At 36.6% G+C, this 72089-nt stretch overlaps 1 protein-coding gene and 1 long non-coding RNA gene across 5 annotated transcripts; one reads left to right on the top strand and one right to left on the bottom strand.

Annotated features, from left to right (window-relative positions):
- Positions 1–37251: 37251 nt before the first annotated feature.
- On the bottom strand, positions 37252–40486 carry LOC113297264 (protein mago nashi homolog). The gene is made up of 3 exons (XM_026545693.1): positions 40215–40486; positions 39885–40061; positions 37252–37666 (listed from the first exon to the last, which is right to left on the bottom strand). Exons 1-3 carry the CDS (start codon positions 40428–40430, stop codon positions 37607–37609), a joined length of 453 nt encoding a protein of 150 aa, XP_026401478.1. The 5' UTR covers positions 40431–40486; the 3' UTR covers positions 37252–37606.
- Positions 40487–42948: 2462 nt separating this feature from the next.
- LOC113297263 lies at positions 42949–47918 on the top strand. Of its 4 annotated transcripts, none has more exons than XR_003333414.1 (9): positions 42949–43141; positions 43798–44409; positions 45457–45526; positions 45627–45667; positions 46068–46195; positions 46297–46457; positions 46545–46673; positions 46863–46960; positions 47162–47918. It is a non-coding gene; the product is annotated as an uncharacterized LOC113297263 (long non-coding RNA). The 4 variants fall into 4 exon arrangements; XR_003333415.1 differs by having other exon boundaries at positions 45623–45667; XR_003333413.1 differs by having other exon boundaries at positions 45457–45667; positions 46545–46638.
- The last annotated feature ends 24171 nt before the right edge of the window (positions 47919–72089 follow it).

Genomic DNA, 72089 nt, shown 5'->3' with positions numbered 1-72089 from the left:
AAAGAGAAAGGGGCGAACCTTTATGGCGTACACCCTAGTTCGCGAATACAATTTCGCAAGAGGCAAATGTAAGACCTAAAGTACGTCATATAAGGGGGTACCTGTTGCATGGCTCAGGGAAATGCTACACCGCCCCCGGAACCAGAGTCATGGAGATTTGGGGTCAATAAAGCCCATCAGGGAGAGGCACCTTGGATTCTCAACTTAAGCTTATGACTTAGGTTGGGTGACTAAGGTAATAAGGACTCTCCCAAGGAGTGAATAATATGATCAAGGCGCCGAGGTACACGGTTGAGTCAAGAGTTCCAGGGGCGTCTGGAGCGTACCTTGCCATTCTTGACAAGTCTTGGCTTATACTGCACTCGGCCCGAAGAAAACCCCACTTAGGGTGCAGTCTCGTAACCATAAGCCCTATAGGTAAAAGGGATAAGAGGCTGCGAAAACAACTGGTTGTTGTTAAGACCGGATGGGAGGAGCCAACCTTGTATGGTAGAGGTACGCCTCCTTGAAGGGGCTACCAGGGGGAGATAAGGGCGACACCCTCCATTAGGGAGCTGATAAGTGTCTTAAGACGCAAATGTCATGAGGCTTTTTACTCGCAAGGGTATTAAGGCTTGTCATATTTGTGCGACAATCCTGAAGAGGCAATAATACAAAAGAGAAAGATAAGACGAGATCAATGGGTTTTCGCATGAAAGTGCGAAGACGTCATGCGATTTCGTAGCAAGACGACAATATCATGGGACTTTATTTTCGCAAGAATATTTAGGCCTGTCATATTGTCGTAACAATCCTGAAAAGGCAATAATACAAAAGAAAAAAGCTAAGACAAGATCAATGAGTTCTTGCATGAAAATGCAAGGACGTCCTGCGATTTTTTCGCAATGACAAGAGATGGCATAATAAGACCTTTAACTAGGAAGGAAAAATAAGACCATACAGGAATGATATTTTGAAAAGAATCAAAATTCACTTCGCATATGATTGCAAAATTATACATAAACAACTGCGAAGTTGAGGCATAAAATAAGAGAAATATGCAAAATCTCTCATTTGGATACAAATAACAGAGGCAAGTATGGGAATGAATGAAATTAGAAAATGTTATTTGTCTCCACATGATAGATTTGCGCAAAAATTCAAAAATTAATGATTATGTTGATTAACCGTATTGCAAGGAAGAATTGTTTTAATGAATGCAGGTCGAAATGAAATAAACTCATATATTAAGGAATATGGGGAACCAAAAGAATTTGCAAATATACAAAAAGAAGGAATAAATGTACAAGTATTACAGAAGATCAAAGAAAGAAACAAAGACTACTTCTTAGTTGATCCTTCATCATCTTCATCAGACTTGTTCTCTTCTTCGTCTGCATCAGAACCTTTATCTCCATCGGCACCTTCATCACCATCAGATTCTTCATCATCAGCTTCGCTATCAAAGATGGTCAGACTAGGAATGTTCTTTGGGATCTCCTCCAAGAGACAAGGATAATCAGAATGAGGAATACTATGGTCATCACAAACCATTTGAATAGTTTGATTGCGAAAATGCAGAGCGTCGTTCTTAAAGTTCGCAATAGTGATCTTGGTTTGATTCTTTAATCTAGAATATTTGTCGTTGCGAGAAGAAAGATTCTTTGTGAGTTCTTCTTTTTCAGCTTCAAGTTCCTCAACCCTTTGGTGATATCTACTTTCAGATCCTGCGAAGCATATAGCAATTAGTCGGTAACTTGATAAAAACTCGTGAAAAACCAAAGATTAATGAAGGAAAATAGTTAATGACCTTCTCTCTCAAAAATCACATCTCTAATCAAGTCTGTATGCTCAACTTGGAGACTAACATTTACACATAAATCTTTTCTGGCGTTATCCAAGATTGTCGTGGCCCAAGCGAACTCATCATCACTATTTATGAGAAGACGAGAACGAACTTGGTTTTCTCTCTTGCTAAGCACATCATTTTGACGATTAGCTTCATCTCGTTCAAGTTGAACCTCAAGAAGAGTCTCTTGGAATTTCGCCAAAGCCTTAACACCTTGATCAGAGATACGATCTTTATCATCTATAAGTTTGCTAATCTTGGTTCTTAATTCATTGATATTCTCTTTAGAATTGAGATAAAAACGTTTAAATTGGTTGGCTAAACCTAAACTATATCTATGATCAATCTCTAAGAGGCGAAATTTGGATTTAAGTTTATTCAAAGGCAGAGATGAAATTTTATCATTAGAGAAACTATTCAAAGATTTATTAAGATGTTCAAGAAGAGTGTCATTATCTAGGGCATCGGGAAATGAACGAAGAAGAATGGCTTCATCATAAAGACCATAAATGTCTGCAAAAAGGATTAATCAAATAAGATAAGACAATAGGATGAATGAATGGAAGGAAAGGAAAAAAATTGCATACCATAGAGCTGATCATTAGCTTTTTGAAGAGTAGAAATTTTGTTCCTTTGCGAAGAAGTGTCGATTTCCAGTTGTTTGTTCTTCTCGCGAAGACCTTTAATTTCAGCTTCTAATTGTCCGTTCTTCTCACGAAGACCTTTAGCTTCAGTTTCCAGTTCTTCATTCTTCGTATGAAATTGAAGATTCTTCTTTTCAAGAATTTCGCGTCTCCTCTCCAAATCTGAGGCAAAAACGAAAGAAGCTTTTCCAGCCTGCGAAGAAAATACAGAAAATAATTAAAATAAAAAGAAATTTTGAGTCACAATAATGAAGAAGTAAAAAGACGAAAGCATACCAAACTATTGAGGGAATTTAAGAAGCTAGGAGTCACTGATCTGGAGACTCCACGAAGAGAACTATCACCATCCAACAAAGGAGTATCGAAAATAGTTGCGAGAGCTTTGCATATACTGGCGAGGCAATTATCTCCCATCCCTTGCCAAGAATCAGAGAAGATACCAGATAATTGTGCCATAGAGGATTCAGGTGGAAAATCTTTATTCGCAGCAGAGTCGTCATCATCATCTTTATTGTCTTCATCATCTTCAGAACCATCAGGGAAATGAACATCTGAAGGAGGAGGAGAATTCCCTCTCTTTCTTTTCTTTGAAGAGGATGCAGATGATTTTCCTTTGCGAAGAATATCTTTACCCTTATCACCAGTCGTCACAGCCTTAGTGGATTCTTCTACTTCAACGATAACCTTCACACACAAATGAAGATAAGAAACAGAGGCAACAATATATTGTTTAAAATCATAAAAGAATATTTCTTACCTCATCTGTGTATGAGCGAAGAGATAAAAAGGTATTGGCTTTACCAGTCCTGCGGTAGCTATCTTTCAGTTTCTGGATCTGTAGAATGTCGCAAGAATCAGCGAATAAAGAAACATAAAGTGGGCGAAATTAGAAGAAATATACCTATTTCACTTTATCAGGACAAGAGAATACCCAGGGTCGATAAGCGGTGAGATTCGCAGGAATGACATTAGAACCAGCAATATAGGGTCCTTTCAGCATCAAGGGGAAGACGCACCATTTATCATCTTTGGATTGGCGAGGGGTTTTATTTATTCCAGAATGCCAATCAATGTCATGGATGAGCATTTTATCTTCAGCAATAACATCCTTCCTTTTCAAGCGAACACCCCAGCGAGTATTCTCCTTCTTCATAGATATTAATTCGTAATTTTCGAAGAAATTCGCTACTGTGTACTTCTCAGCGACTATCTCCAAGTCTGCGAATTTAGGATCCCTAAGCTCTTTAGGATAAAGAGATCCTTTACCAGCACCGCGATTAGCAAACTCCAATATCATACGGATGCAATCCCCACTCAATTGGAAGATAACTCGCGAAAATCCCGAGTGAACGAGAATTTCATAGTACAAAGGAATATTTGGGTCATAAAGAGGAATGGGGAGACCTGCGAGAATTTGACCCAGCGAAACTATGATTGATTGATCATCACAATGTTGATCAGAGAAAAGTTTGATTGAAATAATTGACTTGGCACTTTCACCAGGAATGGTAGAAAGTGTGAAACCTCTCTCGGCAAAATCTTTTTGAACATCCTTTAAGGTTTTCTCATGTTTTTGACCACTTGGAGGCATATCTAAATATAGAGTATGGGAATGGACGAAGAATTAAGAAGATTGAAGAAGGGAGATAGAAGAAAAATTACAGCAAAGGAATTTACGGAGAAAATGATGAAGTTGCAGAGAAGATGAAAAAAGAAGAAAAGGGAGATTAAGAAGAGTATATATAGAAGAGATTTTCGAGAAGATAAACACAATTAATGCGAAAAGACGTGAGCGGTTGAAAAGCAGCGGTTACAGAAGACGTGTCAAGAAACAGATGGGAAAAAAGATACGTGTGATAAATGCAGAATATGAAGTGATGGATAGCTGCGGCATTTCTCACATCGTTCTCTACTTCACAGAGAAGATATGAGAAGAGGCAAGATGTGGGATCAGAATCTCGCAGCAATAATGCCTCAGCGAAATTATTAACAACACAACACGACAGTGTCGCAGAACAACTTCAGAAACGACATAATATACGACATCAGCCAAATCATGAGAAAAGTGTGACGATCCTGCGAAGATAAGGAAGTTTGCGAGATTGATATTTATAAGGTTGTGAAAATGTCGCAAGTCATATCCGAAAATAAAGGACAGATTAGCTGTCATCCACTATGTATTTCCCTATAAATAGTCATTCAGTTGTAAAGAAAATGAGAGAGATCTTTTTTGAGTAAGAAGCAAGTAAATAGGAGAGAGAAAATCTAGAGCATTGGTTATTTTTGATTCCTTTATCTTTTCTTTTAAGATTGTTCAAAGATTCATCAATAAAATTAAGACTGTTAATTCAAAAATGAGTTGAATGTTAATGAAATCTTGTGAGGGGTGTAGCGTAGGAAATTCTGCAACTACATAAACAAAGACTGTCTAGAAGATAGGAACCACAAGGTATACACTTGGTATATAGTTACAAGTTCGAAACCGAACCTAAAACTATAGGGATCAACCCAAGTGTTTGGGATTAATGTACAAGTGTGATTACTTTAATTATAACTTAAATAAATTATGATGCGGAAAGTAAAGTAAAAGCACACAACAAGATTCTGTTAACGAGGAAACCACAAATGCATAAAAAATCCGGGACCTAGTCCATTTTTGAATACTCTCGGAATTACTAAGTCGCTACACAAAGACACTTTCAACTTCGTATAGTTGAGATCAAATAAACTACCCCTAGTTACCTAGTTTCCTCAGTATCCCTGCGCCTACAACCAATCTGGCCAACGCACGTAAATTCTAAGATAGATTCCACTATCTTAAGTTGTTTCAGCCTCTTTGAAAACTTTAAGCACTCAACCCTTTCGATCGTCTTCCGAACAGTAAATGACTCATCTGTTTAGTAACAACTCTCCTATCTCAGGAAATTAATCAGAGATAATTTTTTTGAGCGTGACAAAGGCTTTTATGTAGAAAATCAATTAAAATCTTTGTCGGGTTTAGATCTTCTAAGATCTGGATTAACAAGTTAACCACATCGAGTCAAACAGAACTACCAGATTCAGATACTAAAGAGTACCACCAAATTACAGCTTGTCGATCTGAATACGACTAGCAATAACAAATCTATCAAAAGATAAACTAAATCTTGTCGGATCCCAGCCGATCAATTTTGTGCACAAAGCAAATCACAAAGATGTGAAACCAATAAGACAAATCTTTTTGGATTCATATCTTCGATAGTATTTTGTACCTGCACAATAACAAACTTGATTCTGACTTATGATCGATTAAGCACAATATAGAGTCTGTTAACAATGGATGATCACAAGTCAACGTCAGATTTAAAGACATATTTGAACAACCGCTAATCAAACTAGTTTGGGGTGACCTTATGTTAGAAGAGAAGGCTCTCAAGAATAATCAAACTAGACCCAATCAAGAGTTAATAACTGTTACTAAATCAAATCAATAATCGAAAACTAAAGTAACGATGCAATTCTATTTTCCCACCAACGGTACTAGTAGACATTTTTGATTCCAAAGAAGTCTTTAAACTAGCAAATGTAAGAGATTTTGCCTAATTAGGTTACTCTCCTCTCCAAGATGGTATTACAAGCATACTATTAGTCGGCTGCGGCAATGACTACGAAATGAAGTGCTTACCTCAGGATAACTTTTTAAGAAGAAAAAACTTCACTATTTATAGACCAAGGTAGTTTGGACACCAAGAAATTTCCATAACCTAAAATATTCTTGAGATATGCAATAAAGCACCTAAATTCGGTTTTGTCTGATTCCAACCAATATCCAACTATATAACCAAAATTTTCATGCATAACTCAATATTAGATAGCACTTAACTAATATATATTTCCATAGATATGTTTTGATTGCTGGTATAATAAAACATATTAATTCGAAAATCTCAAAAAGATTTTCTACTATTTCGGTTTGGGATCTCACCTTGAGTATCAAGGAATATCTTTGGACAATTAAGAAATAAGATTTCAGTAAATGTTCAATTTACTCATTATGTCGATATCTCGAACTTTCCTATTTTACAAAACCAATTCCCAAATTACACAAACCCTTAAGTGTATGTGACTTAGAGAAATCGGTTTTGCCTATTACAACCAGTTCTACCATGACTCCTAAAACAAGTTAGGATCGGTTCCACCTTGACTCCCAATATAGGTAGGAGTCGGTTCTACCTTGACTCCCAACATAATCTATGATCGGTTCTACACTTCTACCTTTATACACTACATAGGTTAGGATCAGTCTAACCTTACGATCTTCAATGAAAACCGTACCTTCAATCCTATTGATTACGAAGCAAGTTCGTACGTCTACTTCCTTAAACTCATGTAATTAAACATAGTTTTCTTGGCATGAAATCAAACCTATGTTCACTACACAATCCAATAACGAGTTACAAAGATTATGTTGATGTCACAATTACGAAGTTCAAAAGATAAGCATTATACTTCGTAATCCAATATACCGATATAAACCACTTATCATTATTGATATATATTTTTCCGTGACACTTTGATCACAATATGATGATCAGGCCTGTTATACTAGAGTTTCATGTATATAACTTTGCTTGTTATGTTTTCAATCAGAAACGACTTGAAAGCTTTCCATATGTGGATGGAAATAAGTCAAGTCATGTATTACTAAACTCAAGTGTCAGGATGGTGTCATCGTTGATGTCGATACGTCTTCAGAATCTTCATGTCTTCAGTGTAATACTTGTATGTCTCAACATTTCTAGACTTCATATTCTAACTTAATGAAGTTGACTCTAGTAATCTAATGAAGCGACTTATGAGTTTTGGTACTAAAACATGACAACCAACCTTGACATACCAACGCTTGGTGGGTTCAACCGAGCAATGCTCTAACACTAGAAAAATTATAAAAATTTCTAATGACATCAAAGTACTAAGTCGTCTTAACTTCAGAGGCCCGTGGTAGATTGGATTATCAAATATTTTAGGAATGGGTGCAAGATTCTGTCACAGTGTGACAGTTAGAATAATTACTGCCTGGTAGTTAGATTAGTTACTACAGAGACTGCCGTTAGTAAACTCAGTTAGAGTGCCCAATCGAGTGTTGATTGGAGGTATAGGATTGCGACACGTGCATTGCATCCATTGAGTCTTAGTTAGGGTTAATGATTGGTATTTAATCCTGTAAGAGAGGCTCGTCTTCTACATCTGAAATTAATGAAACCTTACTTCTTTGGCTGCGCTATTAAGCACATATTTAGGCTTGAGTCTTTATTCAGGAGGTGATGCATCACCATTTATCCCATTTTCATCCATCTGTTTGTCTAATTGTTGTAACTTCACAACAATTGGCATCAGAACCGTTTCATTCCGCTCAAATCGATCCAATTTTTTTTTCCATCATGACTTTAAAAGATGTTGAAGCAGATGTGGAGAAACTCAGGGTATCTTACGATAAACTTACTACAGAGGTGACAGATGTACGTGGAGCAATTGATACATTAAACAAGAAGTTTGACACCCTGCTGAAGTTTCTAGAGAAATACCAACACACTCTTGGGAAACCAAGTGGATCTCAATCAGAAACTAATGATGATCATACTTTCAGTAATAACCCACCACCGTTCTATCATTCTCAACAATACAAAGTTCCAAAGTTGGATTTCCCGAGATTTGATGGTGATAATCCCAGGGGCCGGATCCAAAAGAGTGAAAGTTATTTTCAAATCAATAGTATTGAAGAACATCTGAAGGTAAACATTGCTGCTATTTACTTGGAAGGTAAGGCCGAAAAATGGTTTTTAAATTTTCAAGTCAATAGAAATCGCATTACATGGTCAGATCTAGCTACACATTTAATTGCAAGATTTGAAAATCCAGTTGAGGAAAATTTTGTGTGTAGCTTCAATAAACTGATTCAATCCTGAACATTTGATGATTATTATGAAGAGTTTGAATCTTTAAAAGCCTTGATGTTAAACATGAATCCCTCTCTTACTGAGGCTTATTTTTTTATGAGTTTTCTTAGTGGTCTCAAGGAAGAAATTGGTAAATATGTGTCCATGTTTCAATTTGAGACTCTTACTGAAGATTTTTCACTAGCTAGACTACAAGAACAAAAGGTCAATATGGCAGCTACCGCTACAAAACCATTCACTAGATCATTCAATACTTCATTTACTTCTAATAGACAATATTCTTCACCATCTTTCCCCCCTAAGCCCATTCTCACTTCACCTAAGTCCACCCCTCAAACCCCAAAGTCTTTTTCACCCCTCAATATAAACCTACCACTGCAAACCCCACCATTAAAAGACTCACTCCAGAGGTAATGCAGAAAAGAAGGGATCAAGGACTTTGCTAAAATTGTGATGTTATTTATAAGCCAGGCCATATTTGCAAAGGCAAACAGAAAATATTCATGTTACAAATGGAACCTTCTGACTCACAAGACACAGAAGAAGAAGAAGAAGAAGAAGAAGAAGAAGAAGTTTTTGAGGAGGCTGTGGAATCACCAATTCAATCTGACATGGAAATTTCCTTACATGATCTCAAAGGCACTGCTACAGGGGACACAATAAGAATTCCTGGCATTCTCAATAAGCAAAAGTATCTGTATTAATTGATTCAGGTAGCACAACTAGCTTTATTGATAAAACCTTATCTTCTTCAATTAAATGCAATATTAGTCAAACTGCTCCAATGATGGTCAATGTTGCCAATGGAGAAAAAAATGTAAGTACTGGTGTATGTCCTCAGCTGCAATGGAGGATGCAGGGACATAAGTTTGCATAAGACTTGACAATTTTACCACTGGGTGGGTGTGATATTGTACTTGGAGCAGACTGGCACAGGAAATTAGATGATGCACTCTTTAATTTCTCAAAGTTGAGCATTACTTTCAAGCACCATAATAAGAAAATCACATTACAAGCTCCTCCACAAACTACTTTTCTCATGATGAGTGGTGCAACAGTCAAGAAATTCTTTTCCAAAAATACTCATGAAATTGTTGATCACCTATTTTCTATTTCTGCCACTCCTACACATACTACCACTCCTGCAGATCTACCTCCACTATTAGAGCAATAATCTTTACTAAGATTGACCTTAGAGCTTCCTATCACCAAATTAGAGTTCATGACCTGGACATCTTCAAAAAAGTATTTAGAACTCATCAAGGGCATTACGAATTCAAGGTTATGGCATTTGGCCTCACCAATGCTCCAGCTACATTCCAGGCATTAATGAATCAAAATTTTCAACCTTATTTGAGAAAGTTTGTTCTGTTTTTCTTTGATGACATACTTATTTACAGCTCCAGCATGGCTGAGCATTTGGAGCATTTGAAGATTGTTTTTCTCTCCTCAGACAACATCAATTGTTTACTAAAGTTGTCTAAGTGTTTCGTTGGACAACCTTCCTTGGAGTATCTTGGTCATATCATTACATCTTATGGGGTCTGTGTTGACCCCAATAAGATTGCCTGCATGCAAAATTGGCCAGTGCCTAAAACCATCAAGGAGCCGAGGGTATTTCTTGGACTCACTGGTTATTATAGAAAATTTTTCCAAGGCTATTAGTAAATCACTCACAAGTCTTCTCAAGAAAAATTCTTTTCTGTGGAATCCAGCTGCTAACACTGCCTTTGAACAACTCAAAAATTGTTAGAGCACTGCTCGGTCGAACTCGCAAGCGTTACTATCTCAAGCTTGTTTGTCAAGTTTAGTTTCCAAAACTATAAGTTTTGATTTCTAATCCACTTATAGCTATGTCAAGGATTAGGATAGTAAGTGTAGTTGAGCTTTAGACTCCACGGCGTTCATCGAATGAAGACGAAAAACTACTCAAGGGAACTTGTGGAACTTCATCAACAAAAGGTATGTGGAGACTTGAACTTATCTATCACTCAAAAGTCTATCTATTCTATCTCCTATTTGAGACAAAAGTCGTATTTCTATATAGACTTCAATTATACACATTTGCTATTTCGAGCTGAGTCTAACTCACTTATCTATTTCTCTAAATATGTGTTGGTAAGCTTTCGCTTTAACCAAGTTTATCTTTACTCTTGACGAAAGTCATATTGATTATTTCAATAACTTGAAAATCGCTTTGATGCTAATAGTTTGTGGATAACAACTTTGTCATCCTCTAAGAAAGTTTCAATGATTGAAATGAGAGTTTAGAACAAGTAACCATGTTTGGATATAAACATAGTGTGTATTCACATTTATGTAAAATCCAAAACCGAGAACCTAATTATGCATACCCGTACGCGTACTGGTTGGTTGTTGGAAGTATGGAACTAAGGTATGCGTACCCGTACGCGTACTGGTGTAACCAAACTCGGTCCGGCTACTTAGGTATGCGTACCCGTTTGCATACTTAAGTAGGTCACTTTCTAAAATCGGTTTGTTCATGAACTAAAACATTTATATAATAAGGAATGCAATCTTTTGCAAACCGTGGCTATGATGTTCATAAATTGATTCGAGTGAATCAAAATCGATTTTGCTTCAACAGTGTCTTGTATAATTCTATGAGATCTAAGCAACTGAACAACCCTCTAACTAGCTTCATTTGAGTCATTTGAACTAGTTATGGTAAAGATGAATAAGGTTGATATGAAAGTGCTCATATGGCTAACCATTGGTTAACTATTGTTGAACCGACTAAGTGTACACGTTTAGGTACGGTTACTCAAACCTAAATGAAGATACATTTCATTTGTGTATAACAAGCTAAATTCGATCTAACAGTTGAAAGATATTAGCTTGAATATAATCAGGTTTTTATCTAACGGTGAATAATGAATGCTTTGTTAACAAGGTAACTTAGATTGCAAACCCTAATTTGAAATTTATATAAAGGAGAACTCTAGCAACTGGGAAACCTAATCCCCACACCTCCTGTGTGATACTAGTTGTATAAGCTAGAGTTGATTCTCCTTTAACCTTAGGTTTTTCACGAAACCCTGTAGGTTAATGATTTAAAGACTTCATTGGGATTGTGAAGCCAGACCCAACTATTTTCTCTCTAGTTGCGTGTTCTGATCTTGCTGATTTCTATCGTGATTGAGTACTATCTTCTTTAAGATTTGCTTGAGATTTTATCTCTGATAGGCAAGATTGAAAAATAGTCACAAACACCTTCGTCTTATCGTTTGTGATTCCATAATATCTTGTTTCGTTAATCGATTAAGATTATTGTGAGGTGATCGATAATACTAGGATGTTCTTCGGGAATATAAGTCCGGTTTATCAATTGGTTCATGTTCACCTTGATTTATCAAAAGACAGAACAAAATTCGTAGGTATTTATGTGGGAGACAGATTTATCTATTCGATAGACTTTTCTTTGTGATACAGATTTGTTTGTTTATCAATTCTTCGACTTTGGGTCGTAGAAACTCTTAGTTGTGGGTGAGATCAGCTAAGGGAAGCAAGTGCACAGAATACGGCGTGGTTCTTGAGGCGTAAGGAACGAAATTGTACCTTGATCAGTGTGAGATTTATTAGGGCTCAACTACATTTCAGTATGAAGTTCATTGGTAGTAGGCTAGTGTCTGTAGCGGCTTAATACAATGTGGTGTTCAAATCTAGACTAGGTCCCGAGGTTTTTCTGCATTTGCAGTTTCCTCGTTAACAAAACTTCTGGTGTCTGTGTTATTTCTTTTTCGCATTATATTTTGTTATATAATTGAAATATCACAGGTTGTGCGTTGAATCGATCAATTGGTAAATTCAACTTTTGGTTGTTGATTGAAATTGATTGATCCTTTAACATTGGTCTTTTGTACCGTTCAAGTTATTTCTCTTGTATTCAATCAGGCTCGCAAATTCCTATTTGTTTGATTGCGGATTGAATTGAGAAATTGAGATATAACTCTTTGATTCTCTTTAAAGTATATTGGAGTTAGTCCATACAGATTGCTAAGTGAAATATTGGGTGAGGTTGTTAGACCCACGCTTTTTCAATTGGTATCAGCGCAGGCAAACACGTTTAAGACCTCATAAGTCCGTGTCTGTAGCGATCTGACTCTATGGATAGTAAAATCTCATTCAACGCTTCACCATGATATAACTCAGATTTTAGAGAATGTTCTGAAGAACTGGTTATTCTCTAAAAGAAGTTGGATGAACAAATCCAGATCGATTCTGATCTTATTGCAGAAATTGCAATGTTTAAGGATTTGAAGTCCGTCAAAGTTCCTTCAATAGATTTGAATAACTCCTTTAATTCTTCTCTGAAGAATTGTCGCAAGTCAGGGGATATGCGAGGTTTAGGCTTTGAGAAACCCGATGCGACTCAGAACTACTCAGATGAGTTTAAAGATGTTGGTTCATGTATGTTCTGTGATTCTCATAATCATTTTCAACATACATGTACATCCTTCAAGAAAATTTTAAAGGTTGCAAGTAATCTTCATAAGAAAGCTGAACAACTGTTTACCTCTCTAAAAGGATGTACATATCTAACAAGAAACCCCAAACGGGATAGTAGTGTTAGTATGGGAGCTTTTGCTATAAAATCAGCATCACCCTTTCAATGGTTCCTTGATAGTGGATGTAGCCGACATATGAAGGGAGACCTTTCATGGTTTGTGAATTCAAATGACTTTGAAGGAGGTCCCGTTACATTTGGAGATGGGAGTTGTTACTACATAAGCAAAAAGGGGACGATCAAAATTCCCATCAAACTTCCTGAAATCCATGATGTTGTATACGTTAAAGGTTTGATTGCAAACCTTCTTTCTGTTAGACAAATTTGTGATAAAGGCCATAAAGTTGTCTTCAATGCGAATGGATGTGACATTGTAGACAAAACTGGAAAAGTAATTTTTCAGGGTACTCGTGGTAAAAATAACTATTATCTCCTTGATACTCAGTTTAGTAATTATTGCAATTTGACTAAGGTGGAATCTACACATCTTTGGCATGAGCGTTTTGGTCACATCAATTATCGCCTTCTAACTAAGATCATTAACAAATAACTTGTTAGAGGCGTTCCCAAAGTCAATGCAAAGATTGATGGTGTCTGTGGTGCCTGTCAAAAGGGTAAACAAACGAAAGTTCACCATAAATCATCTCGATATATTCTCACTAAAGCTCCACTTCTAATTCATATGGATCTCTTCGGTCCTATTCAATAACCTACGGTTGCTGGAAAGAAGTATGCTTTAGTTATGGTAGATGATTACACCAGATTCACTTGGGTGGCATTTTTAGCTCGTAAGAATGAAACTCTTGATGAATTCAAGATTATTGTTACTAGAATCCAGAATGAACAGGGTCGCAAACTAAAGAAATTAGAAGCGACCGTGGAACTGAATTCAAAGACACCAAAGTGTTTGAATTTTGTGACAAACTGGGAATTATTCAACAATACTTACCACCCATTACTCCTCAAGCCAATGGAGTTGCAGAAAGAAGTAACAGGAATGTTCAGGAAATGGCCAGGGTAATGCTCAATAACAAAAACTTACCTTTAAGGTTTTGTGGAGAAGCTGTCTTCATAGCATGTTATTTGATCAACCGTGTCTATCTACGGTCAAAAACCCTAATTAACACTCCATATGAGTTGTGGTACGGTAGAAAACCCAACTTATATTATCTCAGAGTGTTCGGAAGTAAGTGCTACATCCTAAAAAATCGATAACAAAGAGGGAAATTTGATACTAAAAGCGATAAAGGTATTTTTCTTAGCTATGCATCTGATAGTCGTGGTTTTCGAGTATTTAATCTCAGGACCCAAGTTATGATGGAATCAACAAATGTTATTATTGATGATTTGAGCAATTTACAGTATGATAAGTCACATGCTGAATTGAATCCTACGGAGACAATTAAGAAAGTCAAAGAAATACCTGAATCAGTAGAAGTTGTTCGAACTATTACTGATCATGAAGCTTCTAGTGACGAGGAGAAAAGTCCTAGTCAGGCGATTCCTGTTGAACAAGAACGTGCTCCTCCTCGGCATCTCTGCGTTCAAAGGAATCATAATACAACAGTATTATTGGGGTAAGGACCCTCAAGCTCGTCAACGCTATTTGACTGGTCTAGCGATGATCATACGACGTTTTAGTCGATAATGACTCGATTAGTTTGACACGAACGTTAATTGATATGAATTAATCTAACAACGACTTAGATACGAAACTAGTATCGTTAAATAGTATCGAAAAGTTACGTGGAATGGAATACTCGAATGTGTCATTCGGATACCAGACAAAGAAGATATTTTCAGATATGTACAAAGGGTAAAATTGTCATTTCTCATCTTAACCGCCTGGCTGCCCTTATCCGTTTCTCGGGTGCTTTTATCATTTTGATCGTCCTTATCTCCAAAACCGATTGAGAAGAAGTTCATTATTCTTTTCTCTTCTTCTTTCATCTTCTTCCTTCTTCCTTTCCATTGTTCTTCTCAGCTCGTGTTTTTGTGAGAAGATTATATGAATTTGAGATATGAAACTGAGGAGAATCAATAAGAATTGGTTTTTGGTGGTGTTTTTGATGTTATTTGAGCTCGGGAGAAGAAGGAGTTATGCTATTAAAATCGAATTAGGGTACTGTTCTTGAGTTAGAGAAGAGATTAAGTGGAGTTTTGAGTTTCTGTTGGATGAAGATCGATTGGGTTGGTGTTTAATTAGAGTTTTGAAGTTGATTTAGTGGAGAATCATTGAGGAGATTTGAATTAGGGTTTTCAGTAGAGTTGAAGAAGAGAATTCGAAGATGAAATTGATATTCTAGAAGATCAATTGAACATGGGTTTGCGTGTTGAGCGTAAAGGAGAAAATTTAATATCTAATTTTCGATTCACAGAGAAGAATTGAAGAATTAGGGTTTCATGTTCTTCCCTGATTTAAGAACTAGGGTTTTGAGAATTAAACAGAGGGTCTATGGAGGAATGATGTTGTATTGATTTGTTGAGTCGGATGAAAGAAGCGATTAGTTTCAATTTGGTTGAGACAAGTTGTTCTGAGGTAATTGACCTTCTCTGTGATTTTAGTTAAGTTATTCAATTCAAATTATTGAATTTATGAATGTTTATGAAGCTAAGAATTGGGTTGATATGGAATGGAATTAATTTGGTTGTGTAGATTGAGCTGAAATGAATGTATGTGAATATACAAAGAGTTGTATTGATTGTGATTAATTGAACAAGAGAATGGTGTCGGTGAACTGTGGAAGTTGTTGGTATGGTTGCAGACTATTCTAATGTTGAGTTAAGTTGAACTGTTAGTGGTGTTGGTGTTGTCTGTAATGTTGAAACTGCAAGGGACATCAGTGAATGGTGGAGGTGCAGAGTTATTGAGGTTGTAGTGGTAGTGCTTGAGATTGAGTTGTGATGCTAAGAATGAAGTTTGATGTTGAGTTACAGGGAATAGATGTTGGGAACGGTGGTTGCTTGAATTCAATGGAGGTTGAAGTCAGTTATTACAAAGAATAAGAGTTCAATTTTTGCTGGCAGTAGTGGTATTTGTCTGTGTGTTTGATGTTGAGTGTTGTTGCAGCTATGAAGATTGTGATTATGAAGTTGTTGTAGCTGAGTTTGATAGTAGTGCTTGTTGAGGTTAAAAGAATGAGTTGGGGTTGTTGAATGTTGGTATGGGTAGTGTAGGTTTATAATTGATAGATTCAGTGGAAGCATGTTACTGCTGCCTCATATTCAGTTAGTCTATATTAACAACGATCGATTCAAAGGATGAACCAGTGGATCGTGGTTCTCGAGGTAGGTGTGGCTTGTCATCAAAACATATGGTAATTTACATTTAACTCTTTTGTGATTATTGTTGTTTTCTTCTACAAAAATTATGTTTAACAAATTCATGCATTGTCTGATTGTGTATTTCATGCATTGTTTTATTTTAAATTCCGAAAGTACTGTTAATTCTTTTAGTCTTTCCATTGCTTGGAAAGGAATTGTAATGCTTTGTTTTTCTTTATGAATTGTTTGGGAAATAAGAATCTCCATCTGAATTATTTGGAAAATGAGAATTTCCATCTGTGGTATATATGATACGCTCCTTCTTTCATATCTACTTACTTTCGAGCTTTTATGCGTTTTTGGTGTGTAAGGAATTGGTCGACACCAATATATTCTATTTGGTGTGTAAGGAATTGGTCGACACCAATATATGTTATTAAGTGTGGAAGGAATTGGTCGACATCAATATTATCTATTAGGTGTGGAAGGAATTGGTCGACATCAATATTATCTATTAGGTGTGGAAGGAATTGGTCGACACCAATATTATATCTTATTTGAAGAAGGAGTTAGTTTCATAGACATGATTGTTTACCTTTGTGAATTGGTTGTCTTTTAGTGTTTAGGGAATGTTAGAGCATAGCTCGGTTGAACCCACCAAGCGTTGGTATGTCAAGCTTGGTTGTCATATTTAGTGAACCAAAACTCATTTAAAGAGTCGCTTGATTATTTACTAGAGTGAACTTCGTATAGGTTAGCTAGAAAGTTACTAGGATATGAGACTTACAAGTATTGCGTGAAGACTTGAAGAATGTGAAGAAGTAAAGAGCTACATCGACGACACCATCCTTCCTCTTGAGGTTAGTGATATTTAACTTAAATTGTTTCATTCCTAACGTATCTTTCAAGTCGTGCATCTTGAAAACATAACTGCGAAGCTGGGAATGATTATACTCTAGTTAGACATAGTATTAAGGAATTACAATACGAAGTATAACGTCTATCTTTTGAACTTCGTATATAAGACATCGAAATAATCGTATGAGTGCTATTGTGATTATGTATGGGTATGGGTGAAGATTTCGTCCTAGAAAACAATGTTTTACATTTGTTTAAAGGAAGTACAATTAATAAACTTTTTTTATGAATCGAAAGGGAAATCGCTAGGCTTATTGGTATTGTTATTCATTGCAAATCTTTGGATTACCAATATGTGTGTTTAGTATAATCGCTCATAACTTGTTTATGTATCTTGGTAAAACTATTCACAATGCATGACTTTTGTATTGGTATGACTTTTATTAGTGAAACCGATCTTAAGTAATCACCTGACATGGTATGATCGATATATTGTAATTGGCATGACCAACTCTAGACATTGAGTAACCGATCCTAGTAAGAGGTGCAACCGATCACAAGCATGTGGAATCGATCCTTGTAAGAGGTGCAACAAGTCTTAGTAATTGGTAACCGATCCTATGACTTGTGCAACCGATCACAAGTAAAATACCATAAGTATGTGGTAACCGATCCTAGTACCTAGTCAACCAATTTTTGGAAAGCTAGTGTGACCGATCCTAGTACCTACATGGAGGTAGAACCGTGAAACCCATTAATGGTGATTTGATAGGATAATCAATCACATAATTCTTGGAAGTCAGATGAACCAATTCTAAACTCGTTTGGAAGTGTGGCAAATCGGTTCCAAGATTGTAAATATGAAAAAGGATTTACAAAGTAAATATGTCGACATACTTTGAACATGTGCAGTAATTCTTACCTTTTATTGTTCAAAGATATTCCGTAATAACTAAAGGAGAATCCCGGATCGAAATAAATTAAGAATCTTTTAATTAAGGTTTTTAGTTTTATATGCTTTTAATTTCCAGCAATTAACTGCATATCTTTAGAAAATAAAAATTGGTAATGTGCATTTACTAATTGGAGATTTTCTACTGAGATTTCGGTCAATATTTGGACAGAGCATTTCCAGGAATTATGAAAACCGAATTTGGAAATATATTGCATATCTTGAGAATATTTTCGGTTTTGGAAATTCCTTGGTGTCCAAACTTCCTTGGTCTATAAATATTGAAGTTTGCATTTCAAGCAAACTAATCCTCAGAGCCAGCAAAACCACCTAGTTGTGTTGTTACTGGTGGATCCATCTATTCGGAGAGGAAAGTACCCTAATTAGGCGAAATCTCTTATGACCGCTCGTTTTAAAGACTTTTTTGGGATTGGGAAGCTCTACGAGTATCGTTGGTGGTAAACTAGATAATTGCAGTTTATTATTAGTTTTCGATTAATTTGATTGACTAACGGTTGTTGAACTTTGATTGCACCTAGTTTGTTTATGCTTGAGAATCTTCTCTTATGATATAAGATTCACTTAAACTATATCGAAGTGTCGACGGGGATCTTTAGAACTGTTTGTAGATCTAAAGACGTCTTGTGATAATCCATCGTTAACAGACTCTGTTCTGTGTGTGATTGATCACAAGATATTCAAGTTGTTTGTGTGCAGGTGTTTATTGAAGATCTAAGAAGATTTGAAGACAAAGAAGATTTCTTATTTGAGTTCATAATCTTTGGTGTGCACAAAACTTGATCGGCTGGGCATCCAACTATAATCGGTTTATCTTTGTGATAACCTTGATTGATTAATTGAGTAGATCGGCATCAATATATTTCTTTGTGATTAATAGTATTGATTGCATAGTCTAAACAATTACTTTGGTAGTTGTTGAATAGATTGATCTAAGAACCCGACAAAGGAGTTTATTGGGATAAACTGAAGAGCCTTTTGTCAAACTCATATCACGTTGTTTGAAAAGAGTTGTTACCGAACAGATTTGTTGTTCCTTTACTGTTTGGAATACGAACCAAAGGAATTGTTCCAAGTGCGTGACTTATTGCAAGTTGGAGGCACAAGGATACTGAGGGAACTAGGTGAACTATAGGTTTAGTTGCTTGGTCTCAACTATACGAAGTTGGTTTAGATTTTGTATAGCGGCTTAATTATGAGAGTACTCAATTCTGGACAAGGTCCCGAGGTTTTTCTGCATTTGCGGTTTCCTCATTAACAAAATCTTGCCGTGTCTTTTACTTTTCTATTTTCGCAATTATAATTGTGTTTATTATATTTAGAAGTAAAATACAAAAACATTAATTCATGTTTACTTGATAGCAATCCTGTTGTGTTTGGTTAAGTCCGAACCTATTATCAAGTAATCATACTTCGTTGTTGTATTGTCTCGATCTTGTATCCATAATCAATCACGCAAGTTATCTTGTTGTCGTATTGTATCGATCTCGTATCCATAGACGATCACACGAAGTGTGAACGAATTAGTTGTATTGTCTCGACTCAGTCCATAGACAATCACTTTCGGAGAAAGGACTTATAGGTGGAAAAGTTTTAGATTGAGGTATATTTGGGTACCCTCGTCTTTTCAGGGAAAACATGAATTGTTTTCCAAATCATTCCAATGATTGCTTGAAAGTTAAATGTTATTTCTACTGGGCACCCCTTTTAGGGATGATGTGCTCACCCATTCCCACTTTCAGTTTCAGAGGCAGATCAGAGTTACGCAGCGAAAGCTTCAAGGGTTGAGTTCGTTAATTGGTCAACTTCGGATATGTTTATTATGTTGTATATTATATTTGTAAACCAAATGACTATTGTATATATATCATTTGAAAGGAGTTCTTATATGTATATTTCTTGAGAAGGGTTAAGTTTTGGGTTTAGTCTTGTAGCAGATTTCTTAATTGAATGTTTAAGTATATGATTTAGATCCTTAGTGCCTATTTATTTGGTTAATCTCTTGGATTAGTCATCTGCTAGCTTTGGGGGCGCTACAAAAATATTCCACCTTTAAGACAAGAGGACAACTTCAAAATATTTGCAATTTTGGGTGTTATCTGTCTCATGTAGCACCAAACACTATTGATGAAGCTCTTAGTGATCCCTCTTGGGTGAATGCTATGCATGAAGAGTTAAATCAATTTGAAAGAGAAGATGTATAGGAGCTCGTACCTTGTCCCCCCAATGTCAATATTGTTGGTACAAAATGGATATTCAAGAACAAGTCTGATGAATTTGGCACCATTGTTAGAAACAAAGCCAGACTTGTCGCTCAGGGATATTCACAGATTGAAGGTATCGAATTTGACGAAACCTTTGCTCCTGTGGAACGCCTTGAGTCCATTCGCCTTTTATTATCTCATGCTTGTTTTCTGAAGGTTAAGTTGTTTCAAATGGACATAAAATCCGCGTTCCTTAACGGAAATTTAAAGAAAGAGGTCTATGTTGCTCAACCTAAGGGTTTTGAAAACTCTGATTTCCCAGATCATGTCCTTAATCTCAAAAGGGCATTATATGGGTTAAAACAAGCACCTCGTGCCTGGTTCGAAAAACTAATCACATCTCTTCTTAGGAAAGTTTTTTCGAGAGGTGGAGCTGATAAAACTTTGTTTACCAAATGGAGTGGGAAAGATGTAGTTATTGCTCAAGTATATGTAGATGATATCATCTACGGTTCAACTTATGAGAAACTTGCAAAAGATTTTCAAGTCTCTCTTGGCAAGGAATTTGAAATGAGCAATGTTGGTGAATTAAAATTCTTTTTGGGTTTATAAATTCAACAACACAAGGATGAAATTTACTTATCTCAAGAAAAATATGTTAGGTATCTTGTTACGAGGTTCGGTCTTGATAAGTCAACTCCAAAACTGACTCCTATGCCCACTACTGGTAAACTACATCGAGATGAGAAAGGTGCAAATGTAGATCAAAAACTTTATCGGTCTATCATTGGAAGTCTTTTATATTTCACAGCTACTAGACCTGATATTGCTTTTAGTGTTGGTTGTTGTGCCAGGTTTCAGGCCAATCCAAAGGAATCTCATCTTACAGGTGCAAAAAGGATCATACAATACATTAATCACACTACGGGTATGGTTTATCCTATACTTTTGATACTAACACTGATCTTACTACCTATTCTGATACAGATTGGGCAGGGTGTGTAGAAGACAGAAAAAGTACCTCAGGAGGATTTTACTATGTTGGGTTGAATCTTGTGGCATGGCATATCAAGAAACAAAACTCACAATCCCTGTCTACATGCGAAGCAGAATATATTGTTGCAGGTTCATGTTGTACTCAACTTCTATGGATGAAACAAATGCTTGTTGATTATGGAATTGACACTGGCATAATTAAGATCTTTTTCGATAACTCAAGTGCGATTCGCATCACTGAGAATCCTTTTGAGCATTCAAGAACTAAGCACATTGACATAAGGTACCATTTTATTAGATATCTCTATGAAAATGGCATCAGTATGGATTTTGTGCCTTCCGAACAACAACTGTCTGACATTCTCACCAAACTATTAGACACTGCCATGTTTCAACACTTATGGCAGTCTATTAGTGTTGTTTTGGTTCATTAGCGTTCTAACCTTTTGCCCCTAGACTCATTTGTATCTTTCGAGCAATCATAGTTTAGAACGACAGTGTAGTGTTGTTTCCATTCCGCATTTGTTTCTTTGTAGAAATCAGTTCTGTTAGGTATCAAAGTATTCTTCAAATCCTTCTTCTCTTGTAAAAGCAAGGTCGCTCTTGTTGTTCCTTCTCCAATGACATTTTATGGGGGATAGTTCTTGATTTAACTTGTGCTTAATTGCCAAATCGTTGTGGGAAGTGCGGCTGTGGAATATTATAGGGGTTATCTTGTATCTTTATAAACTCCTTGATGAATGCATTTAGTTTCGGTTATATGATTGCATCTAAACAAGTTGATATGTGCTTATCTTTTAGTCATGAAGTGTCTCTATGGAAATTTCATTAGGATCCCACTAATTTTCGTACCTTTGACAATTCTTATTGACAAAAAGGGGGAGAATTAATGTGTAGTTCACACTACAAATACATATGGTTTACGGATCATTATGTAAGGGGGAGTGGTTTTCATGTGAGATGAAGTATTGACTAAGGGGGAGTGATACATATCACTATAGTAGTGTTGTCGAAGTTGTGATACAATTGAACTTTTATGATGTGTAATAATACTATGACACTGTATAACAATGATTGAGAGCTACTGTTTTCTCATTGTTATAGCTGCGGATCTTCGACAACGATGATGCTGAGTTGAACACATTTTGAATCATTGGAGTACTTGGAAGTGACGAAGATTTCAAGTAATGTTGAAGAATCAAGGAGATCAAGCATTTGGATGAGAAGCTACAAAGTTTATTTGTTTTGTATTTCATATGTATTGATAGTTTTGTCACTTAAATTGACAAAGGGGGAGATTGTTAGAGCACTGCTCGATCGAACTCGCAAGCGTTGCTATCTCAAGCTTGTTTTTCAAGTTTAGTTGCCAAAACTATAAGTCTTGATTTCTAGTCTACTTATAGCTATGTCTCGGATTAGGATAATAAGTGTAGTTGAGCTTTATACTCCACGACGTTCATCGAATGAAGACGAAGAACTACTCAAGGGAACTTGTGGAACTTCATCAACAAAAGGTATGTGGAGACTTGAACTTATCTATCACTCAAAAGTCTATCTATTATATCTCCTATTTGAGACAAAAGTCGTATTGCTATATAAACTTCAATTATACACATTTGCTATTTCGAGCTGAGTTTAACTCACTTGTCTATTTCTCGAAATATGTGTTGGTAAGCTTTCGCTTTAACCAAGTTCATATTTACTCTTGACGAAAGTCATATTGATTATTTTAATAACTTGAAAATCGCTTTGATACTAATAGTTTGTGGATAACAACTATTGTCACCCTCTAAGAAAGTTTCAATGATTTAAATGAGAGTTTAAAACAAGTAACATAGTGTGTATTCACATTTGCGTAAAATCCAAAACCGGGAACCCAAGTATGCGTACCCGTACGCGTACTAGTTGGTTGTTGGAAGTCCTGAACTAAGGTATGCATACCCGTACGCATATTGACGGAAGTTTGGGTTTCGTGAATTTCTACCGGAGTTTGAAAGTGTGAATTGGTATGCGTACCCATACGCGTACTGGATAACCAAACTCGGTCCCGCTACTTAGGTATGCGTACCCGTTTGCATACTTAAGTAGGTTGCTTTCTAAAATCGGTTTGTTCATGAACTAAAACATTTATTTAATAAGGAATACAATCTTTTGCAAACCGTGGCTATGATGTTCATGAATTGATTCGAGTGAATCAAAATCGATTTTGCTTCAATTGTGTATTGTATACTTCTATGAGATCTAAGCAATTGAACAACTCTCTAACTAGTTTCATTTGAGTCATTTGAACTAGTTATGGTAAAGATGAATAAGGTTGTATGAAAGTGCTCATATGGCTAACCATTGGTTAACTATTGTTGAACCGACTAAGTGTACATGTTTAGGTACAGTTACTCAAACCTAAATCAATATACATTTCATTTGTGTATAACAAGCTAAGATCGATCTAACGGTTGAAAGATATTAGCTTGAATCTAATCAGGTTTCATCTAACAGTGAATAGTGAATGCTTTGTTACCAAGGTAACTTAGATTGCAAACCCTGATTTGAAATCTATATAAAGGAGAACTCTAACAACTGGGAAACCTAATCCCCACACCTCCTGTGTGATACTAGTTGTATAAGCTAGAGTCGATTCTCCTTTAACCTTACGTTTTTCACGAAACCCTGTAGGTTAATGACTTAAGGATTGTGAAGCCAGACCCAACTATTTTCTCTGTAGTTGCGTGTTCTGATCTTGCTGTTTTCTATCGTGATTGAGTACTATCTTCTTCAAGATTTGCTCGAGATTTTATCTCTGATAGGCAGGATTGAAAAGTAGTCACAAACACCTTCGTCTCATCGTTTGTGATCCCACAATATCTTGTTTCGTTAATCGATTAATATTATTGTGAGGTGATTGATAATACTAGGCTGTTCTTCGGGAATACAAATCCGGTTTATCAATTGGTTCCTGTTCACCTTAATTTATCAAAAGATAGAACAACATTCGTAGGTATTTCTGTGGGAGACAGATTTATCTATTCAATAAACTTTTCTGTGTGATACAGATTTGTTTATCAAATCTTCAACTTTGGGTCGTAGCAACTCTTAGTTGTGGGTGAGATAAGCTAAAGGAATCAAGTGCGCGGAATCCGGCATGGTTCTTGAGGCGTAAGGAATGCAACTGTACCTTGATCAGTGTGAGATTGATTAGGGCTCAACTACATTCCAATCTGAAGTTCATTGGTAGTAGGCTAGTGTATGTAGCGGCTTAATACAATGTGGTGTTCAAATCTGGACTAAGTCCCGAGGTTTTTCTGCATTTGCGGTTTCCTCGTTAACAAAACTTCTGGTGTTTGTGTTATTTATTTTGTGCATTATATTTTGTTATATAATTGAAATATCACATGTTGTGTGTTGAATCGATCAATTGGTAAATTCAAACCTTTGGTTGTTGATTGAAATTGATTGATCCTTAAACATTGGTCTTTGGTACCGTTCAAATTATTTCTCTTGTATTCAATCAGGCTCGCAAATTCCTATTTGTTTGATGCGGATTGAATTGAGAAATTGAGATATGACTCTTTGATATACTTTTTCTTAATATTGAGTCTGACTGTCTAGTTGATTCTCTTGAAAGTATATTGGAGTTAGTCCATACAGATTGCTAAGCGAAATATTGTGTGAGGTTGTTAGACCCCCGCTTTTTCAAAAAGGCAATGACTAATACTCCTATTCTGGATTTACCGGACTTCACTGAACCATTTATAGTTGAGAGTGATGCTAGTGATAAATGTATGGGTGCAGTACTACTTCAAGAAGAAAGACCAATTGCCTTCTTCAACAAACCATTAGGTCCAAGAGCTCAAGCACTTTCTACTTATGAGAAGGAGTTTCTTGCAATTGTCATGGATGTGCAAAGATGAAGACAATATCTACAAGGCAATAAGTTCATTATCAGAACTGATCACCAAAGCATCAAATACTTCCTTGAATAAAAAATCACTACTCCTTTACAACAGAGATGGCTGATCAAACTGCTAGGTTTTGATTATGATTTTCAATACAAAAAAGGATCTTAAAATGTGGTGGCTGATGCTTTGTCAAGAAGACCTGCAGATTATGGTACTTGCCACTCCTTAGTTCTCTCTACACCAACATGGGTTCAAGAGGTTACCAACAGCTATATCAATGATGATAAGGCACATCAGCTCATTTCCCAACTTTAGCTTAATCCTGCTAGTGTTCCACATTATACTTATCAAGATGGAGTCTTGAGATACAAAAACAAACTCTACATTGGAGTGGGAAGCAATGTCAAAAACAACCTTCTTGCATCATTTCATGCTTCTGCCATTGGTGGTCATTCATGTATTCAAGCAACTTCTATTAGAGCAAGAAGTCATTTCTATTGGAGAGGCATGCATAGGGACATTGTGCTTTTTCTTTTCTCAATGTGAAGTTAGTCAAAGAAATAAAGGTGATCACACAAATATTGTTGGATTACTCCAACCTCTCCCTATCCCTGAGCAAGCATGACAACATATCACTATGGACTTCATAGAGGGTTTACCTGTCAGCAACATGAAGAGTGTTATACTGGTGATTGTGGATAGATTAACCAAATATGCTCACTTTGTGGCTCTTCAACACCTTTACATAGCTGCTACTGTGGGTAAAGATTTTCTCACTCAAGTCTTCAAATTGCATGGCTTACCATCTTTCATTGTTTCTGACAGGGAAAAAGTCTTCACCAGCAATTTTTGGCAAGATTTATTTAAAACTTTGGGGACAAGTCTCAACTTGAGCACAGCTTACCATCCTCAGACAGATGGTCAAACTGAAAGATGCATGCTTGGAAACTTATCTGAGATGTCTCACAGGTCACAAACCAAGTAAATGGAGTGAGTGGTTGGCTCTGGCTGAATGGTGGTACAATACCAGCTTGAAAATATCTCCATTCCAAGCACTTTATGGGTATGTACCTCCTTACTTGGCTTTTACTTCTCTGGTTACTACATCAGTTGAGGCAGTGGAAGTTTACCTTAAGGAAAGAACAACTCTTCTTGATGTCCTCAAAGAAGCTCTTCAAAAGGCACAAGTAAGAATGAAGCTATATGTTGATCATTCAACGAAGGATAGGTCCTTTGAAATAAGAGATATGGTTTACTTGAAGCTTCATACATACAGACAAGCTTCCCTATCATTACCCAAAAACTTTAAACTCTCCTCCAAGTTCTATGGGTCATTTCAGGTGTTACACAAAATTGGACCAGTTGCTTACAGATTAATTGGAGCTTCCTTCTCATGCTCGCATTCACCCTGTATTCCATGTCTCTCAGATCAAGCAACATATTGGTCGTAAACACACACTCTCTCCTACCTTACCAGTTGTTGATCATGAAGGTGAGATTATCATGGTTCCTCAACAAGTTTTGCGTACTCGCACCATCTTACGGGGAAATAGCTTGGTCCGTCAACTTTTGATCTAGTGGACTAACTCTTCACCATAAAATGCTACTTGGGAAGATATTTCTAATGTCAGAGCTCACTACCCGAAATTTATCCTTGAGGACAAGGATCTTCTTCAGGAGAAGGCAATGTCACAGTGTGACAGTTAGAATAGTAACTGCCTGGTAGTTAGATTAGTTACTACAGAGTCTGCCGTTAGTAATTCAGTTAGAGTGCCCAATCGAGTGTTGATTGGAGGTATAGGATTGCGAAACGTGTGTTGCATCCATTGAGTCATAGCTAAGGTTAATGATTGGTATTTAATCCTGTAAGAGAGGCTCGTCTTCTACATCTGAAATTAATGAAACCTTACTTCTTTGGCTGCGCTATTAAGCACAGATTTAGGCCGAGTCTTTATTCAAGAGGTGATTCATCACTATTAATCCCATTTCCATCCATCTGTTTATCTAATTGTTGTAACTTCACAACATATTCTTGTTTTTTACTCTTGCCTTAGAAGCCATGCGCAAGGAAAACATATAAATGTTTCAATTATTCTAATGCATCATAGTTACGACCTTATAACAATACTAAGGCCCCATCAAATCACTTAATGAAATACAACACTGAAAAAATAAAAAATTATAGGGTTATGATGATTCCTAGATACACATGCATAAATTTTCTCATAATTGGTCAATCTCCATCATGTTATTTTTAACAGTTAAGTTATGAGTTCAAATATGAACATATTATTTTTCGGATACGTTAATTCCTATAGCCAAGATTTTATGTTTCCATCTACGCAGAAAGGTTAGTGTCCATCCTTATTTGTTCACAAGTTTCTACATATGAAAGTAAACATTAACTAAAAGACAATAAATAACACGCAATATGCTTAACATTTATGTTTTCCTCAATGTAATTCGACTCTTTCAACGTAAAACTTAAGATGGGAAATTCCTATAATGATATGCAAACTATAAAAACTAATAGCAAAAGGGATAAAAATAAAAGACCAACGGGCTTCCTGTTATTCATCGCTTAATTTAACGTTCTTAGTCTGGCCTTCTGGTTGTCTTCCATATACCAACAATATGAAAATATGCAGATCCACCTATAGAACCATCTGCATTTCAAATAATAACTTCATACAAATATTTGCATATAATAACAATAAAGAAGTTACCATTCGATAGAAGTCACCCCCACACTTATAGTGCATTTGGATACCAGAAACAGAAGTCAGAAGCAATTTTGCATCGCAAAAAAGTTAATTTTTTTGCTTTTAGAAATCGTTTTGAAATTCTATACCCAAATTGAATTCTTGCTTTTTGACTTCTGAAAGTCAAAAAGTAACTTCTAAATGCACATCCAAACATGCTATTAGTCCTTTATATACTTGGAAGTGTACAAAGAACATAAGACAAGGGAAATTTCATGGGTTCCTCATGGTCAACCTGCATTGTTATATAATCAAGCATCTCTAATGTTGGATACTTAAATGCAAAATAATCTGTTGAAACTATCGAAGTACACAAATCCAACCCTAAGTGAGGTATTTTCTTAAAAGTTGGGTTAAAAACTCTTTGAGAAAGTACTTCGACTAGAGGAGGAAGATAATCACATAAAGGTTTAGATATATAGTTGGAAAAACCTACTTGGTATGTGATGATCCGGGTTTTCTATGATACCAAACTTCTCAATCGCATTCTGGATCAACACTCTTTCCTTGAAAATTTCAGCAATTTTATAGTCAAAATCGGAATCTTCATCAGTGCCATAAGCATTTGAATACGTAACATTATTCAAAATAATAGCTCTGTTGTACAAAGTTTTCTCCTATTGAATATATAAGTACCGTTATTGTGATCAGGAGTTAGTATAACTTCATCAATGCTACAAGGGTTCCTCAATGGTTTATTTTCTTTAGATTTATCAAAACTATCCACAGGAGTGCCAGAGTAGCTTCAACACCAAATTTATTCTTTATTCTCTTTTTGTCATATTGATCCGATTATGTTCTTAAGGTATTTATAGATCTTTGAAGATCTCGGAGTCAATCCCGCGTTTTTCGCTAGCTGCTGAACGAGTTGGCTTATTGGATCTTAATTCCCTCCAAGGTAAGATGTGTTACCCCCTCACTTACTATGATATCTTATCCTAAATTTCCCATATTTGAATGGGATAATGGTCATAATACTATCAGGAGTTTGGTTAGGTATATTAGCATAAGAGTCGGTTGGTACAACATTCACCTTATTGAGCACAAACTGGTTTAATCCAAATGACACTCTTACATTTGATTAAGAAGCTGCATACAACTAGATTGGAATGTATTAGAAGTACGTACATACTCACCATGAGGTTGTTGGTATGTATGAGAATAACAAAAAGGTTCCGGAGAGTATCGGTCAAAACCAAAGGATCGAAAATGATTATATCTCATGGTTGGTGCAATTATTGAAAGATTGAAATAAAGTAAATTGATTACCGTTGTAATGTGCCTGATCTTGTCCACTGTACATATTATTTCCCTGAGGAACCATGATGATGACACTAAACTAGGAAAAAAAAATTAATGTGATGCATACAACCCATTTAAAGAATTTACCTCCCGTTTTTGATGGATGAAAAATACCACCAACGAGTAGTTTCCATCACAATCCAAAAACCGAAAAACCCTAAGAGAAAAACATAAAATATAACTAGAAAAAAATATCAAACAAGAACCATTACCTAATGTTCTTCGACAGCGACACCAAAATTTGATGGGTATAAACCAGTCAACATGTTTCCTACACTTTCTGCAATAATGAGTAGAATAACAAGTAAAGATTTGTTCCCACAGAGAGCGAAAGGTTGTTGTGTTTTTTGAATTCTTTAGTAAACGGATTTTATTGAACAATATAAACTAATTTAAATTTAAATTATGCTAAAATAAATAATAAATATTTACGGGCAAGCAAAAGCTTGAAAAATACTAGTTAAGGGCTTCTTCTTCAATGATAAATATGTACTTTAGTTAATAATTAAAATCTAACAAGATGGTAAGGCAGGTTCTTATCCCAGTGGTATTTGGCATATTTTGCGACTTTTGCATCCACTACGGGCATACGTGCCTGAGTGTTACATTTACCACTTAACCAAGTGCAATAGAGACTCTACCGAATGATAAAGACTCCATCGCTCCGTGGTCTCTGTATCGATCGATGGTCATTAAAGCGCCAATGACAGTCTATATATCACTCGACGTTATGGTTCATTATTCAATGGTCAGAAATCCACCCCTATGAATCGTCAACTTCAGATACATTTCAACTTACACCAGAAGTTTTCAATATCTCTAAAATTCTCAATCCCTCACTCTTCTTCCAATATAAAACAAGATACACTAATAACACCTTTTCTACAATTCATAATTTCCTAACTTTTTGTAATATGACTTCTCAATCTCAACCTCAACCTTAATCTCAGGGCAAAAGTACTAAAGTTCGGGGGTCCATAATTCACTGTCGGTGAAGGCGAATGTATTTGTCGTAATTGTGTTATTTTATCCAAGATTGTATCGATGATGCAAAACAACAAGGTAACACCATGTGAGAAAACATATTTCAAAAATATCATGAATAAACCATGAACATCAATGGTCGTGATTTAGTTGTGCTGCCAAGTCGTTTCATTACGATTATTTAGGAAGTAGCCATATATTTTTTTTGTGATAATGCAAGCCAAGATAGGCCGGGAGAGTGATGATGTTGATGTTGATGTGGAAAGAAAGTTTCGTGCAGATTCGCAACGACAATACGTAAAAGTTTTACATTCGAAAGTTGCTACCTTTTTTAAAAAGTGTTTCTCAAATATAAACTAGAGTCGTTAGCAGCTAATCATCAAGTACCTGACAAGATCACCATACAATTCTTCTTTCAACACCAAATTCTTCACCATTTTCACCAGGTTCATCATATCCTTCTTATTCACCACAACAAACCCAAATTCCAACCTACTTATCAATGATAGTACTAAGAAAAAATTACCAGGGAGAAAATAAGGCTGCCCATGGGCCGGTACGGTCCGGTTTTCCTATGAACTCGGTACTTGTACCTCATGTTGACCGGTTCTTAATTATGAGTACTTGTACGTGCCTCGGGAACACAAGTCTGGTTCCAGTCCGGTACCGGGTTTTAATCATGAACTCAAGAACAACAAAACAAAAAAACAAAAAAAACCCATACAACTTCAGTAAACCCCATCTATTCTATTTCTTCTCCTAAATGTTGGTTATGTTGATCTTCTTCCCCATTCATACACATCACAAGATCCTTGTAAATCCATTATTAATTCCAACCCATTGTTTCTCTATAAGATAACAACTCAAAACCATCTTTAATTTGATCATTCATCAAATCCGTCTTCTCAGAATCATCAAGATCATCTCGAATTCCATTTCTCAAGTTTAATTCCTTGTTGTAGAACCAAATTCATCATAACCAATCTTCGATTCAACAACAATATCTTAAATTTATTCACTTAGTTCTTCTCTGAGATCCTCACAGCAAAGCCTTATCAGATTTAGTCTTTCTCTTCTTATCTCATAACAACATCCTCATCTCATCTTCTTCTCAAAGTTCTTAGCACACCCGTATCTCGGCCATTTCCATTAAACTCGTATTAATTTTGTCATCAATTTCCGCTTCTCAAATCCAATTTTTGTTGCAGCGGCACTCAGGTGAAAGAGGGGAATAATAAGAAGATTTCTTCTCTGATTTAGACCTAATTAAATCAGCCTTCTGTAGGATCAGAATTTCGCGACAACGATACGCTCGCGAAATTCTTAACAACGCATTACAAAAATGTCGCAGAGCACCTTGAGAAACGACACAATAGGTGATATTAGCTTAAACATAAGAAAAATGTAATAACTTTGCGAAGATTAGAAGATCTGCGAAATTAACGTTTGTAAGCTTGCGATATCATCGCAAGCCAGATCCGAAATTAAGGGAAATCTTAGCTGTATATGAGCTGTCATCCACTAGGTAGCATCCTATATAAAGAGAAAGGTAGGAGAGAGAAAAGTAACTTGTATTATTATTATCTTCTTATTCTTCCCCAAAAACTAGAGAGAGAGAGCTCCAAATACTCATTAATGGAGTCTCAATATAATTCATATGTAATTCAATGATCATAGTGAAACCTAAACCCCGTGGATGTAGATCAAATTGATCGAACCACGTAAATCTTGTGTCTTATTTTCTATTTTCATTATCTTTATCTTTATTTTCATATCAAATAAGTTTAGATCTAGAAATTATAGTCATGATAATACAAGGGGTGTGTTGTGGGATTTCCTGCAACTACATTTTTGGCGCTAGAAACAGGGAGGAGTAAAGGATTTATCCCTCCTGTAGCTTGTTGTTTCAAAAAATTTCCATGAAGATTAGCTATTGTTCATATTTTTCTAGATCTACAAAGTTTAGGTTCAAAAATGGAAAATTTATGGAAGAAATCACACTTTTAGGGAGTAAACATCATCAACAATTCAAAGACATGAAAAGAGTGAGAGAAAAAAATTAGTTGTTGTGGTGAAATTTAAGGAAAAAATGGAAGTTTCAGTGGAAGATTTTCATGTTCAGGAGTTGAAGGCAAATGTGAAAGAAGTTAAGGAAGGACGAAGAAAAGATAAGAGGAAGATGCTGCAATTTCTATCATAACAGAAATTCACACAGATGGTTTAAGGCTGAGCGAACAACAAATAAGTCACGGTTTCGAATTCGCAGAGACACATATTTTTCATTTTCTTCTCATTTGCATGGGAGAATAAAAGAATAAGGAAAAAAGTTATGCGGAGAGGTTCTTGCACAATTGGTCCAGAGAGCAGTATGTGTGTTCGTGGTCGCAAGTTCGAATTCGCCTGCGAACATAGTTTTCTTCTTTTTTACAGAGAGCGAAAAAATGATAATTTCGCAAACAAGAGACAGCACAATTGGTCATCTGCGAAGTTAATAAGTTCATGGTCGTCTGATCAAGTCCCAACACCTGCGTATTTTTTCGCACATATATTTCTTTAATTATTTCGCAGAGAAGAGAGTTGATGATAATTTCGCAGAGATATTTCGCAAAGAATAAGCTTGCACAGTTGGTCACGAGGCATGAATGCAAGCAGCAGGTCGCGAGATCAATTCTTGCTTATCGCATGTTTATTTTTGTTACGCGAAATTTATACAGAAGTGCCTCTCACACAGTTGGAATTTGATTACTTCGCAAGAAATTTGATTATTTCGCAAGAGAGGCTTAGCACAGTTGGTATGGTGTGAGAATATGCAAGTAGCAGGTCGCGGGTTCAATTCTTGCCACTCACATCTATTTTTGCTAAGCGACACTTATACTTCATGCAATGTATTTTTCGCGCGAGATTGACAACAACAACGAATCACATAAAAGCTAAGTACCACTTTCCTTGAACATTTTACTTTATACTAGGAACGAATAAAAATATTTTTGATTTGATTTACAAAAAGCGATTCAATCGTACGATTACAAAGATTTCAAGATTTCAAAGATTACTAAGATTACAAAGACTTCAAAATTACAGAGATTTCGAGATTTCAAAATTACAGAAAACTGAGAAAATTCAATTTATATGTTTCTCTAGAATATTTCTTTTGCAGAGAATAAAAAGATTTTTGATTTGATTTACAGAACGCGATAGAATCGCAAAATTACAGAGATTTCACAACTACAAAGATTTCAAAGTTACCATGTATTCGAATTTTTCTTGAATATTTATTTTGATTCAAATGATATGATATTATGAGAATGAAAGAATGAATGAAAGAGATGACAGAAATGAAAGAATGAGTGAAAGAGATGACAGAAATGAAAAGATGAATGAGAGAACAAAGAGGCGCGAAAATTTCGCAGAAACAAAAAGAGAAAGGGGCGAACCTTTATGGCGTACACCCTAGTTCGTGAATACACTTTCGCAAGAGGCAAATGTAAGACCTAAAGTACGTCATATAAGGGGGTACATGTTGCATGGTTCAGGGAAAGGTTACACCGCCCCCAGAACCTGAGTCATGGAGATTTGGGGTCAATAAAGCCCATCCGGGAGAGGCACCTTGGATTCTCAGCTTAAGCTTATGACTTAGGTTGGGCGACTAAGGTAATAAGGACTCTCCCAAGGAGTGCACAATCTGATCAAGGCGCCGAGGTACACGGTTGAGTCAAGAGTGTCAGGGCCGTCTGGAGCGTACCTTGCCATTCTTGACAAGTCTTGGCTTATACTGCACTCGGCCCGAAGAAAACCCCACTTAGGGTGCAGTCTCGTAACCATAATCCCTATAGGCAAAAGGGACAAGAGGCTGCGAAAACAACTGGTTGTTGTTAAGACCGGATGGGAGGAGCTAACCTTGTATGGTAGAAGTACGCCTCCTTGAAGGGGAAACCAGGGGGGAGATAAGGGCGGCACCCTCCATTAGGGAGCTGATAAGTGTCTTAAGACGCAAATGTCATGAGGCTTTTTACTCGCAAGGGTATTAGGACTTGTCATATTTGTGCGACAATCCTGAAGAGGCAATAATACTAGAGAAAAAGATAAGACGAGATCAATAGGTCATTACATGAAAGTGTGAAGACGTCCTGCGATTTCGTCGCAAGACGGCAATGTCATGGGGATTTATGTTCGCAAGAATATTTAGGCCTGTCATATTGTCGCAACAAAAATTCAAATAAAAGAGAGAGTTAAGGCAAGATCAATGGGTTTTTGCATGAAAGTGCAAAGACGTCCTGCGATTTTGTCGCAATGACAAGAGGTGGCAAAATAAGACCTTTAACTAGGAAGGCAAAATAAGACCACATAAGAAAATGAGTAAGCAAGTAAGCTTGCGAGAATCATTATATGTAAGCAAACAAGCTTGCGAATATGTACATGGAAATGAAACTGAGGCAGTGAAAATGCCGCAGACTTGATATTATGATCATACTGTTATGAGATACTGATAGTGCAGGAAAAAGGAAAGATTAAACGCAAGTAAGAACTTGTGAGGAACAATAACTACACGAAGAGGAATGCATACACTAAAGAAAAAGCCAGAGAAATGGAGAATGGAGGCAATTTAAAGCTAAATCAATTTTAGCGTGCAAAATGAGCTAAGTAACATAAAAATTAGCTATACATTGCAATAAATAAGCATTCTCATCATACAAGCATCATACTCGCATCATAAAAGCATTGCATAAGCATTTCATTGCATAAACATCGCATACACATTTCATCACATAAGCATTATATTCGCACAAGTACTTTACAAAACTGTAAGGAATAATATTGCAGAATTTCGCAATAATATTGCAGAATTTAGCAGAATTATTCAGGATTACTCAGAATTTCACAGGATTATTCAGAATTTCGCAAGATTATTCAGAACTTCATAGAATGATACAGAACTTCGCAGAATGATTCGAAATTTCATAGAATGTGTCAGAATTTCGCAGAATATGATTATTTCGAATGATGTGATTATCTCGCTCAATTATTTCGCACAATTATAAGCAACTTGAAGAGATTATACTATCGCATGAGCACAAAACATGAGACAGATGCAAGATAAGAATGAAGAAACAATTCGCACATTCAACATTTTCTCAAGGATTCTACCCTCATAGATAAAGAACAGAGGCAACTATGGATTACCAAGAAAACATTTTATGTTCTTTATCTTCTCGGCAGGAATCACCAAAAATGGAGTAATAATTTCGCATGAATAGAGGCAATACTTATTATTCTCATTCAAGGATGGATACTTCTTATATTTCGAGGATTGAATACTTCTTATACTTCTCAAAGTATACTTCATACTTCTTATATATTTCGAGGATTGAGTACTTCTTATACTTCTTCAAGGATACTTCATACTTCGCATACTTCAAGAGATGATACTTCTTATTTACCTCGCAACGCTCCAGAACTTCACAAAAGAATAGAGGCAAATACGTACTTTTCAAGTCCAGTATTCTTTCGCTCGTTCCTTCATCAACAAAGATCAAAGACTACTCCAACAACACGTATATCTCTCCAACAACTACAACAATGGATTTTTTTCCTGAAGATCGCTCTTCAAGCAATATTCAAGAAAAAAGAGGCAAGATGTAGGATCAGAATTTCGCGACAACCATACGCTCGCGAAATTCTTAACAACGCATTACAAAAATGTCGCAGAGCACTTTGAGAAACGACACAATAGGTGATATTAGCTTAAACATAAGAAAAATGTAATAACTTTGCGAAGATTAGAAGATCTGCGAAATTAACGTTTGTAAGCTTGTGATATCATCGCAAGCCAGATCCGAAATTAGGGGAAATCTTAGCTGTATATGAGCTGTCATCCACTAGGTAGCATCCTATATAAAGAGAAAGATAGGAGAGAGAAAAGTAACTTATATTATTATTATCTTCTTATTCTTCCCCAAAAACCAGAGAGAGAGAGAGCTCCAAATACTCATTAATGGAGTCTCAATGTAATTCAATGATCATAGTGAAACCTAACCCCGTGGCTGTAGATCAAATTGATCGAACCACGTAAATCTTGTGTCTTATTTTGTATTTTTATTATCTTTATCTTTATCTTTATTTTCATATCAAATAAGTTTAGATCTAGAAATTATAGTCATGATAATACAAGGGGTGTGTTGTGGGATTTCCTGCAACTACACCTTCGAATCTGCCTATGTCTTATATCCCCTCTCTCTAATCCTCTTCTCCTTCGCTGATGGTGGTGGTGGCGGCTCACTGAGATGGTGAAGAAGAAAAGAAGGTTTAAATATTTGATCGAGAGTAAACTGAAGTAAATCCCTAGCATCAACGACTAGGATTCACAGGAAACCAAAGGTTAGGATTAAACAGGTACTTTGGTCCGGTACATTCCGGGAATTTCAACAGAACCGGTACTTGTACTCCTATGCAACCGGTTCTAAAATCCATTCCCGTTCCCTGTACCTCCTTTCCTGGTTCCTGTCCGGTTCTGATTCTTTTTTTTCGGTTCTAGTCCGGTTTACCGGTTCCGGTCCGGTTCTTGTGCAGCCTTAGGGATAACAACGCAAGACTGTCGAGAAAAATTAGCTCAAGGAGGAGGAAGCTCTGAAGGTTTTAACACGGAGGAGTTTGTGGAACACCAAAAGACCGTCCAGAAGCAAAGAGCAGTAGACCGAAAATTTCAAAATAAAGAACTGAAAAAAAAGTCGGTTTCCTCAAGATAAGTTTGTCTATGACTATGACAAGCATCATATTCTTACTACAGACACTTAGTGAACAACCAACAAAAACATGCATCGCAACTGGCTTTTGATCAGCTACAAAAAGAGATGGAACAACAATCAACATTTAACAAACAACCCAGCTGGTGATGATAATGAAGTCGATGTAGTAGAACGTCTTAATTTTAAGATGAAGATGATATATTAAGTTTGAATTTTAAAATGTTGCTACATTCATTGTGGTACTAGGTTTGAGAGGGTAGGACTAAAGAGTCTAAAGCCCAACATATTAAACTGGATATATTAGCTCATGTCTTCATGAGGCGCACAATAATAACATCCTTGGAAATGTGGATCAACTTCAAATAAATCGCCACAAATTCATTTCAAATTTCAAGTTTGGACCAGATAAAATTTCACACGAGGTTAGAGTGGAGAGAGGAAAGAAAATAAAGCAGGCTAACAAAAAAGAATGTATGTCTTCTACACCGTTCACCAAATACTGTATCAAAGTAAACCTTCAGACTTTTCACTATCACAGTCACATACACCCATTTGACAGACCAAAGAACGTCAATAAACATAAGAGTACGAGTAGTAAAACCACTGGCACAAGTGATCCAGAATCCACCTTGAAACCAAACCTCTGTGATTCGTCGAGCACGAAGACGATCACCGATACACAAATTCTGATTTATATGGGCTTAATCTTAAAATGAAGTGATATGAGAGAGAACACAAAGCACTTCAAGTCCTGCAAACAGCAAAAAAGAAGAACAACGATTAGAAGTGACATGTGAGACAGTGGTCAAAAGCATAATCAAAATTTGTAATTCCTTGAAAAAAGGAGAATAATTCATCTCCATGTTTGAGATGGAACACAAACCCAATCTGGTATTGATGCTTGAACTGTTATGAAGCCTATCCTGTCAATCTTATATCTTAAATGATAATAATTGCAGCCCTGAAAGACTGAGAAATTGCAGTCTAAATACACAGGTAACATGCAGGCAATTATGTGGAGAAACATAGATGCTAGCCATAAGAAAATATCACGAGCTATCTAGCAACAAAAAGCATAACCTTAGGCTAATAACATCCTAAATCCTTTATATTATTGGAAGAGTGAAACCATTTTGTATGTTATACTAAAAGGTTTGTTTACAAACACAATGCTTAACACGCACACACACAGCTTGCAGTACCAAAGACAAACAACACAAGGGGAAAAACATGAAACAACTTCTTATAACTACAATACTTTCACCCTTCACTTTTACCATTTGTATGTTATACTCAAAGGTTCAGGTATTTACAAACACAATGGTTAACACATACACCCTGCAGTACCAAAGACAAACAACAAAAGGGGAAAAACATGTAACAACTTCTTAAGAACTACAATACTTTCACTTTTACCATTTATAAAGACTTGAGAGTTAATTTTTTATGTGTGTTGGTATTTGATGTGAGCGTGTGGATCCAATTACAATATGATATGTGGCGCATATAGTTAGTTAAGTATCAAACAATATCTGCAATGGATATACAATTTTCCAAATCTTCAAATTACATCTTGCAAAAAATTTATCACAAGCATTGTTTAATTTTCACAAACTTATACATGTCACATGTCATATTGTAATTGGATCCACATGCCCACGTTGAACAAGGAACCACATAAAAAAAATCATTCATTAAGACGTTTGAAAACAAATTAGAAAACACTAACTGGCTTTTTTAAAAACAAAACCCTGAAAGAATGAGTGGCTCTAGAGGATCGGGAGTTGGACAGGAGGTAAACATATAAAGCTACGAGTCCTTAGTCTGATTTTAATGATTCGGAATTTGCGTCCAGCAAGAACAGAGGAAAACGTCACCAGGGATATTATCGGAAGGTGTAAATTGGCAACTACAACCAAAACTTTAGACACTCTTATCCAAAACCAAGCTGATACAACACCATATGAGACACTTTTTTGCCAAAAGAGAAACATATTAGAAGCACAAGGAACTACATAACTTGTCACCTTCAGTCTGTTTAGGAAGCATTTCACTATATTAATTCTCCTATAACAGTTACCTTTTGGTTTAAAAAAGAAAATAAGCTGCATTGAGACCATATGGTGGTTTAGTGCTGCATTTTCATCTAGTAATTTACAAAATTTTTGCATCTTAGGCATATCTAAGTGGTGATGATGGTTTTCTATAGAGAAGAAAATAATGCATTGTACTGAAACTTTTGATGAGAAATTTTGATGAGAAACATTATTATATGTTTCGCATCCATAATAAATGACACGAGTTGATATCTATTTAATAACCTCAGCAATTTGTGTTCATAAAATTAGGATGATAATTGTAAAAGGTGAAAGTAATCTTCACATGCGCCTACAGAAAATGAGGATCAGCTATGACAAAATTCTGGCTCTCAGTTACTTTCTAGATCAAAGATAATCACCATAACTAATATTGCTTTACGATACACATCAATCCGTCAGAGTTCTTGAGCCCTAACCTAATCATTTATTCACTTTATGGTTCTCTTCAATTCGGTCTAAAGCATTTAGGGTCGAGATTCCCTCAATTTTTTTACCTAAAACTACAAATTTTACAGCTGACATGTCTCATCTTCCACTCTATACAGACTGAAATGAGGAAGAAACAACCAAAAACCTCGACAGTGAAAAAATTGGAATGTGAATATGCCACCAAGCAATGTTTCAATTCCGCATTAGCTGGTTGCTTTGTTCCCCTAATCTACCATGGAAAGCTATGTAAGTTATGTAACTACCGTCTAATCTAGCATCACTGAGATTTTGCAACTCTAGATATCAATATTACTCAACACACGAAAAATAACTTAATATTATAGTACTAACTCATAAATTTAATAACTCTATGTAAACCTAATGACCAAAATTAGACCTTCCATAACAGAACAAAAAAATTCCAAATTTTTTTTAACTAACCTGAACAAGATAGTAGAAGATACGGAGCCCTTCAGGATCGTCACTACTCTGAACATCAACAAGAGACCCAATCTTGGAAGTAGTAAACGAAATATGCTCATTCCCCATCACAATCTCAAGTTCTTGCCTCCCAACACGGTCTGGTTCTGGCCAGTTGTTATCATCTTCCTTCATAATCTACACAGAAAATAAAAATCCCCCAAAACACGATCAGAACCCTAATAACTAACCTAAAATCCGAAACCCTAATTTTTGTTTTCTTCTTCAAAATAAAATAAAACCTCGAAAAAGAAAAAAGAAGAAGTTAAAGAAATTAAGAGAGGTTACTACCTCGCTGTCAGAGATGATTCTACGACATTCTTTAAGAACGGCAGGAGTAAGAAAGACTTCTTTACGAATCATAGTATCATTCTTATAGTTTGAGTTATTAGCGTAACGAAGTTTACCATCAGGTCTAAACTCGAATTCTAAGAACTCGTGACCAAACTTTCCTTTGTGACCTACATAGTAACGCAGATAAAACTCACTGTTTTCTTCGGTCGCCATTTTTTTCTCTCGCGCTGCAAAACCCTCTCTCTCTAGATGCGGAATAATGAAGAAGAAGGATGTCTTTGACGATTTTTTATTTTTATTTTGAATCGGCGAACCTTCCGAATTTTTTGGGCAGGCCAGAAGCTGTCATGGGTTTGTCCAGCTTAGGTGGGATTTGGTCCACTTACCACTTGGATTTAGGGCTCTGCAAAAAAAACCGGAACCGAGGATTTCATCTGTATCCGTCCACAAAATTGTGGGTGAAACCCAATCCACAAAAATTATGGATCGGACACGGGTGAGATTCTTAAATCCGCACGTTTACACGATTTAATTGCGGTTGGACTTTGTAATCCACGAATTTAGCCGCACCGCAATTTTGGGTGAGATAAACCACCCACCCGTGATGCTTTTATAACTTTTAGCATACTCTCTTCTGTCTCCCTCTCATGTAGTCGCGCTCAACCTCTCCCTCTCAGCTCTCCACTACAGTTCAGTTTTACTGTATTAACTAAATGCAAACAAATCCGTTTTACAACTAGTTTTGGAAAAGAATAATATGGGAGCAGGTAAATTTGGTGGAGGTAAATCACTTGACTACTTTTTTTTTATTCTAACTAAATCCACGGATAATCCGCATCCGCCCCGTATCATCCGCTAATCCGCGGGTGATTGGGCCGGACACGGTTGGATTTTTCAAATCCGCAACTTTGATGGTTTGGACACGGATGACCCCTAATCCGTAACCGGCCGTCCGTTGCACACCCCTACTTGGATTTTTCATTCTTCGAAATATTTGCTTCTAAAAGCCCAACTAATCTAGTGCCATGTTTGAACTTTGAAGTGAGAGCAAAGGCTATGTGGGTAGTGTCACTCTTTCATTCGAGGAAGTGAACTACCGATTTGAGCGGATTAGAGGTTATTATAGATAGTTTTCACCCACTCCCACCTCCAACTCATTCATATATTTGTTTGGGTGAACGAGTGATGGGTAATGTAACACTAGACGGGGGACGGTCTTCCGTTTAAGAGAAAAAGCTACACGGGGAACTGTCTCCCTGTATCAAAAAATATTGCGGACAGTCCGGCGTCTGGATTGTTTTAGTTTCACACGGGGACTGTCCCTATGTATGTTTGTTTTCAGTTTCTTAATCATTTTTAAATGAAAATTTTCCCTCCATTCTTATTTTACTATAAAATTTTGAACTTTTTTTTAGTAAACGGGAGATTGTTACCCGTCCAGTGTTCCATTTCCATTTTGCCTATAGTGGCTTCACTCCTTCGATTGAACTAATTCTCCTTCATACGAAAGAGTTAGTCTCCAAATGAAGACTACCCATAGCCCTTGCTCTAAGATTGAGTCAGAACTGAGCATTTGATACTCAATCTGCCAGTCTGAATCGCTTATCAGAATTTTGCGAGTGGTTATTTGACACGTTCACTAATGAACTAGAGTTACTAGACTGGACGCTGATGTAATTTTTTGGATCTAATGGATTTCGGGTTGAATGCAGGTGTTGTCCCAAAAATCCTTTCTTATCATACCTCTTCAATGAAGGGTAATGATGAAATTTTTCGTATATAGGAATAGTTCAGTACTTATAAAATCCGCTATATAAGATTTAGAATTCATTAAATTAAAAAAAATGCTACAAGCTCTAATCTCCAGTTAAAATCAACTTCAAGTAAGACCAAGTCTCGATGAGCTTCACAATGAAAGTATTGATTCCAATATGATGTTGAAACCATCTAAATTGTGTATATCATATATTAATAAAATTTAGGTTACCTTTCTTGTTGTTTAGATTTGTTGTAGTTGTGTGGATATTTCATTTAAGAATTATCGTTGTTCATTAAGAACGAATGCCACGTAAATGTGAATGCAAGTATATCCGGCCAATTTAGCCAGTTGAAAGTATGAGTTGTTGGAATATTATGTATATATGTCACACCAGTTCTACACGTCGATAGTATGGGATGATAATAACAAAACACTCGATTTAACTAGCACTGTAATTAATATTATCGAGTCTGAAGAAATTAAACGTCATGCTTGCTACTCACAGACATAAGATATTTTTTGAGACATTGTTATCCATGTCCCATCGCCTTAACATCACTGAATGCATAAATTGAATTTTGTTTATCATTGTTACTGGATGCTTTGGTTTGGCAACTCTAGAGCCATCTCCATATGCACCTTATTTGCGATGTCACTTCTATTTGGCAAAGAAAACTTGTCTTTTTAAATTATTATATGTTTTTTTTTTTTTTTTTTTTTTTTTGGTATGTTTGATTTGTTATCCTCACACTAGTGGAAAATGGGTTTTATAAGTCTGACTGGGCTTTATGAATAAGACTACCCGGAGCTTTATTTACATAACGGGCTTCCAAAGGTAGTCCTTTTTGATGGAAAAGTAAATCAAGTTTCGGTAACAAACGTAATACAAGAGGGTAGTTTAGGAAATAAATTGAAATCCACATGGAGTTATATTAAGACTGTTAGAAGTAATTCTTTTAATGGTCCGCACCTCTAGAAACAAAGCATCTCTCCATCGAAGACTTTATCTCCCTCAATTATCTCTCTCTGGTTCACTTCTCTCCATTAATTCTCCAAGTTCTCTCTCACTTATAACCCTAAATCTCGCTTCCACATGATGAAACACTAGAGTAATTTCAGCCTTAGCTTAACGATCATCCCGACTGTCACTTTAACAAACACCATAGTAAGTTTCAGATCTGTATATTATAGTTTTAATTTTTGTTGTTTTATAAGCTCTTTCTTGTCGATCTAAGATGAGGGTCCCTTTTCTTCTTGTTGTTTGTTGTTTCAATTTAAGGGTTTAAAGTTTTTTTTTCCGAAGTTTTTGCTGGTTAGGGATTTTGGGGTTTTGTTTTGCTATTTAGGGATTGATAATTATTGAGTTGATTTTCGGTTTAGATTCAACTGTGAGAGTGATTTTTGAGTTGAATGTTTTGGTTTAAGTTCTAATTTTTCTTTAAGTATAATTATTTTTTACTGTTGTATAAAGAGTTACGGTTAATTCGATTATGCTATTTATGCAATTTTTGATTTGGGGACTTCTCTTTTCTTCCGTGAGAAGTGTATAAATGTAGATCTGTAGGGAAGTGTTTGTATTGTTGGGGTAATGGGGTGAACTAGTGAAAGGGCTTTATTCTTTGTGTTTGATTTATTTAGACCTAAATATAAAATGTTGTCCCATCGTTCTGTACTAGGATACTAATGAAGTTCTTAAAGCTTTCAGAATAATAACTAAGAGAACCTTAACCCCTGTTCTTATTTATCAACTAAGATACTGTTAAAACTTTGTATCTTTGTGTATAACCATTACCTAACTTTGCTGGGATTTTGTTGTTGTAGGATATCTTATGTTGAAGGTGAATATTACAAACAAGGGTTTAACCCACCTAATGCGGGTTTAGTCCTCGGGGGAGTTGGGTGTAGTTCAGTTTTTACCCGTTAGTCGTGGGGGAGTTCGAAGGAGTCTCTCAAAATCCTCGTTAGTCGTGGGAGAGTTTAGAAGAGTCTCTGAAACTCCCTAGAAAACCACGTTAGTCGTTAGGGAGTTTCAAAGAAACTCTTGAACTCCCTGTTAGTGGTAAAACCCAAGAATGTTAGCGAGTTGGTTGTTTTGGGGAATTCTGGGGAGTTTACAGTGTAATTTTTCCTCATTACAAATCTCTCAAAAGAGTAGAGATTTTGGAAGAGTCTCCCAAACTCCCTAAACTCAAAAAACCAAACTCTCAAACTCCTTACATTCTATTACACTCCCTCAAAATCCCCAAGATTCACAATACATTAAACTCCACCCAACTCATCCGTGGACCAACCCCCTGTAAAATTTCATCAATAAACTAGGGAGCAGAGAAATGGGGAAGAGCCGGAAGAAGATATTTGATGGTGAAGGAATGGGTAACTGTGGATGGCTAATGGTACTCTATTTTGACGTGAATGGGCATCATTTGGATTTAGGTAAAGAGTAAACAGATTATTTGAATAGTTTGTTGATGACTAATGTTAGTGATTAATTTAATGCGTACGAAGTATTCAGTGAAATGTTTTTATGATAAATTGTTTGGTCGGATTTATTATGGATGTCTTGTATTGAAAGTTTAAGTATCAACTATCATTGGTTATATAGTGATACGTTTGATCCCTTTACCTTGGTAGCTATTATTATAGAGGCGAAATTCAGAATAATAATAGACGAAAACACTTAGAAAACAGAGACACAAGAAAGTAATTCGAAGAAAAATATCTTCTCTAGATTATGAACAAGAAAACGATTACAATTCTCTCTTTGTTACGCTCACAATCTTCTCTAAACAGTGGATCAACCTTAATTTTTTGCTAAGCTTGCACAAGTATTGTTCCAAGCTTTCTCTAGGTTTTCTGTATCTAGTATTTGTTCTTAGCTATTAGGCAAAGCTCTATATTTATAGTCTTCATCGTACTCAGCCGACCAAGGACTTCTATAGGAATATATTTCCTAAACTAAGAGTATTGCCTAAAACAAAACTCTTCCCTGACTAGGAATTCTGTCTAAACAAGGATTCCTGCCTAGAATAAGATTCTTCACCCAACTTAGCTTGAGGTTAACTAAGTTTCCTAAAGGAGTACGGATACACCAGTATCATATAGATCTTTATGCATAAGGCTATTTGCATTTATACTAGTCAGGGAGCCCCTTTGTGGTTATTTTGGAGTAACGCCAACTTGCCCACATAAAGATAAAGGGCATTGTTCCTAAACTTCACTGATTTCCAACTGTTCTTATTTCAGGTACCCATACGAAGCTATCTTTGTGGTCCCTTCTGATGGACATGTTCTTCTTTTTAGAAAGAATTCCAAGATATGCATAAATAGATTGCACGTTTTTTTTTTCATTATTTTGATCATCTCATTTGTCTTGATTTGGTTGTGCTTATGTCCTGCTATTGGCGTGACTCAAGAAAGGGTATATTAAGATATAAGGCATTGTTCCTAAACTTCACTAATGTCAAACTTTTCTTATTTTAGGTACCCATACAAAGCTATCTTTGTTGTCATTTTTGATGGGTATGTTCTTCTTTTTAAAAAGAATCCCAAGGTATGCATCAATAGATTTCATGTTTTATCGTTATTTTGATAATCTCATTTGTTTTTATTCGGTTGTGCTTATGTCCTGGTGTTTGCGTGACTCAAGAAAGGTTATATATATACAACATGGAATACTGAACTCTTCCACGGGGTGAGGCACCATTTTTTTCTCCCAATTGGGTTCTTTTATTATTAAGACTTTTGTGATTATGTTATTTATGAGTTGAAGTAGTCATGATTGATCAACTTGCAACTATAGAATCTTCTGCTGCGATGTGATGGGTGATGTTGTAAGGGAGGATAAGGCTACACTAATATATACCGTGTTACATGCTTGTTGTTTATGTAGTAAATCTCCATTAACATTGATCACGGTATAGAAAAGTTACAACTATTACATTCATGTCCTATTTTAGGCGATTGCATTTGATACTTACATTTGCAATCACCTTTTTCAAACACACACTAAGTCTAATTGTGTTAAACCTTCATTGTTATACAAGAGCTGACGGCTACGTGATACATTGTGTCCAACTTCTCTGTTGTTGCAGGGACGTCGTTCCTAGTTCAGTTGCCATGTCAGTGGAGCTAACTTCAATTATCATATTATGTTTTTTTTTAAGAACCTACACTTCTAATTCAGGTTCTCAATGCAGCTTATCCCAAAATCTCTCTCGAGGTTAATATTCCCTTGCTTGTCCTGTTATTATGTCCATAGAAATTTTCTCTCGCAGATTTGTGAAATGTCTAATTTATGTTTGTTGTCTTGTGTATGTGCAGAAGTTGATGTTGAAACCCTGAAGACTATGGTGATGAAATCCAATTGTTTGCAAGAAATTGACCTTACAGATTGTGAAGCTCTGATGACTTCTATTTGTGAAGTTTTCAGTGGTGAGGGTGGTTTCCCGGTACTCAAGTCACCGGTCCTCAATAACTGAAAGGTTTGTGTAAACTAATATATAATAATCTTAACATGCTTACTGGTTGATTTATTGGTACTTACTGAACATGACTTCAACTTTCCGCAGAGTCTAACCGCAGTAAAATTCAGCCGTACGTCCCTTGTTGGTTACTGAGGCATGACCTCTAACTCAAATGCCCTTAAACAAGTCCATTTACATGGTTGTGATCATCTTGAACGAGCATCATTTTTCCATGTACATTAATTTCTTTGTTTGTCTTGTTACGACAAAGTATATTACATATTGATATCTCTTTATGCAATTCTCCATGTCCAATTAGAATCTATTAACGGACCAAATTATTTTTTTGTGTGCTATTGTAAGTTGTTCTTTGGTCTCTTAATTTAGGTATACACTCTAAATTGGATGAACTTGACATTGCAGGACCTCTGACGGTGCTGCTGATTTAAGTGATGTCGTGTTTTATCTGATGCATCCATTCGCTTGCCCCGTATGATAGCGTTGGATTCTTCTTTTTGTGGGTAATGCTATTTAATTTCTCTTCATTTTATTTTGTTCTTTCATTAAGGTGTTGTGCTGAATCTAATATTTGTTATTTGACAGCCAACTTAAAGATGATTGCTTGCCTGTTGATAGACGCATTTATGTGTCTATTTTGATCTCAATTGCATGTATTGTTAGTGCTCGATTTTGTACTTATTTGACTATTTATGTGTTTGTAGGTGTTTTCGGAGAAATAAGCTTTTGCGTCGAAATTGGCTCGAAAAGTGGAATTTGCACACCCGGAGGATAATTACTAAATGGACCCCCTAATTTGGATACAGGGAACTTCAATTTATAAGGGGCACCTACTGTTAATTACACCCCAGAGCATCCTAGTGCTAAAGACACCCCGGTTCGGTTAGGGGGACACCATCTTCCCCATTTGAAAAATCGAATTTGGCGGGAAGATTTTATACTCGTCCGTGTCGCGTCTGCATACTGCATGAATTTGCTGGATCGAGTTTGGTGAGTTTTTGTCGGATTTTTCTCGCTGGAAAGGATTGGTTTGGGCTTGTTAAATCCAAACAGGATTGGTAATTGGATTGGGTTCGAAAAAAGGAGAAAATTTCTACAGAATCTCAACAAAACAGGGGACAATATATATCGGGCTTATGAGAAAAGAATAAAGGTGCATACCGATCGGTTTGAGTTTGTTGCGACAAGGCAGGGATGAGTGACGTATTGGAATCAAAAAGAAGGTATGAAATCTGAGTGACGTATTGGAATCAAAAAGAAGGTATGAAATCTTCTGTATATTTTAGTTTGATAAAACAGGGAAGGTGAGCTATTAAGGGTTTGTGTTGATTCCAAATATGGAAGTTACATGTGGAGATAAGGCTAGGATATCTTCGTGAGATTTGTTTCTATCCTAGGAAAGTTTGACAACTTACAGACGCGTAGAGAAGAGAAGAAATAGCCAAGTCCCGTGACTTTTGGCCGAGAAAAAAAAAAGAATTAGGGTGGAAGAGATTTCCGCGTATATTTTGGGTCCTGTGGTGTATATATAGCTTGGCTGAGGTTCAGAGGAAAAGTCGAGAGTCGGAGGTAGTTGCGGAGTAAAAACGAGAGCTGCAGAGACGAGTTCCATCAACAGCAGTCGAGAGGTAGAAGAACAGGCCGTCACCTTTTCTTTCGAACTGTAACAGTTTTGCAACATTTACTTCTGTTAGGGTCTTCTCTGTAACACTCTTCTCTGTAACAGTGGGTTCTGTAACAATTATAACTGTTACAAACCCGCTGCTTCATACCTCTTCTTCAATAAAACACCTTTTTGAGCTATGGATTATTATTTTGAGCGTGTTTTCACCATGAAGAGCTAAACCCAACACTGGGATGACGGAGGAAGCCATTCTCTATGCCTGTGGTAAATTTATTTAATTCCTGTATAACTTTTGCACTATTTTAAATTGATTCATGATTTTTCTTAATTGATTGTGATTTTGTTTGATGACGTATTCTTGGTCTTAGTATTTTTGATACGTCATGCTTGTGATTTACAGTCAATCTTTTATAAAATCTACCTTGGCAAAGAATAAAGAGTCAATATTTATTATGTTATGAGCTATAATTGTTTGGAATTGATAGTTGAACCACATGAATATGAGAATCGGTGGAATCTTGAGTCTCAGTACCTCTCGATATCGTGACAGTATTTTGTATATATTTTCTAGTATTAAGTCTAAAATCAATCTCTACAAGTCTTTGAACGAACTTTATTTACCACTTGAAAAACGACATCAATTTTTGGCGCCGCCGACGCGGACTTGTATTTAGATTTGTTTTAGGTTTCTTTTTCTTTTTTGTTCTTTTTTACGCGTTTTGGTATTTTTCGATTCTTTTCAGATTTGGAGCGAAGCTACAAGGGAAGAAAAAATGTTATAAAAGGAAAGCATCGCCAAAGAAGGAAAGAAAAGAGGAATCCGAAAGGAGTGAAGAAGAAGATTTTGTATATAGTTATTTTGTTTTATTTTCAGAAACTGTAAATATGGTGTTATTTTTGTAAATTTTCTTTTCCTTTTTGGACATTTTTATTTTTGGACTTTTTGGACATTATTTTTAAACCCTAAGGAAGGGTCGAAATTAAATATCAACTGTTTGCAGGGAAGGACGACAGTTACGATACCGTCTCGGCCCCTCGGGTTCGTACGCTGACATCAGAGTCGATGGCCTGAGTCGACTTCAACGGTTCCTCGCCCGTCTGGTACGGGAGGTAAGATTCTATCCACCCACGAATCCCCTGTCAGTGGGTTTTATTTTGTGTGACAACTCACACCCCTGCAATAGAATGTCGAACTGGTATTACAATAGCCAATACAACGAATATCAGACTGAGTTTCAAAATGGACGTTACTACTTTGACCATAGTGTAAATAATGGTTGGGAACATCAGCCTTTTGAAGGTTATGGTCCATACCATGGTGAGCTCAATTACTATCCACACGCCAACCGGTCATACGAGCAAAATTCCTCTCTACTAGAGTCAACGCGTAAGTTAGCTGAGTCGACACGTAAGTTAACAGAAATGAATAACTTAGTTATGGACGAAAGCAATGCAACGAGTGAACTTTCTTTCCTAGATTCAATCAGGAAGTCATGTAAGTCGACTCAAAATATTTTGTTAGAGGCCCGGAACATAAGTGCTCTTAATTTCCAATATAGTATTTCCAATAGTACCTTTGAAAATGAAGATAGTTATTCACATAATCAAGATGACGAGGATAAAATTGGTAACACTACTTGTTTAGATGAGGTTCAACCATTTTCATGTTATTATAATGATGATTATGATGAGGATAGTGTTGATGAAGAATTTGAAATAAGTAGGCATAGTGATCAGGAATTTGTTACTCCAATTGAGCTTAATAATGATAATTTTTCTAGTTCAAATCTAAATAATTTTAATAATTATTCAACTATTCAAAATGACGAGGATTTGACTAGAGGTACCCCCGTTTTAGACGATGTAGTATTTCCTTTTGATTACGAAGTTAATAATGGTTTAGAGGAACGAGTTTCTTCTGAGAATATTGTTTTAGAGTCTAGTGATTTAGAAACATTAGCCTTAGACAAAGAAAGTGAACTCGTAGAGATGAGTGAGGATGAACCTGACTTAGAAGAATCAATTGACCATTTTCAGGAATCAAATGACCTTGAAATTAGGGAAGTTGTAACTAGTCATTCTAGAGACACTGAAAACTCTAAGTTTGGGGGTGATTATCATTCTCCATGTGTTTTAACTATTAGAAAGGTCCCTCACTTGGGACTTGACATATGTGCCTCAACCATTTTACAAGATTATCTTCATGCACGTTTTCCTGAACCTAGTGATGTCCATAAGGAAGTTCAGTTGTTAGAAACCCATCCTCTGGTTGATGTGGTTTATCCAGGCTATGATACCCAGATTGACTTTGTTTTCCCACCAAATATTTTTCACCAATTGTGGGAACGTATAAGTTTCATATGTGTCAATTATTAAGTTTTGAGACTAAACCTAATTACTTTAGGAGATTAGGGTCGACACATTTGTTTAAGGAAGACCACCACTCTCATTGTGGTCAGTTATGTGAGTCAAAACTGATTGACTTTAAGGATCCACAATTATTCTGGTTATTATTATGTGCTTCTAAGTTTTTACTTGAGTTTTTCCAGACTCTAATACCTGAACCGGGCCTTAGCTTTGAGGAATTTCAGCGCTTGAGACCCTTTCATAGAGCCTGAACCTGAACCACAGCTAGATGTAGTTGTCTTAAACAGGAAACTAGACAAGGGTGCGCTTTGTTAATTTTCTTTGCATGTTGCAGATTCCTTTTACTTGTGATAGCTCTATTTGGTTTTGATGACCCACAGATATTTCGGCTATTACTTTATGATACGAGGTGATTAATCCTTTCTTATGTCTGGCTGAAGACGTTAAACTTAGCACTTCTTGGGAGGTAACCCAATCTCATGCAACACGGTAATATCTTTTCTTATCTCTTTTGCTTCAAATGGTAACAGTTTATCCTTGTTCATGCTTTTAATTTTATCTTTAGAACATTGAGGACAATGTTAGATTTAAGTTTGGGGGTATGGGAGAAACTTTTTAGTTGCAATAAATAAACTCCAGAGCCTAGAAATTTATGCCTATTAAGGATTGCGCTAACCAATCTAAGTGGATGGAAGCATTTTGGTTGTAGGAGTTGAGGAACCAATCTGATTAGATGGAAACATCTAAAGAGTCTATTCATAAGAGCACAAAGCTCAGGTGTTAGAAATAACATGGTAGTTTCGCCATATCTCGTTGAGTCCTTTTCACTTCTATTTTTATTTTTCTTTTTAAATATGTTTTTAAGTGATTTGGTGGGGCTCACGATTCAAGTTGTTACCACTGCTAGGGTGAAATAGAGTGATTGAGATACCACAAAAAAAAAATTGAAAAAAAAAGAGGTGAAAAAAAAGAAAAAGAAAGAGTTGAAGAAAAAAAAAAGACCAGACCAACCGGAATAAATTCAATAAAGTCGACCACTGGAACCCTTGTATATGCCAGTTGTGTTGACCTAGAGTTAGGATTATCGACCATTGGTTCCCTTGTATATGCTAGTTGTGTTGATATTAGTCAGACTAGTATCTCAGTCCATTAGGATAGGTTTATTTTGGCAGTGGCCTTCAGAAAGATATGAGAAACACCATTCACCTTAGTCAACATCGAAAACCATCTATGTTTTTCTCTATATCCATCTTCTTGATCCATCCATGTGATAAGTTTGACTCCGGATATTGATGTCCATAGTGCGACTATCTGAGTAGAGCTCTGTCACTTTATATGAATTTTAGTATGCTTGAGTGCAAACTCGTGTACAACAATTGGAATTTCGCATCAGGGTATTTCCTCCTGTATTCAATAAGTATGCCAACCAATGAGATTCTTTAGTGCCTTCAAAGGTTCTGCGTAGATAGCTAAGGTCTGTAGTAAAGGTTTTGTGGGTATATCGCTTGTAAGCCCTCCCGAGACTATAACTCGGCCACTAGGGCCACCTAGGGGTTTAAAGGCTTGTTGCATGCGCTAAATGCAACCGACGATGCCTGCGACACTGAGTTAGGATTTTATTTTCTAGATTTGATTTGCTCTAGGACTAGCAAATAATAAGTTTGGGGGTATTTGATAGACGCATTTATGTGTCTATTTTGATCTCAATTGCATGTATTGTTAGTGCTCGATTTTGTACTTATTTGGCTATTTATGTGTTTGTAGGTGTTTTCGGAGAAATAAGCTTTGGCGGCGAAATTGGCTCGAAAAGTGGAATTTGCACACCCGGAGGATAATTACTAAATGGACCCCCTAATTTGGATAAAGGGCACTTCAATTTATAAGGGGCACCTACTGTTAATTACACCCCAGAGCATCCTAGTGCTAAAGACACCCCGGTTCGGTTAGGGGGACACCATCTTCCCCATTTGAAAAATCGAATTTGGCGGGAAGATTTTATACTCGTCCGTGTCGCGTCTGCATACTGCATGAATTTGCTGGATCGAGTTTGGTGAGTTTTTGTCGGATTTTTCTCGCTGGAAAGGATTGGTTTGGGCTTGTTAAATCCAGACAGGATTGGTAATTGGATTGGGTTCGAAAAAAGGAGAAAATTTCTACAGACTCTCAACAAAACAGGGGACAATATATATCGGGCTTATGAGAAAAGAATAAAGGTGCATACCGATCGGTTTGAGTTTGTTGCGACAAGGCAGGGATGAGTGACGTATTGAAATCAAAAAGAAGGTATGAAATCTTCTGTATATTTGGTAGTTTGATAAAACAGGGAAGGTGAGCTATTACGGGTTTGTGTTGATTCCAAATATGGAAGTTACATCTGGAGATAAGGCTAGGATATCTTCGTGAGATTTGTTTCTATCCTAGGAAGAGTTTGACAACTTACAGACGCGTAGAGAAGAGAAGAAATAGCCAAGTCCCGTGACTTTTGGCCGAGAAAAAAAAAAGAATTAGGGTGGAAGAGATTTCCGCGTATATTTTGGGTCCTGTGGTGTATATATAGCTTGGCTGAGGTTCAGAGGAAAAGTCGAGAGTCGGGGGTAGTTGCGGAGTAAAAACGAGAGCTGCAGAGACGAGTTCCATCAACAGCAGTCGAGAGGTAGAAGAACAGGCCGTCACCTTTTCTTTCGAACTGTAACAGTTTTGCAACATTTACTTCTGTTAGGGTCTTCTCTGTAACACTCTTCTCTGTAACAGTGGGTTCTGTAACAATTATAACTGTTACAAACCCGCTGCTTCATACCTCTTCTTCAATAAAACACCTTTTTGAGCTATGGATTATTATTTTGAGCGTGTTTTCACCATGAAGAGCTAAACCCAACACTGGGATGACGGAGGAAGCCATTCTCTATGCCTGTGGTAAATTTATTTAATTCCTGTATAACTTTTACACTATTTTAAATTGATTCATGATTTTTCTTAATTGATTGTGATTTTGTTTGATGACGTATTCTTGGTCTTAGTATTTTTGATACGTCATGCTTGTGATTTACAGTCAATCTTTTATAAAACCTACCTTGGCAAAGAATAAAGAGTCAATATTTATTATGTTATGAGCTATAATTATCTGGAATTGATAGTTGAACCACATGAATATGAGAATCGGTGGAATCTTGAGTCTCAGTACCTCTCGATATCGTGACAGTATTTTGTATATATTTTCTAGTATTAAGTCTAAAATCAATCTCTACAATTCTTTGAACGAACTTTATTTACCACTTGAAAAACGACATCGACAAAGCTTGAGATAGGAAAACTTGCGAGTTTGACAAAGCGATGCTCTAAATATCTCAGTATTTGCTAATTTTAGTGATACAACTATCACTACATATGGATTCAATAAAATAAACCTTCCATCTCAATGCCCATCATACTTGATTTCTTGAATCTTCAACATCTGTTTGAATTCTTCGTACTTCAAGTTTTTCTATGATTCTGCATATGACCGTGTCCGCACCTTTATTGTTGAAGGTCCGTAGCGAATAACAACTTATGAAAATACTGGTTTAGAGATTTTCTAAATTGACAATAATCAATCTTTTTATAGCATCTCTCGGCCGAACTCATAATTTTTGCTATCTCAAGCTTGTTTGTCAAGGTTAGATGTACAACATTATATCTTGATTTTTGTTTTACTAAATTCAAGTGTCGGATAGTATTAGAGTATGGTAGTTGAGTATCAGAAATTACTGAATAATCCTTGAAGATTGAATAAAAAACGAAGGAATTTGCGAGAACTTCATCAACTAAGATGTATGTGAAGATTGACATATCATATTTACTCACGAAATTTACCATTATAGATAATACTGTTATTGGGAAAATTAGAACTAGCATTGTTATTTTAGTTTTCGATTATTGATTAAATTGACTGACAGTTGTTAAACCTTGACTGCACCTAGTTTGTTTATTCTGAGAACTTTCTCTTCTGATATAAGGTCACTCGAACTAGATCAGGGATTAACGCTAGTTCAATTCTATTTTTAGACTTGATGACAGGCTTGTGATCATCCATTGTTAACAGATTCCGTTCTGTGTGTGATCGATCACTGATAGGGTGTAGAATACACCTTCTTTAATATCTATTGGTTATGCTTTCTTTGTTACTTTTCGTGAGAATTATGTATTTTACGAGTGTTTTTGAGTTATTAGGTACTCTGGAGTCGCACGGAGGAAAAGAAGAAGTAATCACCCAATTTGAGCATTAATGGCAAAAAGGTATCACTTCTAGGGCAAACACTATCAGGAGCCGACCTAAGGTCAAGGGACGACTCTTTTGGATGAGTACTAAACACAGACCAGCTGAGGTTAAGGGGGCTGCCAGCTGGGTGGTTCTTATACATTTGGGTGGATAAATCCAACCCGCTCTACAACCCTAAATTCGAGAGTTTCTTTCTCGCACTCATTCATTCACTCAATCTTTTTACACCAGAAATTGAGAAACAAAACCAGACAGCGGCTGCGTCTGAAACCAAGAGGTGAAAATTTGAGATCGAGAAATGGAACTCAGGGAGAAAAAATTGAAGACAGTGATGAAAAGATAAAGTGGGTGTTTGTTGTTAAAACAAGATTTTGAAGCTGCAGATAATGGGTTATGTGTGGGTGGTGGTTGCAGTTATTACAAAGAAAGATGGGTTTGATTTGATTTAGGAATTGGCAGTGGAGTTGAGATTGAATCTGAGACAAGGAGAAGATGGTGGTTACCGTAATGGGTTTATGGTTGTGAACTATAGCAACAAAAGTATATGGAGATGCTGCCTTGTCAAGAATGGTGGTTGAAGTGATAAAGAGAAGTGGGTTGTCTCAGAAATTGCAGTTGTGGGTTTTGATAATTTAAGGTTATCCTGTGAATTGAAGGGCTGAGTTGATGTTGATTACAAGGAAGAATGAAGCTGCAGGAATGAACAAAATGGTTTATTGAACTGTGTAAATGAATGTTAGGACTCTGTGGAGGAATTGAAGCAGAAAGAGGCCTGAATTTGGCCTGGAAATGCCCAGAAAACAAAGGAGACTATGTCAGATTTTCTACTCCAACGAGTCAACTCGTTGCCGCCGACGACCGATCCGACTCAGCGAGTCAGACCACTCAGCACTGACTAGACAGCTGATTGGGATGACTCTCTCCTCCCTTGACTTTCTTTGACTAACGGTTTGACCGTTATGACTGTTAATATTTAAGGGAACCGTGACGAAATATTCCATCGACGACAGAACTCCAGTGGCCGGCGGTGACTTTTTGGCCGGATTCCGGTGATCCCGAGAACTTTTCAGACTACCCAAAGTTGCAGAATTTTGTGAAGAGTATTCTAGACTCATGGGTGTGAAGAGTTAGATTTGGGAATTGGACGAAAACTTGGAAGCTTTGGAGAATTGGACTTGAAATTGGAATTAGGCTCAAATTGGGAAAGTGGTGTTATTATGAGAAAGGGATTCTTTTCCTACAAGGATTGGAAAGCATTGAATCCTATAAATAAAGGAGTTTTCTACAACTTTATACACACATCTACTTTGGAGAAGGAGTTAAAATGCACAAGGATTGGAGGAAGGAGCAACCAACATCTTTACAATAAGTTCTTCTTTCTTCTTTAATTATTATTATTATTATGTGAACTCCAAACTATGAGTAGCTAATTTTGTTATTGATTGAAGATGAATTCCTAGTTCATAACATGATTTGAGTTTTTATTTTAAAATCTACCTTGAAGTTTTTCACATGATTATCGTTTGTTTTTACTAATAGGAATGTTTATACATTCATGGTTGATTGATAGATTGTTTAGGTGGCCAACTAAATTGATTTGTTATTCAATCTAAAGCTAGTATAAGTTAGGGAATACATAATCGTTCTCGACACTTTACTCAAGTAGAAAACACAAGACCTTGCAGAGGGATTATGTGGAGCAATTGTGTGTGAAAACAACGCTAGAAAGTGGACCAACCCCCCCCCCCCCCCCCCCTTTGTGACAATTTTACAACTAAAAATCTCTTGCTCCTCGTGGGAACGAACTTAACTGCCACCATATTACTTGTTAATTGAGTGGAAAAATATTCACTAATTTGTTGTGGTAACGACTCGCATCAAATTTTGGCGCCGCTGCCGGGAAGCAGCGGGCAATTTTAGTTGTTTTATTTTTCTTTTTGCTTTATTCTTGTTTCAGGTACTATATCTTTGGTGAATGCTTAAAGAGGGAAAACCGAGTCCAATTGGTATACGTATTCGATCCGGCACTCTACTAAAGGACTTCATTCGAGCGGTTAACACTCTGCTTCCTCCTTCTTCATCAAGTGAATTCGCAGATTCGGACATAGAAGAAGAAGCAATGGGTGATCGTACAGTCAAGGACCTAGCTTCTCACAAGCTCGATACACAACAATGGTGTATTCAAACTAACTCAACCTTCGAGATCAATCCGGGGTTGATTAGAGAGTTACCAAAGTTTCATGGCATGGTGAATGAAGATCCAAACAAACATCTTATGGACTTCTATACCATAGTTATGGCCATGCTTCCACCAGAGACTAGTGATGATGAAACAATGTTGAAATATTTTCCGTTCTCTTTGGCGGGCAATGCTAAGGAATGGTTGTATTATTTTCCTTCCGGAAGTATCACAACGTGGAATGGGATGAAGAAACTTTTTCTCGAGAGATATTTTCCTGCATCAAAAGCTACTCAAATTCGCAAGGAGATTTGTGGGATGAAGCAAAATGTGGGAGAGTCATTGTATGAATGTCGGGAGCGATACAAGAGATTGGTAGCAAGCTGTCCACACCATCAATTCAGTGACGTTATAATACTCCAATACGTCTACGAAGCTCTCCAACCAAGTGATAGATCTCTTATTGATGCCGCGGGTGGTGGTGCACTAGTGAACAAGACGGTGACCCAAGCTACCGAGTTGATTGAAAGTATGGCTGCAAACTCGCAACAATTCTACACAAGAGAAGAACCAATGGTTAGGCGAGTGCATGAAGTTGGTGATTTCTCATCACACCTTGATCAAAGGATGAGGAGCATATAGAGGTAGTGCAACGAATGGTCGCGGTAATTATTCCGGATGATGAGACCGAACAAGTAAATGCTTTATATCCGAATCAAAGGCCATGGTACGATCCATACTCCAATACTTACAATCCCGGTTGGAAGGATCATCCTAACTTTAGTTATGCAAACAAGAAAGCGGTGGCTCTTAATCCATATGTGCAACAAGGTGGATTCCAACAATCACGCTTTCAACCTCAACAACAATTCCAACCACAACAATTCAAGGAGTAAGATTCTTCGAATGATGACAAATTCAATGTGATAATGCAAAGCATGCAAGGTCTCATGATAGACGCATTTATGTGTCTAATTTATCCTCAGTGTCTCTATTGTTAGTGCTTGATTTTTTACTTATTATGGTGTTTTTATGTTTGTATAGGTGTTCTTGGAGAAATACACTTGTGTGGACAAAGTTTCTCGAATAGTGATGCTTGCACCTCTCTGAGAAAATTAATAAAGGCACCTGCACTTTGGATAGGGGCACCACCTTCTTCTTCATTTTCAAACAGAATATTGGCGAGAAATTTGGGTTTCAACAGTAAAGGATTTACAATTTTTAAGACAAGAATATCTTCTTCCTTATAAACAGGAAATCTATGAGTATTAATTACCAGAGTTTTGAAAAAAACGAAGTTATCTTCTATTAAACATGAAGGATATCTTAGAGGATTTTCTCTTGGATTTGATTCAGCGAATTAAAGAAGACTTGGGTATAATAAAGAAATTTAGAGAATATAAAGAAGAAGAAAAATTCTTGAAGATATTTTTAATTAAAAAGAAGAAGATTTTGGAGTTATGGAAGAATATATTTGATTAATGGGTTTGTGTGTATAAATAGAGAGCAAGAGAGCACAACCAAGGGAGAGGGGGTGAGCCGGTAGCCAGTTTCACAATTTTCTTTTATTTCCTCTATTTAGTTTTCTTTGTAATAATGAGGAGCTAAACCCAATCCTTGGGGCAATGAGGAAGCTATTTACGCATGAATTATTTGGTAACTATTATATTTTCTCTAATATTTAATTATAATTCGCTCAATCACTGCTTTTGCAGAGTTTTTAATTGTTTGCATAATTTTCTTCATTAGTTGTGATTCAATTAGATAGGTTATGCTTTGATTAGATATTCTATGCTTAGGGGATACAATTAATTTTTGAGAATTTGCATGATTATTTGTAAGTTAAGAAAACAAGGGACTTAAAGATAATTAGAGTTTTGGGTTATTTACCATCATTCATTCATGTGTAATAGTGGAATCAGTGTCTTGGTTATTTTCTCGTATCTTGAAATCAAATTTTTAGTTTTCTTGGTTAAGTCTAAATTCTTTTGCTTTCACAAGCCTCAACGAATCTTTTTACTACAACATTATTGAGTCACATCAATTTTTGGCACCGCCGACGCGGACTTGTCTTTAGGCTAGAGTTTTTAGATTTTTTTTCTTCTTTTTTTAGGTTTTTTTTTTGTTCTTCTTTACGCTTTTGGGTTTTTGTCTTTTCCTTACAGAATTTGGAATTTGGAGCGAAAGAAAATTTTGCCAAAGCTTTTGGTGAATACTTGAAGACTTGGAGTAAAAGGCAAAGCGAAAGGAGCGAAAGAAGAGGATTTTTTTTATATATAAAAAAGAGAGAAAAAAAAGAGAGAGACATTTTTAATTGTTTTTATTTATTTATTATTATTATTTATCTTTTTAGACTTTCCTTTTCCCTTGTACTTTATTTTTTTGGACTTTGGACTTTAAACTTTGGGACATTATTTTTAAACCCTACGGAAGGGTAGTTTAAATATTAAACTGTTTGCAGAGAAGGACGGTGATTACGATATCACCTCGGCCCCTGGGGTTCGTACATGACATAGGAGTCGTGGCCCCAGTCGACTACAATGGTTCATCCCCCGTCTGGAACGGGAGGTAAGTTTGTCGAAACACTCGCGAATCCCCTGCTAGCGAGTTACTGTATTCCTTCGTTTACATATACGTCGAGGAACTGAATACGACTGATTTAATTTCCTAGTAAAGGGCAAGTACTGGCCATACAAGATAAGGGTTCGGATTTCATCACCGTTCTCTTCTTGCCCGCCTTAGGAAAACGAAACCAAACGCGAACCTAAGCCTAAAATTTTGACTAGAATGAGACCGATAGGGTAACGAGCTTAATAGGAAAGTCATTCGAAAAATATTCGTTACTCTTTTAAGCATACTTCAAAGTTCATGATGGTTTATGTGAGTTGAATGCGTGACTGCGCCACCTTGTAATGCGGTGAGGCCTTGGGTATCAAAGCTCCATGCAGCTTCCCTCGCCTCTATTCAACTTACTTTGACTCGGATTGATTCCGGAGGGGTTTGCTTAAATTGTAACGAATTACCTTTCGAAAGAATAGAAGCTGGTCTAGAAACAATCTAAGTGGAGCCATCATGCTTTTTGTTTGCTAGATAAAATAGGCTTGTTGTGGTCGAGTCAGCCTTCTTTGTGTTTGTTTAGAATTCCCTTGCGGTTAGGATGTCGAACTGGTAGTATAATAGCCAATACAATGAGTATCCGACTGAGCATCTTGGACATTATTCTTTTTATGACCATAGTGTGAATAATGATTGGGAACGCGAAACTTTTGAAGGTTATGGTCCATACCATTGTGAGCCCAATTACTATCCATATACCCACAGGTCATACGAGCAAAAAAATCCTTCTATTTCTCTAGAAGAGTCTCTCAAGAGTTTCAATGAGTCAACACGGAAGTTATTTATGAAAGAGACTTATAATATTCTTCTCCCAGAAGAGTCCATAGAGAGGTCAACTAAGATATCTCTAGAAGATCCCTCAAGCAATTTACTGAGAGTACAAATAGGATTGTGGAAAAACTTGCTCAGGATAGTCTTAATTTCCAGTGTAGTTTTCCCAATACCACCCTCGAAAATAAGGATAGTTTTTATTCACATAATCAAGATGACGAGGTTAGAATTGGTAACAAAACTTGTTTTGATAAGGTTCGATCATTTTCATGTTATTATAGTGATGATTATGATGAGGATAGTATTGATGAAGAACATGAAATATGTAGGCATAGTGATCAGGAATTTGTTACTCCGATTGAGCTTTGTAATGATAGTGTTGTTTCTAGTACAAATCCAAATAATTTTATTAATTATTCACCTATTCAAAAGGATGAGGATTTGACTAGAGATACCACTGTTTTAGACGATGTAGTTCATGATGCTTTAGCCTGCAGTATGTTGGATAATTCATTATTTGATGTGCCTATCAGTGAATCGAAGGAAGTAACCATGATTAACACCTTAGTTAATGAGCCTTTATATGAAACTTTCTCTGATAATCCTTTATATGATTGTGATGATGGTTTAGAGGAAAGAGTTTACGCTGAGAATATTGTTTTAGAGTCTAGCGATTTAGAAACACTAATCTTAGAAGACCATAAACTCGTAGAGATGAGCGAGGATGAACCAGACTTAGAAGAATCAATTGACCATTTTCAGGAATCTGATGACCTAGAAATTAGGGAAGTTGTGACTAGTATTTCTAGAGACACAGAAAACTCTAAGTTTGGGGGTAATTCTCCGTGTGCTTTAACTATTAGAAAGTTCCCTCGTGTAGGACTTGACATTTGTGCCTCAACCATCTTACAAGATTATCTTCATACACATTTTACCGAACCTAATGATGTCCAGAAAGAAGCTCAGTTGTTAGAAACCCATCCTCTGGTTGATGTGGTTTACCCAGGCGATAATACCCAAATTGACTTTGTTTTCCCGCCAAAAAATTTTCTTCCAATTGTGGGAACTTATGATTTTCAGATGTGTCGTTTATTAAGTTTTGAGACTGAACCTAATTACTTTAGGAGAATAGGGTCGACACATTTTCTTAAGGAAGACCACCTCTTTCATTGTGGTCAGCTGTGTGAGTCAAATCTGATTGACTTAGAGGATCCCCAGTTATTTAGGCTTTTGTTATGCGCTTCTAAGTTCTTACTTGAGTATTTCCAGACTCTTCAGCCTGATATTCAGAATGCGTTTGAGGAAATACAACCAATGAAAGCTTTTTATCTAGACCCTGTTATAGAACCTGAACCTGAACCACAGCTAGATGTAGTTGTCTTAAACAGAAAACTAGACAAGGGTGTGCTTTATTTGCTAATTTTCTTGGGATGTTGCGGATTCCTTTTACTTGTGATAGCCCTATTTGGTTTTGGTGATCCACGGTTATTCCGTCTATTACTATATGATTCTAAGAGGTGACTAATTCCTTTTGATGTCTGGCTGAAGAATTTAAACTTAGCACTTCTTGGGAGGTAACCCATGCTCATGCAAGACGGTAATATCTTTCCTTAACTCTTTTGCTTCAAGTGGTAACAGTTTCTCCTTGTTCATGCTTTTAATTTTATCTTTAGGACATTGAGGACAATGTTAGATTTAAGTTTGGGGGTATGGGAGAAACTTTTTAGTTGCAGTATAAATAAACTCCAGAGCCTAAAAATTTATGCATATTAAGGATAACACTAACCTATCTAAGTGGATGGAAACATCTTGGTTTTTGGAGTTGAGGAACCGATCTGATTAGATGGAAACATCTAAAGAGTCTATTCATAAAAGCACAGAGCTCAGGTGTTAGAATTAAAAAAAAAAAAACATGGTAGTTTCGCCATATCTCGTTGAATCCTAATCCTTCTATTTTTATTTTTTAAGTGATTTGGTGGGGCACACGATTCAAGTTGTTACCTTTGCTAGGGTGAAATAGGGTGATTGAGATATCAAAAAAAAAAAAAAAAGAATTAAGCCCAGACCATCAGACCAACCAGAATGAATTCAATAAAGTCGACCACTGGTGCCCTTGTATATGCCAGTTGTGTTGACCTAGAGTTAGGTTTATCGACCACTGGTCCCCTTGTATTTTCCAGTTGTGTTGATATTAGTCAGACCGGTATCTCAGTCCATTAGGATAGGTTCATCCTGGCAGAGGCCTTCAGACAGATATGGGAAACACCGTTCACTTTAAACCATCTTTTTCTTTATCCATCTTCTTAATCTTTCCATGTGATTGGTTGACTCCGGTTATGATGTCCAAAAACTATCTGAGTAGAGCTCTGTCACTTTATATGAATTTTAGTATGCTTGAGTGCAAACTCGTGTAAAGCAATTGGAATTTCGCATCAGGGTACTTCCTCCTGTAGTCAATAGGTATGCCAACCAAGGAGATCCTTTAGTGCCTTCCAAGGTTCTGCTTAGATAGCTAGGGTATGGAGTAATGGTTTTGTGGGTACACCTCTGGTAAACCCTCCCGAGATTAACTCGGTTTTATTTATTTTTTTTAGTTTTGCTCGAGGACTAGCAAATAATAAGTTTGGGGGTATTTGATAGACGCATTTATGTGTCTAATTTGTCCTCAATGTCTCTATTGTTAGTGCTTGATTTTGTACTTATTATGGTGTTTTTATGTTTGTGTAGGTGTTCTTGGAGAAATACACTTGTGTGGAAAAAGTTGCTCGAATAGTGATGCTTGCACCTCTTTGAGAAAATTAATAAAGGCACCTGCACTTTGGATAGGGGCACCACCTTCTTCTTCATTTTCAAACAGAATATTGGCGAGAAATTTGGGTTTCCACAGTAAAGGATTTACAATTTTTAAGACAAGAATATCTTCTTCCTTATAAACAGGAAATCTATGAGTATTAATTACCGGAGTTTTGAAAAAAAGGAAGTTATCTTCTATTAAACATGAAAGATATCTTAGAGGATTTTCTCTTGGATTTGATTCAGCGAATTAAAGAAGATTTGGGTATAATAAAGAAATTTAGAGAATATAAAGAAGAAGAAAAATTCTTGAAGATATTTTTAATTAAAAAGAAGAAGATTTTGGAGTTATGGAAGAATATATTTGATTAATGGGTTTGTGTGTATAAATAGAGAGCAAGAGAGCACAACCAAGGGAGAGGGGGTGAGCCGGTAGCCAGTTTCACAATTTTCTTTTATTTCTTCTATTTAGTTTTCTTTGTAATAATGAGGAGCTAAACCCAATCCTTGGGGAAATGAGGAAGATATTTACGCATGAATAATTTGGTAACTATTATATTTTCTCTAATATTTAATTATAATTCGCTCAATCACTGCTTTTGCAGAGTTTTTAATTGTTTGCATAATTTTCTTCATTAGTTGTGATTCAATTAGATAGGTTATGCTTTGATTAGATAATCTATGCTTAGGGGATACAATTAATTTTTGAGAATTTTCCTGATTATTTGTGAGTTAAGAAAATAAGGGACTTAAAGATAATTAGAGTTTTGGGTTATTTACCATCATTCATTCATGTGTAATAGTGGAATCAGTGTCTTGGTTATTTTCTCATATCTTGAAATCAAATTTTTAGTTTTCTTGGTTAAGTCTAAATTCTTTTGCTTTCACAAGTCTCAACGAACCTTTTTACTACAATATTATTGAGTCACATCATCTCACTTCTATGTTACAACAAAACCAACAAAAAACCGATTCGGCAATCAAGGCTTTGGAACAAAAGACAAGTTCGGAAATCAAGGATTTACAAACTCAAATGGGACAATTGGAGACCGATATGAACTTAATGAAAGCTCAAGCATCCACAAAGCTTCCTTCACAACCATTTGTGAACCCAAGAGAGAATGTTAATGTGGTTACTTTAAGAAGTGGGAGACAAGTGGAGTGTCCAAGTCATCATGAAGAAGCTAGTGAGAGGTAGTCAAAGACAAGGAGGAAGTCGCACCAAAGGAGAATTCAACACCAACCGACCAATCAATGAACCAGTTCCTACTTTCACTACTCCACCTCCTTTTCCTAGCCGTTTTGCTAAGTCCAAGAAAGAAGCTCAAGACAAGTCACTCATGGATATCTTCAAGAAGATCGAAATCAACATCCCATTCATCGAGGCCATCAAGACAATGCCAAGGTATGCTAAGTTCATGAAGAAATTATGTGCAAAGAAGGATAGGTTGCTTGATAATGAAATTACTAAAGTTGGCGAGAGTGTGTCGGATATGCTATTGAAGAAGATGCCTACAAAGTGCACGGATCCCGGTGGTTTCACGGTGCCAATTACTATTGGTACAAAATGGTTTGAACATTCTTTACTTGATTTGGGAGCTTCCATTAGTGTGATGTAGGCCGATATATATGACTCCTTGAATCTTGGACCTTTGAAAGAGACAAGAGTTATTATCCAATTAGCAAACAAGTCTAATATATATCCGAAGGGACTTGTAGAAGACGTGCTAGTGCAAGTAAATTAGCTTATTTTTCCGGTTGATTTATTCGTGGTGGATATGGACAACAATGAGAATCGATCGTCTACTTCTTTACTTCTTGGGAGGCCATTTATGAAGACCGCAAAGACGGAGATTGACGTTGACAAGGGTACACTCACTATGGAATTCGACAAGGAGATAATACACTTTAACATATTTGAAGCCATGCGCTACCCAAGTGATACGCATTCCGTTTACTCCATTGATGTGGTTGGTTCATTAGTGCAACAAATGGTGGAATTGAGTCAAGAGGAAGAACTTGGTGTGGTATTGCAAAAGAGCATTGAATTGGAAATCCACAACTTGTCTAACTTGGATGTTGAAATCTCCAAGGAATTGGTGGAGATGTGTGGTGCCTTGACAGCATTACAAGAAGCTAAAAAGGGTAATGTATCATATATTTCTTTACCAATGAATGATGAAATACTTGTACCATCTATTGTGAGGGCGCCTAAACTAGAGTTAAAGCCACTTCCGGACCATTTGAAATATGCGTTCTTGGGAGATGGAGATGAGCTTCCGGTGATTATTGCAAAGAACCTCACACCGGTACAAGAATACCGTTTGCTTAGAGTCTTGAAAGAGCACAAAACGACCATTGGTTGGACAATTGCGGACATCAAAGGCATTAGTCCATCCATGTGCATGCATAGGATTCTAATGGAATAGAACGTGAAGCCGGTACTTGATGCTCAACGTAGGCTTAATCCTCCCATGATGGAGGTTGTGAAGAAAGAGATACTCAAATTGCTAACTGTGGGGGTAATCTACCCAATTTCCGATAACAAGTGGGTTAGTCCGGTACAAGTGGTACCAAAGAAGTACGGTGTTACGGTTGTTCGAAATCAAGACGATGAACTTGTTCCTACAAGAGTTCAAACTGGTTGGAGAGTGTGCATTGATTATAAGAAGCTTAATTCCGCAACCCGAAAGGATCACTTTCCTTTACCTTTCATTGATCAAATGTTGGAGCGGTTAGCGGGGCATTCTCATTATTGTTTCTTGGACGGTTATTCAGGATACAACCAAATTGTTATTGCACCGGAGGACCAAGAGAAGACCACTTTCACTTGTCCGTTTGGAACGTTTGCATATAGACGGATGCCGTTTGGTCTTTGCAATGCACCAGCTACTTACGAAAGATGCATGGTAAGTATATTCTCGGATTATGTGGAGCGCATCATCGAGGTATTTATGGATGACTTTAGTGTTTATGGTAATTCGTTTGATAGTTGTTTAGACAACCTTGAACTAGTTCTTAAACGATGCATAGACACAAACCTTGTCCTTAATTGGGAGAAATGTCACTTTATGGTAAACCACGACATAGTACTTGGTCACATCGTGTCCTCTCGAGGGCTCGAAGTGGACAAGTCAAAGATATATTTAATAAGAAACTTATAATATCCCACTTCGGTGAGGGAGATCCGTTCATTTCTTGGCCATGCAGGTTTCTATAGGCGGTTTATCAAGAATTTCTCCAAAATATCTATGTCGACGTGCAAGTTATTACACAAGGAGGTACCTTTTGACTTCAACAAGGAATGCAAGGATGCCTTTGACAAATTAAAGGCAATGTTGACAAGTGCACCGATTATCAAGTCACCGGATTGGAATATTCCATTTGAATTAATGTGTGATGCTAGTGATTATGTGGTTGGAGCCGTTTTGGGTCAAAGAGTGGACAAGTTGTCCCATGTTATCTATTATGCATCTGGGACCCTCAATGATGCACAAATCAACTATTCTACCACGGAAAAGAAGTTATTGGCTATAGTTTTTGCATTGGAAAAATTTCGATCATACTTAGTGGGCACAAAGGTTATTGTGTATTCCGATCATGCCGCACCTCGACACTTAATAAAGAAGAAAGAAGCTAAGCCAAGACTAATCCGGTGGATCCTATTACTACAAGAGTTCGATATAGAAATTCGAGACAAGAGAGGTGTGGAGAATACGGTTACGGATCATCTTAGTAGACTTGTTATGTCTCAAGAAGAACTTCCATTACAAGAACGCTTTCCGGACGAAAACATATTCACTAGGCATGGTACACCAAGAGTGGTGATAAGCGATGGAGGATCACATTTCAAGAAGTCTTTCCACACTCTACTCAAGAAGTACAACATAACACACAAGATTGGTACGCCTTACCATCCACAATCTAGTGGACAAGCGAAAATTTCAAACCGTGAGATTAAGTCCATTCTTGAGAAAACGGTGAATACAACAAGGAAAGATTGGAGCTTTAAGCTCAATGATGCACTTTGGGTGTATAGAATGGCATACAATACACCGATTGGTATGTCTCCATATCGGTTGGTTTATGACAAAGCTTGTCATCTTCCGGTTGAACTTGAACATAAGGCTTATTGGGCGATAAAGAAATGCAACATGGAGTATGATGAAGCGGGGAAGCAAAGAAAGTTACAATTAAATGATCTAGAGGAGATACGTAATGATGCTTACGAGAGTGCCAGGATTTACAAGGAAAAGACCAAGCTTTTTCATGACAAGATGATTTCTCGGAAAGGTTTTGTTGTGGGGCAAAAAGTTCTTTTATTTAATACTCATTAACGTTTATTTACGGGTAAGCTTAAGTCCCGTTGGGTGGGACCATTTGTTGTTACTAATATTTATGATCATGGTGCAGTTGAAATTGTTAGTGACAAAACAGGACAACCTTTGAAAGTCAACGGCCATAGGTTGAAGCCATATTATGAAAACTTTCCAACGAAGCATGTGGACGTGATTGGACTTCAAGATATGCTCCCTCTGGAGGAGTAATGTTAAGCAAGAGCTAAGTCGGGACGTCCACTTTAAAACAAGCGCTAAATGGGAGGAAACCCATAGGTTTTGTATTTCTTATCCTTTTTTTTTGTTTTTTTGTTTTTTGTTTTTCTTGTTCCATATCATGTTAGGATTTCCCACTTTGACTTTACTAGGACGATTCAATTACATTGAGGACAATGTAAGGTTTAATTAAGTGTGGGGGAATGGTTAAGCATATCTAAAAAAAAATTTGCATAAAACCTCCAACTTTTAGAGATTTTAGAGTCACTAGCATACTTCTAGGTATGTTTACATAGAGAATTCGGACCGACATAACTGAACTTGGAAGTGTTAGGGAACTACGTTCAGATTTCTTACTTGTTAGAGTGTTAAATAATGGATTTAATCATGCCGGTGATGCAAATGAGGTGCATAGGGAAATGCATTATTAGAGTTGCTGATCAATCATTAGTGGAGACTGCCCCATTTATATCATGTGAGGCACCGACCAAAAATTCTTTGTAGCTGACTAAAAAAGATTTCTTTTGAGTGTGTGTCACCGTACGTTAATTCCGGGTAGAATGGTGAACTACCCAACCTCCCACCAATAGAAGCACTACTCTTTGATCTCTTGAGTGCTAATTTTTTCAATCATGAGGGTGACGTCTATAGATGAAAGCCTCCTTCTTGTAGTTCGATTTGCAGTTAGCACCATTCTCTCGACAACAACGGGTCCATAAAAACACCATCATCATCATCAACAAAGGAGCGACATCAAAATCTACAAGGAAAGTTGAAGACGTTCAAGGTTTACAAGCAACGGAACAAGAAAAAGAGCATATCCGAGTAAAGCAACATACAATGAGCATAATTGTATATCCAAGTTGAAGACTTATTTACAAGAGCGAAGAAAATCAAAAGGTGAGGATTATTGAAGTTTATGATTTCGGGACGATACAAGTTGTGAAGAATCAAGCGGAAAAGTACTTTTCCGATGGCCACAGTTTGTTTTATTTTCATTTTGTTTTGTATTTTATTTCTCTTATCTTCAAAAAAATTGAAAAAAAAATGATGATAAGAGAAAGTTTTTGGTTTTTATTTATTTAATAAGCCGTGGGGAAGGAAAAATTATAAGGAAGTTTCAATCGAAAATGATTTAAGGGAAAAGGTTACAAATTGTCAAGGATCTACGAAATCAAAGAGTTTATCATCAATAGTTGAAGCCGAAGATGAAGACCAAGAAGATAAAGATGAGGAGCGGAAGACGTTTCTATTGGATGCTGTGAAATTGTGTTATCATCATTGCAATCGTATGTGAAGGTAAGTAAGTAATCTCATCCTCGATAATAGTGGTTGATTTCCTTTCTTAGAGATCGTCAGAAAAATGGTTTTTCAAAACGTTAAAAGATGTGGGTTTTTAAAATATTTCGGAAGTTGTCCTTCCCACCATTCAACGTGTCGCATGATTTCTCTCTTCATTCCTACCTGCACACATGTGAGAACCATAAAAGTACGTCTTTTAAGTGCAATTTCATAAAACCCTTTTGGTGAGGCAGAAGTCGAGGCGAAATGCTTATTGATCGCTCTCAAACACGCGTTCTCTCATTATGGTGTGGTTATTTCTCACTCAACATTTAAGAATGAGAATATGTTCTTTAGTATTTCTAACTTCTTATTACTAGCATGCAGAAACTCTATGTCCTCATAGCTCTTTGGATGCTTGGGACGCTGAAACGCTTTGAAGTTATAAGTTTTAGTTTGATTTGCTCGAGGACTAGCAAAGTCTAAGTGTGGGGGACTTTGATAGGGTGTAGAATACACCTTCTTTAATATCTATTGGTTATGCTTTCTTTGTTACTTTTCGTGAGAATTATGTATTTTACGAGTGTTTTTGAGTTATTAGGTACTCTGGAGTCGCACGGAGGAAAAGAAGAAGTAATCACCCAATTTGAGCATTACGGGCAAAAAGATGTCACTTCTAGGGCAAACATTATCAGGAGCCGACCTAAGGTCAAGGGACGACTCTTTTGGAGGAGTACTAAACACAGACCAGCTGAGGTTAAGGGGGCTGCCAGCTGGGTGGTTCTTATACAGTTGGGTGGATAAATCCAACCCACTCTACAACCCTAAATTCGAGAGTTTCTTTCTCGCACTCATTCATTCACTCAATCATTTTACACCAGAAATTAAGAAACAAAACCAGACAGCAGTTGCGTCTAAAATCAAGAGGTGAAAATTTGAGATCGAGAAATGGAACTCAGGGAGAAAAAATTGAAGACAATGATGAACAGAGAAAGTGGGTGTTTGTTGTTAAAACAAGATTTTGAAGCTGCATATAATGGGTTATGTGTGGGTGGTGGTTGCAGATATTACAAAGAAAGATGGGTTTGATTTGATTTAGGAATTGGCAGTGGAGTTGAGATTGAATCTGAGACAGGGAGAAGATGGTGGTTACCGTAATGGGTTTATTGCTGTGAACGATAGCAACAAAAGCAGATGGAGATGCTGCCTTGTCAAGAATGGTGGTTGAAGTGATAAAGAGAAGTGGGTTGTCTCAGAAATTGCAGTTGTGGGTTTTGATAATTTAAGGTTTTCTTGTGAATTGAAGGGCTGAGTTGCTGTTGATTACAAGGAAGAATGAAGCTGCAGGAATGAACAAAATGGTTTATTGAACTGTGTAGATGAATGTTAGGACTCTGTGCAGGAATTGAAGCAGAGAGAGACCTGAATTTGGCCTGGAAATTCCCAGAAAACAAAGGAGACTCTGTCAGATTTTCTACTCTGACGAGTCAATTCGTTGCCTCCCAAGTTATTCCTTCTTTCACACTACAAATACATATGGTTTTTTGATCATTGTGTAAGGGGGAGTGGTTTCCATGATCGAGATGGAGTATTGACTAAGGGGTAGTGATACATATCACCATAGTGTTATTGTTAAAGTCGTGATACAATAGGTCTTTGATGTTACATAATAATACTATGACACTGTATAATAGTGATCGAGAATCTCGATTTCTCCCATTGTTATATCTACGGATCTTCAAAAACGGTGATGCTAAACTTACAACCTTTGGGATCATTGGAGTACTTGGAAGGATGAAGATTTCAGGGAACGTTGAAGATTAGACTATGGAATAGGAGCCATTAAAGTTTATCTTTTTTGTATTCCATATGTAGTAATAGTTTTATCACTAAAATTGACAAAGGGGGAGATAGTTAGAGTATAGCTCGGTCGACCTCGCATGCGTTGCAATCTCAAGCATGTTAGTCAATGTTAGTGATCAAAACTATGAGTCTTGATTTCTAGCCTACATAGCTAAGTCTCGGACTAGGATAGAAAAGTGTAGTTGAGCTCAAGGACTTCATGGCGATTCATCATACAACGACGAAGATCTACTCAAGGAACCGTGGAACTTCATCAACAAAATATATATGGAGACTTGAACTTATCTATCACTCAAAATTCTATCTCTTCTATCTCCTACTTCTTATGAGACAAAAGTCGTATGCTATATAGAATAGATCATACACATTTGATATTTCGAGCCGAGTATATCTTGCCTATCTATATCTCGAAATCATGTGTTGGTAAAGCGTTTCGCTTTGATCAAGTTTATCTTCACCTAGTGACGAAAGTCATGAAAAGTTTCAATTACTTTGAGAATTGCTCTGACGCAAAACGGTCTGTGAATAACGGCTATATAACGTCCTCTGAGAATGTCTCAATGATTGGAATGAGAGTTTAGATTACATAACCATGTATTCCTTAATCCGAAGTTTTCGAACTTTGTTGATTGAGAGAAACCGGAGGAATTGGCTTTGCCAAGTCCGCGAACCCAGTCCGCGAACTGACGGAAGTTCTTGTACCGAGAATTTGTGCTGGGATTTTCCAAAAACTCATTTGCATGTAAGTCCTCGAACTGGCGAAAGTCTCTTTGCCGAGATTTTCTGCTGAGTTTGGAAAAATCCACCGGTTGTCTTAGGTCCGCGAACTTGTTTGTGAACTTAAGAGGTTATGATCTAAAGATGTGCTCTGAACATGAAACTTAAATTACTAAGGAATGCTTTATGCAAACCGTGGCTATAAAGTTCATGAGCCGATTCAATCGAATCGAATCATCTTTGTTTCAATTGTGTCTTGTGTAGTTACATAAGATCTCATAGCAATTGAACAACTCTTTAATTAGTTCATTTGAGTCAATTGAACTAGTTATGGTGAAGAAGAACAAGGTTAATATGAAATGCTCATATGGTTAACCTTTTGGGTTACTATGTTGAACCAACATACATGTACACGTTTGGGCATGGTTTTCACAAACCCAGTAAACGTCTACCCAAGTGTGTGTGACAAGCGAAGTTTTCGATCTAACGGTTGAGAAATATTAGCTTGAATCTGAATCAGGTTTTCATCTAACGGTGAATATAGATTGCTTTGTAACTAAGGCAAGATCCTGATTTGAAGACTATATAAAGGAGACATCTAGCATTGTGCAAA

Source organism: Papaver somniferum, chromosome 7 (genome assembly GCF_003573695.1).
Source record: "Papaver somniferum cultivar HN1 chromosome 7, ASM357369v1, whole genome shotgun sequence".
NCBI lineage: Eukaryota > Viridiplantae > Streptophyta > Magnoliopsida > Ranunculales > Papaveraceae > Papaver > Papaver somniferum.
The sequence above is the reverse complement of the archived record's forward strand: the minus strand, read 5'-3'. Positions and strand labels throughout refer to the sequence as shown.

Coding starts and splice junctions, on each gene's coding strand:
- LOC113297264 (XM_026545693.1), bottom strand. CDS start 40,430: ATGGCGACCGAAGAAAACAGTGAGTTTTATCTGCGTTACTATGTAGGT. Junction 40,062..40,214: donor GAATCATCTCTGACAGCGAG/GTAGTAACCTCT, acceptor TTTTCTGTGTAG/ATTATGAAGGAAGATGATAA. Junction 37,667..39,884: donor TCTTCTACTATCTTGTTCAG/GTTAGTTAAAAA, acceptor TGCTGTTTGCAG/GACTTGAAGTGCTTTGTGTT.